The sequence below is a fragment of the Capricornis sumatraensis genome, chromosome 20 (assembly GCF_032405125.1).
Source record: "Capricornis sumatraensis isolate serow.1 chromosome 20, serow.2, whole genome shotgun sequence".
Classification (NCBI taxonomy): Eukaryota; Metazoa; Chordata; class Mammalia; order Artiodactyla; family Bovidae; genus Capricornis; species Capricornis sumatraensis.
In genome coordinates this window covers 16030570-16101938 of record NC_091088.1, presented here as the reverse complement: position 1 = coordinate 16101938, position 71369 = coordinate 16030570, and the positions used below count along the sequence as shown (strand labels likewise).

The 71369-nt window shown below is 51.9% G+C and overlaps 1 protein-coding gene across 1 annotated transcript; it reads right to left on the bottom strand.

Moving 5' to 3' along the window:
- Window positions 1-26157: 26157 nt before the first annotated feature.
- On the bottom strand, window positions 26158-39447 carry MLYCD (malonyl-CoA decarboxylase). Its single transcript, XM_068992381.1, has 5 exons — window positions 38905-39447; window positions 30936-31048; window positions 29747-29903; window positions 29268-29420; window positions 26158-27278 (listed from the first exon to the last, which is right to left on the bottom strand). The coding sequence occupies exons 1-5, from the start codon at window positions 39445-39447 to the stop codon at window positions 26745-26747; spliced, it is 1500 nt and encodes a 499-aa protein (XP_068848482.1). The 3' UTR covers window positions 26158-26744.
- Window positions 39448-71369: the final 31922 nt, after the last annotated feature.

Here is a 71369-nt window from a genome sequence, read left to right as displayed (position 1 = left end):
TTCGGATAAATAAATAAACTTTGAGTATGTCCCATGCAATATTTAGGATATACTTATGCTAAAAAGTCTTGTTTTCATTGCTTAAAATTCAAAGTTAGCTGGGCAGCCTGTATGTCACCTGGCAAAATCTAGCCATTAAGTGTAAAATATACACTAGATTTCAAACAGTAAGAATGGGAAAAAAAAAAAAAAGAAACTGAAAACTAAAAAAGAAAAGGTAAAATGGCTCAATGCCTTTTGTGTGGATTCCAGGTTGAGATGAAAGTCACAACAATACTTTGGACATCCTGGGTTAATGGAGATACATCATGGACATGAGCTTGTTTAATGAGGCTGTTGGGAAACTGGCAGTTACACGCACAGCTCTCACTTGGCATCGGTGGGACCCCGGTACCTACCACTCATGCAGACCTGGGTGTTCCAGAACGTTTCCGGATTTAGCACCAAAAGCCCCACCGCGTTCCAGGAACTCCTCAGTCCTGGGCAAACCAGGATGGCTGGTACCCTGGGGCATTGCAGGGGGCGGGGCACCTCGCTTCTGAGCCGCCCTCTCCTGCTCTGGGCCCTGTAGTGCCAGCGCCAGCGTGCGGCTGGCGAGGTGGTAACAGCCGGTTCGGTAGCTGAGGTTGGGAGGTAGGGGGTTCGGGGGGAGGCTCAGAGAGGCCAATCTTGAGCCTGAAGTCACACGGCATGGGTGGCAGAACTGGGGCACGAACCCAGGGCTGTGACTGCAGAGCCTGGGTGCTCGCAGGGAAAAGGCCCCCACGGAGGAACCGAGGAAGGAAAGAAGCCCGCTTCCTGTCTCAGACGCAAAGGCACGGACCTCTGGACGCTCCCGAAGGGCCCCCTGTCTCCACGGCCGCCCCCTCTGCGAGGTGTGCACAAGGAAAGGTGTTTCAGGGAATCGGTACTAGTCCGGGGAGGAAGGCATGGCGCTGTTACTCTCCCATTGCCCAGGTGAGGAGACTGAGGCCTGATAATGTGTGACGTGGCTCCATGTCGTGGCCTGGGCCCGGCATCCTGGCGTGACCAGTCCAGGCCTGGCCGGCGCGTGACCGGAGAGCTAATATTTGCCCTGGCCGCTTACAGAGTCCTGTCATGCCATCTACCACATTCCATCGATTCTCCTGATAACCCGCGGAGGTGGGCAAATATTTTCAATAACCAGTTTAGTTTACAGATGAGGAAACCTGGAGGGGCTTGCCCAAGGCCGCGGGGCAGAGAAAGGGGAGGGAGTTCAGACTTCAGTCTGGTGGCCCTGCAATGAGGCGCCCCGGGTGAGGCGCCAGGGCTCAGTGTGGGTTCACGGCCCCCGTCGTCACCGTGGACCCCGGGGTAGACGGGTTCAAAGCCGGGGGAGCCCATGCCCTGCACCCCACCCCCCGCCATGGAGAGACCCCAGAGGGTCCCGAGGAGGAGCTGGGGGTCTCCAGCCACCTTCTCTGCTTCCTGATCGCCCCCTCTTTTCTTAAAAAACTGGAGGGAAAGGGACTTCCCTGGTGGTCCAGTGGTTAAGAGTCTGCCGGGCGAGGCAGGGGACACGGGTTTGACCCCCGGTCTGGGAAGATCCCACACGTCACGGAGCAACTAAGCCCATGTGCCACAACCACTGAAGCCCTGGGCCCGGAGTCCATGCTCGGCAGCAAGGGAAGGACCGCGATGACAAGCCCACACACTGCAGCTGGAGAGTTCCTCTGCAGCCAGAGAAGACCCGTGTAGCCAAAAAACACCAACGTGGGAGTCTTGGCAGGGGAATGACTGTGTCTGCCGGACACTCAGGGTGGACAGGGGTCCAGGCTAGGGGGTAACAGACTTCCACTCTGGAGTCAGACCAACCAGGATTCTGGCTCCATTGCTTTTAGCTGTGTGATTTTAGGCGAGTGAATTAACCTCTCTGGGCTTCCGTTGTCTTGTCTATGAGCTGCAGATGGCAGAGCCATGCCTCTCATCCCTGTTGCACGTCAGAATCACTTGGGAGGGGGTGGATTTAAAAACACATTGACACCAGGTCCCGGTCCCACAGGCTCTGATGTCCCGGGGCTGGAATGCAGAGGGACACGGGCTGTACCACCGGTGATGGCCACGTGCAACGGGGCTGGGGCCTCTGTCCCTGCCGTTGCTGGGAGGTGAGCTGAGACACAGCCCAGGAACCTCCTGGGCGCTGGAGGTGCCCAGTACACTGGACTCCCTTCCAGACTGGCAGCCCTTCTCTTTGTAAACCACGTTCTTGACGCTGTTGCCAGAAGAGCTGTGAGGTCTGAAAGAGAGGTAAGTGTTTGGAATAGCCAGGCCACCAGGACAGCAGGGGCCAACTGGTGACCCAGGTGGGACCTCCACAAACCGGCCAGAACTGCACGTCACCTTGCTCATCTACTGAGACTCGGTTTCCCCGACTCTGACATTTGAATCCAATGGGAAAACTTGATGTTGACTCCACCCCCCGACCCCTACCAGTGGCTTTGCCTCTCATTCTCTTTGCACAGCTATCCCCGGAGCCTGAATCCCAACCCTAAGCGGAAATCCGAAGCAACAGACAAACCCTGGCCATGGCAGACAAGGAGGTGCCCGCCAAGCGCTGATGTTCAGAGCAAAAACTAGGCGGCTTCCAGCTGGTGTGGCCAGTGCTCAGAGAGGACCATGCTTCAGCCTTTGGAAACGACAGCTACAGAGCTGGGAGGCAACGTGCAGACCCTTTATGGTAGAAACAAGAGGTGTTTCCCTAGTGGGTCAGTGGTAAAGAATCTGCCTGCCAGTGCAGGAGACACGGGGCCAAATGCTGGCCTGGGAAGATCCCACGTTACACGGAGCAACTAAGCCCGTACACCACCGCTGAGCCTGAGCTCTAGAGCCCACGAGCTGCAGCTACTACGGCCTGTGCGCCTGGGCCCGCGCTCTGCACCAGAGAAGACACTGCGGTGAGAGGCCCGTGAACCACAACTAGAGAGTAGCCGCTGCTCGCCACAGCTAGAGAAAAGTCTGCACAGCAGACCCAGCGCAGCCAAGTTAAATAAATAAAATCTAAGAAAATATTTGTTTTTAAAAAAATCGTGGGCCTGTGGGCAGGTACTGGAGAGGAATCGCGGGGGCGGGGCGGGGGTTGGGGGGAAGCTAGAATGTTTGCCAGGGCCATGGAATTGCAGACAGATTTTTTTCTTTTTTGCCTTCCTCATGATGCATGTGGGATCTTAGTTCCCTGACCAGGGATCAAGCCTGTGCCCCACTGCATTGAGAGCGCAGAGTCCTAACCGCTGGACTGCCAGGGAACTCCTGTAGATGGATTTTTAGAGTCTGAATTTTCATTATCTTTGTATAATCGATAATAAATTATCATCAGTTCAGTTCAGTCACTCAGTCGTGTCCGACTCTTTGTGACCCCATGGGTCACACCAGGCCTCCCTATCCATCACCAACTCCTGGAGTTTACTCAAACCCATGTCCATCACATCAGTGATGCCATCCAACCATCTCATCCTCTGTCATCCCCTTCTCCTCCTGCCCTCAATCTTTCCCAGCATCAGGGTCTTTTCCAATGACTCAGTTCTTCGCATGAGGTAGCCAAAGTATTGGAGTTTCAGGTTCAGCATCAGTCCTTCCAGTGAACACCCAAGACTGATCTCCTTCAGAGTGGACTGGCTGGATCTCCTTGCAGTCCAAGGGACTCTCAAGAGTCTTCTCCAACACCGCAGTTCAAAAGCATCAGTTCTTTGGGGCTCAGCTTTCTTTATAGTCCAACTCTCACATCCATACATGACTACTGGAAAAACCATAGCTTTGACTAGACGGACCTTTGTTAAAGTAATGTCTCTGCTTTTTAATATGCTGTCTAGGTTGGTCATAGCTTTTCTTCCAAGGAGCAAGTGTCTTTTAATTTCATGGCTGCAGTCACCATCTGCAGTGATTTTGGAGCCCCCCAAAATAAAGTCTGACAGCGTTTCCACTGTTTCCCCATCTATTTGCCATGAAGTGATGGGACCAGATGCCATGATCTTAGTTTTCTGAATGGTGAGCTTTAAGCCAACTTTTTCACTCTCCTCTTTCACTTTCATCAAGAGGCTGATAATACTAATTGAATGAATGAATGAATCTTGTTTCCATGTTTTCCTGATGCATTTAAAAAGAAATTATTTGGCTGCACTGGGTCTTAGTTACACCATGTGGGATCTAGTTCCCTGACCAGGGATTGAACCTGGGCCCCCTGCGCTGGGTCGTGGAGTCTTAGGCACTGGGGACCAACAGGCGAGTCCCTCCGATAGATCCTTAAATATTTTGAGCATAAGTGGCCACCCTCCACTTTATATAATGTACATATAGGTTGGCGTGACTTGGCCAAAGTTGAGGATGGAGCCCTGTGCCATGCCATTAGAGATCCTTCCAGCCATGATTCTATCACTGGCACAGCAGAGGGGCGAGTGAGAAGGGCCCTGTCCGTGGAGTCAGAGACTGGGCTGCGTCTCTGGAACTTCACGAGCTGTACCTCCTGGGGCAAGTTGCTTCGCTTCTCTGAGCCGCCGTCTCCTTGTCTGTGAAACAGGGGTGCCTGTCTCTCAGGGTGGCTTGTTGCTTGGCACATCGCAGGTTCTCAGGGAACTGTGGACACCCGACCTCTGCCTCCACCATCCGGACATCTTCACTCAGCAGAGTCATTTTCTGATCATCCAGTCCCCATTTCCACCCTGACCCCCCTAAACATCCCGTAGGCCAGTGGTTCTCAAAGTGTGGTCCCTGGACCAGCAGAAGCAGCAGCAGCAGCACCTGGGACCTTATTAGAAATGCAGGTTCCCAGGCCACCTGAGATTCACTGTCAAAAATTCTAGGGGTGAGCCCAATGGTCTGCCTGGTCACAAGGCCTCTGGGTGACTCCGAGAACCCTGGCCGTCCACACCGTCCTCCAGACTCGTCCGCTGGCCCCGCAAGATGAAGGAATGACAATCCTCTCTGACTTGACCGCTCCTGGAGGGGTCAGGCTTCGTTCCGGGGCCCCCGCGCCCTTCTCCCCCCGGCTGGTGATCAGGAAGCAGTGCAGGATCTGGGGCGGGGCTGTGAGCAGGCGCCCCCTCGCCGCTCAGACACCTGGTGCCCCTCTGCTTGTCCCTGACCTTGAGCTCCGGCCAGTGTCCCGTGCGTCCTCCTGGGCCGCGTCCCAGGCCCCCAGCACCCTGAGCGGTGGTTTGGCCAAGGGCTGTGACCTGCCCCTCCTCCGAGCTTCCGGGCCTGCCTGGCAGGAACACGGCTCCTTCCAGCCCAAGTTCACTGTCCAGGCGGATAAGCAGCCCTGGGGAAGTCGGCAGCTGTCACCCATCGGCCCAGGGGAGCAGCAGCATCGCTTTCCTTGTTTCTTTTGCCCCACGTGCTGCTTAAAAAAAAAAAAAAAAAAGCCCTGTTTGCTGTCCTTATTGGATTTCACATAGCCTTCGGGCCTGGCCTTCGTGGACAGCAGTGGGGTCAGGGCCTTGGGCCTGAGTTCAAGGTCCTGCGAGCTGGGCATTTCCTCAGGGTCCGGCTGGGCTGGGGGCACAGCCCAGGGGCACCTCTGTTTCTCTGCGGAGTGCTGTGAGGGTCCAGGGGAGGCCTGTGAGCTTTCCGATCCTGTGGGCGCAGGAAGCAGGATTCCAGACTCCTGTCCCTCCCCGCTGAGGCCCCACTCCCTCCAGAGTCTCTGACAAGCTGTGCCTTAGGCCTCACCCTTCCCTGCTGGGTCCCTCCAGGGCTCCCGGTCAAGGGGTCCCCCCTCGCGCCCACGCTGTCCTCCGCAGGCCGCCCTGCCCCGCTTTCCTCTCATTCTGGACAAGCCTCTCCAGATCCTGCTGCTCAGAGGGGGCAGGGATGACCGCAGCTGGCATGTCCCAAGCCCCCTGTGCTCGGGCTTTATAACCCGGGAGGCCCCCGCCTCACCAACCAGACCAGGCAAGACCACCCGCGCTTCATGCCCAAGTGTCCTGAGTTAGGGAGAAGACCGCGTGGGGAGCTTCAGAGGGAATGGGGTTGACGGTGGGGGGGTCACGGGGGTGGCCCCACTTCCGCTGAGGTGGCCTGGTCATGGGGGCAGGCGGGGAGGCAGAGGGAAGATGGAAGCCCCCAGGACAGAACCAGGAGGCTTTGCTGGAGGAACTGGGGGAAGGAGGGAAGGGTTCAGGGGAGCCCAGGGGCTGGTCGAGGCCGATCCCCGCAGAGAACCAGCCGGGATACGAGTTGGGCTGCAGGGCGAGCCCCTGCCTGGCCATCGGAGCTCCGGAGCAGTGTGTAGGCTGCAGCGGCTGATTGGCAAGAGCTGGCAGGCCTCGGGCCAGGATGCTGGCAGTTCAGGCTGACAGTGGACATGGGCACTCGGTCCATTTTGGAGTCAGTGTGACTCAGGGATGAGTTATCATCCGAGTGAGGGACGCCGTTCCGCTCAAGGTGGAGCAGCTATTGGCTCTCCCCGAAAGAAAAGCTCGGATCTGTGCAACCTGCCAATTCCTATGGCTGAAACACTCCCACCATGGCTGGAGTTGAGTCCACACGAACCCCAGCTGGCTCCTGCTTCCTCGTGGTCTCCGTCTTCGTCCTTATCCCCGTTTCCGTTTGCCTTCATCGTCACCGCAGCCACCGTCTCCATCATCACCATCATCTCCACCGTCTCCATCGTCACCACCGTCACTTTCTTTATCACCATCCCTCCATCAGCAGCATCGCTGGGCTGAGGGAGAAGAGGACTGCTCCCTACCCGAAGTTTCAAATCTTCGGCCATGACTGTGTCCTACTTCCCCGTTTTAAACTGGGGGGCAATCCCGTGGCGGAGAAGGAACTGGCAACCCACTCCAGTATTCTTGCCTCGAGAATCCCATGGACAGAGGAGCCTGGCGGACTACAGCCCATGGGGTCGCAAAGAGTCGGACACGACCCAGCGACTAACACTAACACAATCCCGTGGTGGCGCCGAGCTGGGAATAAGGAGATGGTTGGGACAAGGGGGTGTTTGAACGGACGAGAGCCCTGCCTTGTTCACAGCGCTGCATCCAGCCAGACCCGACAGGCCCCGGGCTCCTTGGACTCACGGGGGAGCCTGGGCCACCTGCTGCCTGCCCACTGCGGTGCTGGGCCGCCACCCTCAGGCACAGACAAGTCTGGGCCGGGCCTCGGAGGCTCCATGTGTTGGTGCCCCGCGGGAGGTGGGGGGCAGCCTGGCTGTCTGGGATTGGAGGGGAGGGGTGTCTCCCGCACGAGCGGGGGTCCCTGGCTCCCCTCACCGCGGGATGGTGCCTGTACTTTTGGTGACGACGCTCCGGCAGGGGAACCCGAGGCATTGGGGCTAAACCATCAGGGGGCTGGGCCCGGCTCTGCGCTCTCTGCAAGTCCGGGCGGGGACGGGCTTGTCTGGCTCTGGCCGTCAGGGACTCCGGACCTGACCCCGGGGCACCGCGGCCTTCTTCCTCCCTCTTTGAAGGGGGTGGGCAGACGTGCCCCCCCAGCCTGGGGGAAGGAGCACTTGGCTCTCTGCTCGGGTGCCTCCTGCCCAGGCACCGGGACTCAGCACTCAGAGGGGGCTGCCCCAGGAGCCCAGCGCCTCACCTCCCAGGGGGAGAAGCTGGGGTCCACGAGCGGAAGGGGTGCCTCAAGGGGCCACCAGGCTGCTTCCTCTACAAAGGCCATGAAGGAAGACAGACCTCACTCACCCTCAGGAGACAAAGACCTGCAGGGAGGCGAGCCGACGAGCACGTGAAATAGATTCACAGGCGCAGAAAACAAACTTATGGTTACCCAGGGGGAAGAGGGAGGGGCAAATTACGAGTTTGGGGCTAACAGATACACACTGTCACACACTAACTGGATGGACGATAATGGCCTACTGAACAGCGCAGGGAACTGTACTCCGTATCTTGTGATGATGTGTAGCAGGAGTCTGAAAAAGAGACTCACTTTGCTGTCCACCTGAAACCAGCACAATGTTGGAAATCAATGATACTTCAATTAAAAAAAGGGACGTCCAGGCGGCGACGGCAGACCTGAAGCCCGGCAAGAGCCCTTCTCAGCTCCGGAGGCCTGAGCGGTGGCCCCGGTCAGAGGCGCAGCGGGGAGGGTCCGCCAGCCAGTCGTTTTCAGGGTAAGAGATGCCTCGCAGCAAAGGAATTTAGCAACGCCTGAGTGTGGTCCTGAGCACTTTCTCTCAGTCGTTCACGCAGTCATCAAGCTCTGAGCTCCCACCAGACCCCGCGTCCTACTACAGAGAGCCCGCGACTGGAGGCCAGTCCTGCCGCCGGCCTTGGAGGAGCAAGCGCCCCGCGCCCCAGGTCTCCACGGCCCCTCCTCCCCAGGCCTCCCAACACCCACCAGCCCGGAGCTCCTGGTGGGCTTCTCCTCTGCACAGTCAGGCGCCCAGGGCTGGAGAGCTGAACGCACCCCGATCCCTGGGAGGGGTCCCCAGAGCCAGCGGGGCATGGCATCCCGTCGCTTCTCCACCGTCACCTCCCCATCTGGGCGTGTCCTCCGGCCCCTCCGTCTCTCGCCTGCATTGCACTGATCTGCACTCACTGTTCACTCCACACAGTGGGTGTAACATAACTCCCAGCACAGCGCATGCTTACGAAGTGTGCAGACGTGTGCACCTGAGTGCCCCCGCCACTGGTCACGACACGGGACACACCCAGCCTCCAGGAACGCCCCCCCTTCTGACCATGGTCCCCACGCGTTGGTGTCGCCTGCTCGAGATCTTGCCATCAGTGGAATCTCACAGAATCACGTCTGGATGTCTGGCTCTGGGATCCACTCACGCGTGGCGGGAGGGCAGAGGCCCAACCGGGCAGCCACGCCAGGCCCTCCATCACCGGCCCTGCTCATCTCCCCAGCCATATCTCTGGCTCTGGCCCAGTATGGACCTCACATTCCAGCCGTGTCGAACACACACGTCACTTCTGTCCTGCACGGACTGTCCTTTCCGCTCCATCGCCCTCCCCGGCAGGGCAGCTGCCTTGTTTTCTGAGATCTGAGATCTGACCAGAGTGTCTTAGCGGCCTGCTGACATCTCTCGGGCCCTGACCTGCATCTTCCGGCCACGTCCACCTGTCTGCTCGAGGCCACGTTGGCTCGAGGGCTCTGCTGAGCACCCTGGCTTGCACTGTCGGGGGGCTGCCCCACAGTCAGGGCAGCTGAGGGCTCTGCTGAGCACCCTGGCTTGCACTGTCGGGGGGCTGCCCCACAGTCAGGGCAGCTCCTTCCTCCCAGCTGTGTCCTCAGAGCCCAGCAGGAGGTCTGGCACATGGGAGGCCTCGGTGAACGTGCAGTAAAGACATCTGCTCGTGGCAGCGCCCACACGTCCAGAGTGTGCAGCCCTGGGAACCAGTGCACATCCGTGACCCCCAAGTGACCGCCCAGGCCGAGACACGGAACACTCAGGGACCTCCGTCTGACTCTTATTCCCACAGGTCGGTGCTGCCTGTTCTTGAACCTGACATAAGGAACCACACAGAATGTCGGCTCTGCGTCTGCCTGCCCCTGCTCACTCCAGACTGCGGCCCTGAGAGGCACCTTCCCGGGCGTGAATCCTGCCGCCTCGGTGACCGGTGGCCTTGGCACCCTTGCCTGATGCAGCTCCTTCCTCTCCCAAGATTTCTCTTCTTGCTTCTCCTTCCATCCTCAGCCCGGGTGGGGACTTTGCCAGCAAGTTACCCTTGAAATCCAGGGACCTGAGCCGTGGCCGACCCTGGTCCCACTCGGGGGTGCCCGTCACGCTCCCTGTGCCTCACTGCACCCCCTGTTTGCAACCCCCTGACGTCTGGTCCAGGCCCGTGACCCTGGTCCACCTGGCCACACCTCCAAACCTGAATCCTCAAGGTGGGGCCCCCAGACCAGCAGCATCAGCATCCATTGGGAACTCAGAGAAGCAAGTTCACCCCAGACTCACTGTCTGGGAGAAAACCCTCTTTTTCTTTCCTTTGGTCTCATTCTCCCAGAACTTCTGACCCCAGATGTGTGGGTGTCTGCCCACAGCAACCGCGTGTCAGACCCCAGCCGGGGGTCCTACAGTTCAGTTCTGCCACTAGCCAGAGACTGCACAGACCCCACAAGTTAAAGGCTCAGTCTCACCAGGTGACCCCACTTCAGATGACCCGCAGTTCTGTCCTACGCGGCCACAAATCAGAGGTTCCCATGAACCACCCCCTCCCTTAGCTAATTTGCTGGAGGGAAACCGGAAAACACTTTTAAATACAATTGCCAATTTACTAACTACAAATGATGTTTTAACGGATGCAAATAAGCAGGCAGATGAAGAGAGAGACAGGGGAGGTCTGGAAGGGTCCAGAACACAGCATTTCTGTCCCCTGTGGAGCTGGTATGCGTCACCATCCTGGCATGGGGCCATGTACACCCACCTGGCAGCTCTCCAAACCCCATACTTTAGGGCCATTTATGAGGCTTCATCAGGTAGGCATGATCAATTATTAACTCACTCTCTAGCCTTTCACCCCTCCCTGGAGGGCGGGAGGGGGGCTGAAATCTCCGAGCTGCCCATCCCCGTGGTGGTGACCAGCCCCATCCTGAAGGTGTCCCCGAGCCCTCCCGAGTCACCTCATTACTGCAAAAGATGCTCCCCTCACCCAGGAAATCCCAAGGACTCAGGAGCCCTGTGTCCGGAGCCAGGGTCAATGAGCAACCATTAGTATAATCATATGGGAAATGACAAAGGTTTTATGTGCTCTGGCTAGGAGCGGGGATGTGGGCCAAATACATATAGTATCCCAATATCACACTCACCGAATCCGAGACTTGGGGGTAAGGCTTGGCAGTCTGGGTTCTCACAAGCCCTCTGGGGTCCTGGTGCAGCTCAAGGTGAGAAGTACGGATCCCTGGGGTGGGAACATGCTGGCCATGAATCCATCAAAATGGGAACACAACTTCTCTGGAGTAGGAATGTGTTATCGTTTCTCTAAACACTGCCAAGGGGGTCCCGGTGCTTGGGGCTGATGTGGTCTGCCGTGTCATCGGAGCACCAGACCCCACCTCCTTGGGCACAGACACCTGCCCCACGCCACAGGTGATGCGGATCAGAACCGGGTGTCTTTTGCTGTGTTTCAAAGGGAGAGGTGGACAGGAGGCAGGTCAGAGGGCAGGAGGAGAGAGAGGTCAGGCTGTGCTGTACTGGCGAACACAGACCAGCTGGCCCAGGGGGTGGACCAGCCCCGGTTCGCAGTGTCTGCCGATTTCTGCAGTGTAAATACTCCCGTCATGGGTGATTTCCCATTTCCCACCACGGCCTTGCACACGGAGCTGGGGAGAGACATGCAGGAGCATTTCCAGACACATCCATGTGGGCAACCTCACGACTGTAGCTTGCAGTGAAATGGAGCGAGGTCATTAGGGAGTGATGAGCTCTGAGTAGGTATTATCTTTGATGGAGTATGATGTGTTAATTGTAAGTTCACATAATTTAATTCTTCAGAATGGGTGTGCTTAGAAACTGGCTCACACATTCCTGAAGCTTTAAGAGTTGGCTCCTGTAGGCGGGCAGGCCGCTGGGCTGAGTGACACTCGCTGTCTGCTGGTTGGCAGCGTCCTCCTGGGGGTGCGTTCCAGATCAGTGTGCCTCCTCCTGGTCTGCCTCTCACCCAGCTCCAGGGACACTTTCTCCTCTTGCCCCTTTAGCCCGGGCAGAACTCAATGTCTCTCCTTGTGCCCTGGTGGGGGACCCCAAACGTGGTGTTCTAGGGGTGGGGGACAATGAAGCAGAAGCCCACCCCTGCCTGGACCCCAGCTCCCCTCCACTTCTTTTAGTTATCAGTCTTCTGCAGAGGATGAGATGGTTGGATGGCATCACCGACTCAGTGGACATGAGTTTGAGCAGACTCGGGGAGATGGGGAAGGACAGAGAAGCCCTGGCATGCAGCAGTCCGTGAGGTCGCAAAGAGTTGGACGCGCCTTAGTGACTGAACAACAGCAACGCAGTGGAAGAAATGATTCTGAGGCCAGAGACCAGAAACCCGGGGCGAGCTTCTGGAGGACAGAAAAGCTCCCCATGAAAGTGCCTGCATGCGCCGGACACAGGGATGGACCTTGAACAGCAGAGTCAGGAGAGCCTGCCTTTAAGTCCCTCCCCTGCAGCCCTCCAGTTCTTCTCTGATCCCTATCCCTGGACCTAATATGTAATACTTTGAAGCAACTTGCAAAGTAGTTTGAAAATTAAATGAGCTAACGTACACACATACACACACACACACACACACACACACACTAAAGAAAGTGGCTGCGTCCCTTGGGCATGTTGGTGGGTGGGGCGGCCGCGCCCTCTCTGTCACGATGACAGTGCACATGACCTTCGACCTGGCAATGCCTCCGAAGTGTTTGTCTCAGAGACGGACTGGCACCTGTGCGAGACGCCGTTGGCCTCGAGTTACTCGTTACAGCATTGTTCCCACGAAAACGGGACACACAGCCCAAGTGCCGCTCAGCAAGAGACACTCAGCGTTACATATAGAGAAGATTCTGGCGCATTCTCACTGTGGAATACTGCACAGCCATTCTTTCTGGGGTGACGTGAAAGGTTCTCCATGACTGCGAGTTAAAACATTACGTCCAGGTGGCGGCTAGACTTCACTTCCATTTGCAGGGGGGCGGGGAGGACAGGTGTGCGGTCTGGGGGGACACACAGGTGCCTGGCAGCAGGTGTCTCTGGGTGGGGACTCGGCTGGCTGGGGACCGAACTTCTCACAAGAAACTCACTGGCGCTTTCTGGAAGTGGGCCATTTTCACGCATCATACTGTCTGGTCAATAAAGAGATACAATTCAAACGCACATGAATACACACACTCCTGGTACTTAACAAAAGCCTCCTCCTGTTCATTGTCAACTCAGCCTCATCACCTTCGACCCCTGAACTCGAGTGAGGCCAGCCCCCCAGCCCCCTGCTGGCTAACCAGGGTGGGGGCACCCGCTTGGCAGGACCCAGATTTGTCAGGCAGGACCCTGCATCTCTCTTGTCTGAGGGTTTCACGTCCATCCTCTCATCCCGCCCTCGCTCCGTACAGCTCCGTGGGCCGAGGGTGGTTACACCCACTTGAGAAGAGGGACGTGAGAGCTGGGTGTGCAGTGAGGCGCCCACGGCCTTGGCTGGGGGTTGCAGGTGGGGACCACACCCCTGTACCCCCTGCAGCCTCCGTGTCCGAATCAGGGCACACCAGCCACGTCTATGATTGCCTGACCACTGCACCAGGACCCAGCTGCTCTCTACTGACACCTCCTTCCAATGGAGGAAGCCTGATTTCAGGTGTTTTTGCCTTCCTTTCTGGGGGGACAGGGTTTCCACACTGACATATCTGGTGGCTGAGTGTGTGGATGTGGGTGTTTACAGCAGCATTTCCCAAACTTACTGACCGTGCATCCATTCTTCAGGGTGTATTTTGCAGAACATGTTCCTTGGAACACACTTTGGGATCCTCAGGTTAGTCATTTACATAAATAACCCTTGTCACCCATGGAGGTCTGGAGTCCAGGGACTCAGTGAGTGGAGAAGGATGGTCGAGTCCCAACTGGGAGGCCAGAGGACACCAGCGCCTCCACCTCTCAGCCTGGCCCGCCTAGTGTACTCACCCGGGGCCAGCTCCAGACATGTGGGTTTAACTGGTGTAGGGTGTGGCCCAGGCACTGGGGTTTTATTCCTCAGGTGATTTCCGTGTGCAACATGGCTTAAGAACCACTGCTCCAGAGCCAGGCTCAGCGGGTGGGGCAAGAGGGAGGTCCTCTGTACGGCAATCTTGGTCACATTAATAATGGCATCACCTACAGAATGTGGGGGGTGATGTCCTGCTTAATCAACAACCAAGCAGTGGGCAGGCAGTGGAAAGGGAGTGGGCTTGCTGAGTCTCAGTGATGCCTCCACTGAGACTGGAAGGATGGGGAGGAGCCTCCAGGCAAAGAAGACCTGGGGCTGGGAGGGCCGTGGTAGGTGCAAGGGCGGCCTTAGGACCCAGGGTGCTGAGCGCTGGGTTAGGGTGGGGATGCCGTAGGGGAGGCACAGGGCTGGCCACACGGGGCTCAGAGAGGCAGTGCGGCACGGCACGGGCTAGCCTCAGGGCTTGCTTCCCTGCTGTGTGGCTTGGGCCAAGTGACTTAACCACTCTGGGCCTCAGTTTCCCTACAGGTGAAATGAGGATAAAAATAATAAGCACTACACAGGACTAGAGAAGACTCTTGAGAGTCCCTTGGACAGCAAGGAGGTCAAACCAGTCCATCCCAAAGGAAATCAACCCTGAATGTTCAATGGAAAGGCTGATGCTGAAACTGAAGCTCCAATACTTTGGCCATCTGACGCAAAGAGCCTACGCATTGGAAAAGACCTTGATGCTGGGAAAGATGGAGGGCAGGAGGAGAAGGGGGTGACAGAGGATGAGAGGGCTGGTTGGCATCACCGACTCGATGGACATGAGTTTGAGCAAGCTCCGGGAGACGGTGAAGGACAGGGAAGCCTGGCGTGCTGCTGTCCATGGGGGTCGCAAAGAGTCAGACACGACTTAGTGTTTGGACAACAGCAACAACACAGGGATGGGATGGCAGTTAGCACCGAGAACTCTTCCTGACCACAGTGAGCTCGACAGAAACGCCAGCTGCCACTGCCACCACCAGCATCACCGTCACCGCTGTTACCAGGGGAGCCCAGGAGGCAGAGCCGGGTCTGGGGCTCCGGGTCTTTTCCATTCAGACCGCTCCCTCCCACCTCTCCTTGCACACACCCCCCGATCTGGAAGCGTCTGCAGCTGGCAGGGGCCCAGGGGCTGGAGCCCGTCTAGATACCTAACTGGGAGCTTCTGTGTCTCTAAGCTGTGACCACATCGCTGGGGAGGCCTGGTGCCCTGCCCACCCCTGGCCAGCCTGGCCTCCTGCTCCGAAGTGGGGGAGCTGGGGTGCGGCCACGGGCTGTGCAGTGATGGGGCGATGCTACGGGGTCACGGTCACGGGGGCCTTGCTGGAGCTCTGAGGGCAGAGCCAGGGATCGTCCTGGCTCCGGTGGGGACTGGGTGGGGCCGCGGCCTGGATGAGGGCCTGACTCCCTGTGCCAGGCCCGTCCCCTCCCCCCGCCCCGGGGCAGGCAGCGACTGGCAGAGAGATACAACCAGACAAAGAAGCGGGGCCTGGAGGCAGGACCTGCCTGGCCACCTCAGCTCCCTGCCCGGGAGGCCAGACCTACGTGGGGGGCCAGAGTGGGTGCCCCCACTGCCCGCTGACCCTTCCCCAGAGCAGTGTTCATCCTCCCAGCTGCTCAGAGTCAAGCTTTACACGCCCACCTGGTCAGCAGACCCCACCAACTGTGCCTGCAAACATATTTGCACCACCTGGCACCCCCCCACCCCTGGTTGCTGCCACATCTCTGCCCTGTGTTGCTGCAAAGCCTTCTGTCCGCACGGCGTGCTGGGTCTGACCACGCATGACCGGTCCTCCACGCAGTAGCTGGGACAACCACACCAAACAAGGCCAGGTGGGGCCAGAGCCCTCTGGCGACTTCCCTCTCATCCGGGTGTAAACTGTCCTTTCTGACCTGGCGCCACCTGCCTGACCTCTACCTGCCTCCCTGGGCCTCTCCTGGGCTTGCTCCCACCACAGGGCCTTTGCACTTGCTTCGAGAATGCTCTTCCCCCAGACATCCCTGGGCCTTGTTCCCTAATTCATCCAGGGCTCTGCTCAGATGTCTTCTCAGAGGCCAGAGCCTGGGATAAAACAGCACCCCCTGCCCTCCTCAATCCTCTCACCACAGCTCTCACCACCACTTACGCACCACACGCTTTCTTGCTCATTTGTTTGTCTGAATCCACCTGGGGACGCAGCTTCCCAGAGGGCAGGGTGTTTTCTGCTCTGTTCCCAGGTGGGTGGCAAACGCCCAGGACAGGGCCTGGCACACAGGTGTGTTCCCTGAATACCACTGCATGAACTGAGCCCACAAACACTCCTTCAATGACAGACAATTAAAGACTCTCCTCCGGGGCTCTGTCCTCTGGGGCTGACCTTTTGGGCCCTGGAGACACGACATGGGAGGAGTCAACTCTCCCAGGACACCTGCAGATCCCTGGCTCCCAGGTTTCTCATCTGTAAGTGAGTGGGTCCCCTGGGGTCCTCCCCAGGACTCTCCACCTCATTCATTCTGGATGTCTGTTCCACCCCCACATTCTATATCAGGGCGCATGTTCTGGGCCGGGGAATGGCTAACAGGAATTGTCAGTGGAGATGCAAGCTTAGCCACAAGAACGGCTATAAGGCAAACCCCGTGTGTCTCCACGTCAGAGTCCAGACACCATCACATCCTGGGAAAAGGAGCCTGGACAAGCGGGTAAATGGCGGCCCCACGAAAGAAGCATCCGAGCCCTAACCCCAGAAACCTCTGAATGCAGCCTCGTCGAGAAAATCGGGTCTTTGCAGATCACAAGGAATCATGCTAAGCATGCCGAGATCTTCCAGATTGAGTGGGGCCTAAATCCAACGATGCGTGTCACAGAGAGGGAGTTCTCATGGGGACAGGGAAGGCCTTGTGACCCCGGGGGCAGGGCCTGGAGGGATAGGGTCACAGCTAAGGGAGCCCCCAGGGGCTGGAAGAGGCAGGAAGGACCCTCCCAGAGCCTTGGGGTAGGGCCTGACCACATCTGACTTGGGGCTCTGGCCGCCCCAGGAGTCCCCAGGAAGACTGCAGGGGATTAGAACCTGCTGGGAAGGCGACCTTATTGAGGATCACCTTTCCTTCCAAGTTTCAGGTCTGGGCTTTAAGCTCGGCCCCACCCGGCTCCGCTGCGTCCCAGAGGTGGGGTGTGGCACGTCGGGGCAGGGAAGGTTCCTCGGTGCAGGACCTACAGGGGCGTGGTGTTTGCTCCAGGAACATGGGGCAGCGTGTGGGCTGCGGCCTGACCTTGGCTGCCTGTGACTGCAGCCTTGAAGCCCCAGTCAACCCAGCTGTCAACCCTGGAGGCCTTTCAACACGCGAGAACAGACGGTGAGAGTGGCATTCTACCTACCATGGGCCCTCCGCACGGAGGCGGGTGCTCCTCAGGACGGGGGGTGCCGTGGACAGACCACTCCCCACCACGGGGACAGCACTGCACCTGCCTCACGTCATGGGCTCCTCGGGGAGCTGGGGTTACAGATGAGGAGTGAGAGGCTTGCACAGCTCCCCAGAGGGACCCCTGCGCCCAGGAAGTGCAGGGCTGGGGTCGCCACCCAGTGTGGCCACAGAGTCCCCGTCCGGGGGCAGCTGAGGTTCCTCTGCAGGACTCAGGGGGACCCGCACCCCCAGGAAGCCCTAGGCCTCCTGTGGGGCTCGTTGGCCAGGGACCCTGAATCAGGGCACTTGGGCCAGGCTCAGTCAGCCTGCCCAGCGCCAAGGTAGGTGCCAGGGATCCAGGGGAACAGCGGCGGGAGCGGGGGTCCGGCCACTCCCTCTCCCCAGGCCCTGGAGCGGCACAGGGTGGGACGCTGGCTGGAGCTGCTTCTTATAGAGGGCCCACGGGGGTCGGCTCCGGGTGGAGGCGGGAGAGATGGCGGTCCCTTACGTGGCTGATGACATGCTTTGGCACCTTCTGCATGTGGTGGGGGAGGGAGGCGTGCTCCAGGGCCTCCTCGTGAGGGCTTTCTTGGCCAGTTATCCCATTTTACTGCTGGGGAGACTGAGTCTCAGGGGGTCACGACACCACCCTCGACTGTGCGAGCAGATCCCAGGGCTCCCTCCTGGGCCCCGGACGCCACAGCCCCCAGGCTTTGCCCTCCACACTCTGGGGCCACAGGGCCTGGCCACTGCCTCTCTGGAGGCTCGCCTCCTCCCTGGTCCCTCCTCTCCGCAAGGCCGCCTTCCTTACCTGATGACGGGAGGGCTGGGTCTGTAGGGCGGACAGGGGACCAGTGCTGGCTGGGGAAGAGTGGGCACCACGGACCTGGGCCTCCCCTGGGGGACCCCCCCCCAACTTGGATGTGGCATCAGGGGAGCAGGGGGACCAGAGGCTGGGCTGGTCTCTTTGTCGCATCACAAAGTCCTGCCCTGGGCTGGCCAGGGCTCTGCAGGGGGGCCTGGGAGAGCCTCTGCCCTCAGGACCCTGCTCCCAGGCCAGCTCCCACCCTTAGCAGTGCCTCCACCATCCTCAGCCTTGGGGGGGCACCTCGAAAATGGACACACCTTGTCACACAGCCAAGAGGTGGAAGCCACCTAAACGTCCACTTTAGAGAAGACCCCTAAACACAACGGAACACTACTCGGCTGTAAAAAAGAATGAAACCAGGCCACGTGCAGCAGCGTGGATGGAGCTGGAGATGATCCTACTAAGTGAGGTGAGTCAGACAGAGAGAGGCGAACCTCATGTGGCATCACTTACACGTGGAATCTAACACAGGACACAGTCTATGAGGCTGAAACAGACTCAAAGACAGAGAAGAGGCTGGTGGCTGCCAAGGGGGAGGGAAGGAGTGGGAGGCTGGGGTTAGCAGATGCAAACTATTATAACTAGAATGCACAAGCAACAGGTTCCCGCTATAGCACACGGAACTGTATTCAATGTCCTGTGATAAACCATCATGGAAAAGCAGATAAATAAACACTGGGTGTATGTATAACCGGACCACTTTGCTGTACAGCAGAGATGAACTCAACGCTGCAAATCAACTATCCTTCAATAAAAAAAGATACATTTTTAAAAAGCCCTCTTCAGGTGCCAAGTGGAGGGGGGTGGGGAACCATTTTACCGCTTACCTCTGTTTTACAAACAAAAATGGTTACAATTACTTATTGTAAACTCAGTAATGGCCCCACAGCTTGGGGTTAGAGTACCCGTATTTGGGTTCAAATAAAACACATCCTAGCCTCTGTTGTTGCAAGTAGTCTTTTGTAATGACAAAAAGGGGGGGGGGCGGGAAACCACTGTAAAGCGAGGTTTTATGTGCCTGAAGGTCACCCGTAGAGCAAAGACGGCCACACAGAGTACGTGTGGGTGTTCTGTGGATGGGGTGGTGGGTTGGACGGTGAGAAGGTACAGGCGCATCTAACTCAGGGACTGTTCTGTCACTCTGGGTGGCTACCCCTGTTCCTGCCAGAACCCCCTGGGTTTCTGCCATCGGAAAGGCAGGACCTCACGCCGGGACGCTGTGTCTTCCTTCTCACCTGCTCTCTCCTGCCGTTCCCATGCCCCTCTGCTCTGGAGCGGCAGCACAACCCACCCGCCCACCACCCAGCGACAGGCACGGTGGCCTTTTGATTCAGGACATAAAGGAACATGGAGAGCGTTTCTCTGGGCTTGACTACTGTCACTGCAGGAGGTGTAGGTTGGAGGGGCAGAGGTGCTAAGTGTCCATCAGTAAATTTTCCCTGTGTGTGTGCGTGCATGCGTGTGTGTGAGACCCTCCGAAGTCCATGCCCCTGGTAGCGCCCTCCTGCCTGGCTGATGATCCCCACTGCTGCCTCAGTGCACGACCTTCCTTCTCAGAAGGTCAGCTATCGGCCGCTGTCTTGCAGGGTGGCAGCCTCGTGATCCTGAGGTCATGGGTAAAAATCTCTCGGTGACAAGGCTGTTTTGAGAATTGCAGAAACTGGAACTGAAAGGTTAGGGGTGTCTGGCACTTGTTCTACAAGCTCCGTCTCCGTGACTGCCCAGAGCCCTGGGGAGTGTTGAGTCGTGCAGATAGAAAGGTGCAAATGGTCAGTTTTAGACACTGTTGGTGTGGGCTTCACTTGGGTCAGTGGGTTTGGGGACCAGCCTGGGTATATGAGGGCCTGAAGAGGTTGAGAGAACCTGGGGCCCCAAGCTCCCGTGTGCTGGCCTCTGAGCATTGCACTGATGGAAGGGCTGTTTCTCTGCAGGTACAGAGCCTCCACAGCAAGTATCTCACAGCCCCGGAAGGGCCGCTAACACTAGCATCCATGCGGGGAGGTCATGTGCGGACCTGTGTACGGATTTTTATTAGAAAAATTTGACATGTTTATTCAGCTGTACCAAGTCTTAGATCATAGCACGCAGGATCTATTTCAGTTGCAGCACGTGCGATCTAGCTCCCTGACCACGGACTGAACCCAGGCCTCCTGCACTGGGAGGGCGGCATCTTAGCCACTGGACCGCCAGGGGAGGTCCTGTGTGCAGGTTTTCAAGTGAAGGTTTATAAAGCATTTGCAGAGCTCAGGAAGGCCCACAGAGCCCGGGCAGCCCCCAGCATCAGGGTGCCAAGTCCTCGCCAGGTGGAATGGGGAGCCGCTCACCTCCTGGCCTGAATGGGCTGAAATGCCGGGTTCTGAGTTCTGCCTGCAGGTGGCTTTCCTTCTGGTCCTTGTCCTGACCGTGGGGCCCTGGGGAGCAGAACTGCAGGAGCTCCCGTGGACACGCCCAAGGCAGAGGTCCACCATGTGAGTCCAGAGACAGGACCCTTCAGAAGGAAGGTCCCTGGAGTGAGAGGCATGTGCCAGCCTGGTGGCTCTCGGACAAGGCCAGGGCCTCACTGAACCCTCTTCCAATTCCCATTCTTCCAAAGGCTTCTGAGTTCTTACCAGATCCTCAAGGGGAACGTCTGTAGATCTGTCTGATGCTTCGTCCAGTTTTCCCACTAACATGAATCACAGATGGCAACCATGTTTATCCAGAATTTTATAATACTGCTTTGTTTTTAACATGCTATTTACTGACACGAGATACTGAGTGTTCATTAGGGCCATGATGTAAACATCGCTCTGGTTACCAAACGTCTGTAAGTTTGGGGCCACGGCTTCTGCATTTAGTAGGATTTGTGATCTGGGCTCCGTGCTTGAACCAGAAAGTCAGTCTTGAGTCAGCCTGCATGGAGACCCACCTGCAGGCCTGGGGAGGGGGTGCCCTGGGACTCTGGGGAACATCTCCACTCTTCTCCACTGGAGACAGACCACCAGCTCCAGCTGGGGGCCCTGAGAGCCCTGGGGCGGGGGGCAGGGGTAGGTGGAGCTTTGGGGAAAGCCAGTGGAGCAGCAGGCTGGCACAGCTCGCGTCACTTAGCTCCTGTGAGAGGATGGGGCGCCTGCAGCATCTGGGGGCAGGTTTCAGCGGCTGCGGGATCCCGGGGCTTTGTTTGTTGTTTAGTTGCTAAGGTGTGTCAGACTCCTTGCCAGCCCATGGACTATAGCCCACCAGGCTCCTCTGTCTGTGGGATTTTCCAGGCAAGAATACTGGAGTGGGTTGCCATTTCCCTCTCCAGGGGATCTTCCTGGCCCAGGGATCTCCTGCCTTGAAAGTGGATTCTTAGGGCTGAGCCACTAGGGAAGCCCGCAAGTTGTGGTTAAAGGGCCCAAGTTCAGGAAAGGAAGGGGCAACACCTCCATCTAGTGGCGAGTGGTGTGCACAGCACCCATGATGCCCGCGACTGGGATCCAGGCTCGGAATCATTTTCAACATCAGATTGGCCTCTGACCCTGCATGACAATGGCAAAGGGGGATTTGTGGGCTTCTTCCCCTTCTGGCCACTGCGAGTCACCACCATGGGACTACTGCATCTAAGGGCTTGCGTGTGGCGGACGCCATGCTGGGCTCCAGACCTGCCTGCCAAACCCCCGTGCACAGCCCTGGCATCCCATGCAGACTGCGTTCACCGCCAGGTGGGGGCCTCGGGGACACTGTGCAGCTCAGGGGAGGGGGAAGTGGGGCTGTGGGGAGGAGAAGCATGTCCTTGAACTTCCCCTTTCTGTGTTTGAAGGGAGCCAGGCCCGACGGGTCTCGGGTCATGGGGCAGGGCTGTTAGAGCGGCCCCTAGCCCGTCCCCCTGGGCCTCCCTCCATGTCTTCAGCCGTCAGTGGGGACAAGACTCCTGTCACAGCCCCCGCGGGGTCTCACACTGAACGCAAGTCATTGCCCAGGCTGCGCCTGCACCCACAGCCTTCCACGAAGGCAGCTGGCACCATGCTTCCTGGGTGGATTTAGAGGAAATGAGGTCCTGTGGGTTCCTGCAGGGAGAGGGACATTGCCCTGTCCCCATGCAGCAGCCCCAGGGGGCAGGACTCTGTGGGAAGAGCCAGGGCCGGGGGCCACGCCTGGCCAGGAGACCCTGCCCCTAAGGGGGCTGCGAGGCTCAGGGTGCGAGGCGCCCAGGGTGAAAGCCAGACGCCCTTCTGCAGGTGTTATTGTCAATACCCACATGTGCGTCCTCAGTGGGCAGACCGGCCATCCAAACTGGGACACTTCTGAGAGGGAATAGACCCTCTTGGAACGACGATGCCCAGCACAGGGGCACCTGGGATGGGGGCCGCCCTAGGCAGGCAGGGACGACGGTCATGCCTGTCATCGGGTGTGCAGGTGCCAAGGAGAGACATGGAGAGAGATGAGGTTCTCCAGGGAAGAGAAGAGGGCTCCTAGGATCAGGCCTTGAGGCCGAGACTTGGGGGCGGGTGGGAGGCAGCAGGATGGCCGGGGGCGCACCTGCTGGGGCTCTGAATGTTCGGCACAGTGGGCTGCCCAGCCCTGACCACTGCCGGAGGGTGCCTGCTGGGTCTGCTCTGCAAGGGCTGCTGGGGGTGCTGGCCAAGCTGCTGAGAGGTGGACCTGGAGGGGGTGAGGCCTGTGGGGTCCTCTCTGGGGCAGCGCGAAGCCTCTTCTCTCCCAGGAAAACAGCGTTTGGAATACTTAAGGCAGCTCTCTGGTCTCCTCCTTCCCTGCCACGGTTATCGAGGTGGGACTACATTATGCCTGGGGCTCACCGCCTGAAGCACGTGAATGAGGACTGCCGTTTCTCCGGTGGACAGAAAATTCCTCCCGAGCCCTGGCTACAAGCCAGCAGACTCACAGGAATTTACTTGAAATGGACAAGCCTGGAGGTTCCAGCCTCTGTCACCCACAGGCGGCAGGCTCCACGGCAGGTGGGTTACGGCCCACCCCTGCCCTCCCTTCTCCTGGGAACGGCCCCCGCCACTGGTCACCTCTCGTCACCACGAGAACCGTGGACGTGGCTCCACTCGACAGGTGGGGAGATGACGTCGTCTTCCTGCTGGACGACTCGCAGGGCCCATCTCCTCACTGCTCCACCCTGGCCAGGGCTGCCAGGGTGATTAGAGGTGGTGTGACCCCGAGAGGTGGTCCCTGCAGTGGTGGAGCTATGGGCAGACCCCAGGGCAGAAGAGCATCCCCAGTGAGTAGCCCGAGGCCTTGGAGAGGACGTGGGGTCCGAGTCAGGACCCCAGAGCGTGCTCTGCTCCTCCCCCCTCGGTGGTCCATGCTGCCTCTGCCCACGTGCTCAGCTGCCCTGCATCCGAGGGGACGGGGGTCTTCTGGGCTGACGCTGATTCTCTCTGTTTGCCCTGAACTGTCTGAGCCTGACCCAGAACACCCTGACTGCTCAGATTTTAGAGAAGCCGCTTGGCTGACACCTTCCCGGGAGCCTCCCTCTTGCTGGAATGTTACTGTCACAGGACGTGCCCATCCCCAGCCAGGCTGCCTCCCTGCACCCCCCTCGCGCTTGCTGAGTGCTGGCCTCCGGCTCCGGGGCTTTGCTTGGCCAGTGGGGTCGGGAGGCAGGGTGGTGTGGACAGCGTGGGGCAGGTCTGGCTCGGGCCCAGTTCCTGCCTGGGCAGCTGCTCGGCCCTCCCCGAGCCTTGGTGTCCTCGTCTGCGAATGAGAGTCATTCCCTCAGACTTCAGGGTGGGAGGCGCAGGGAGCATCTGGCCCAGAGCAGGGGTCAATGCAGTTTCTTCCTCCTTTTCTCAGTGATGAAGAGCTGTCTAGTCAAGGGACTTTCCTGGCGGTCTTCCTGGTTGGGACTTCACCTTTCAGTGCAGGGGGCTGAGGTGGGGGGTTGTGTGCGGGTTTGACCCCGGGTTGGGGAGCTAGGATAACACACGCCTCACAGCCAAGAAACCAGGGTATAACGCAGATGCAACACTGAATATAACACATTCAAGGAAGACTTTAAAAATGGTCCACATTAAAAAAATATTAAAAAAATTTAGCTAGTTGAGAAATGCAATTTGAAAAGAAAAAAATAAAAGAGACCTGGGGTCACCTCTCCCACTTTTTCTAAACTGCAAAGAACGCAGCAGCTCTGTGTGATGATGAGAAATAATGGGGATGCTTCTGTTTCTATCTGAGAAGAGATCAAGATGGACTTTATTATCCCAATGAATGCCCTACAACTCAGTTAAAAATCAGAAAGAGACAGTTAGCTCCATTTAAATCTTAAATGTACCTTATGCCTAATTTAGAACAAAGCTCAGAGTAAGCTGTTGATCGAAAAAGGGCTAAGATCCTCCACCCTTTTAAGCCACGTAGAGAAGAAGGTGGCCCCCTTCTGCAGAAGTGTAAAGCCCCTAGGTGATGGAAAGAGGGCAGAGTTGTGCAACTCTGAGCTCCCAAGATCTGGAGGCAGAGAAGGTCCAGCCCTCTGAGAAGAAAGATGCGAGGTGAGGGGGTGGGGCGGGGGCATGCAGGAGAGAAGTGGGGGGCTGGTATCGGAGTGACTCCAGCCAGCACGGAGGAGCAGGCTCAGGGCCTGTTAAACAAGGTTCTGGCTGGAGAGCTCTGAGCTCGGGCCTAGCTGCTGAGGCCCCGGCCCCTTACCTGACAGTGGGGTGCTGCTTAGTTACTGGGGCGGCAAGGACGCCTCAGTGCCCAGAAGCTCCTGGGAACAAACTAGTCTACTGAGTCAGTCACCTCGTAGGAAAGAAGCCAGGAAACCCTCATGATGCTAATTTCCAGATAGACCTACACCCAGGTGAGTGTGACGGAGGTCCCAGAGTCCAGATGTGAGACCCGGTGGGGCACGAACACTCAGAGCATAGCAGCCTTCCTACCCACCCATCCAGCATCATCAACCTGTCATCCAGCCATCATCCACCCATCCATTCCACCCACCCACCCACCCATCCATCCATCTACCCATCCATCCATCCCATCATCCATCCATCCATTCATCCATCCATCCATCCATCCATCCACTCATCCATCCATCCCATCATCCACCCACCCATTCATCCCATCATCCACCCATCCATCCATCCCATCATCCACCCATCCATCCATCCATCCACCCATCCATCCATCCATCCACCCATCCATCCATCCCATCATCCACCCATCCATCCATCCATCCACCCATCCATCCATCCATCCATCCACCCATCCATCCCATCATCCACCCAACCATCCATCCATCCACCCATCCATCCATCCCATCATCCACCCATCCATCCATCTACCCATCCATCCATCCCATCATCCACCCACCCATTCATCCCATCATCTACCCATCCATCCCATCATCCATCCCATCATCCACCCATCCATCCCATCATCCATCCATCCCATCCATCCATCCACCCACCCATTCATCCCATCATCTATCCACCCATCCCATCATCCATCCCATCACCCACCCATCCATCCATCCCATCATCCACCCATCCATCCCATCATCTACCCATCCATCCCATCCATCCATCCCATCATCTACCCATCCATCCCATCCATCCATCCCATCATCCACCCATCCATTCCATCCATCAATCCCATTTGCACAGCACCCATCCAGCATAGTCTTCATGAGCACCTACGTGTGAGGCATTATAAGAAATAAGGTGTGACAGAAATGGAAAATTATCGATGACTGTGGAAGCTGGGTGATCAGCATACACGGTTATACTACAGGGTTATACAAGCACACAATTATATTACTTGCCCACTTTTGTGTCTGTTTGAAGATTCTCACATATGAGGTTGAACAGAGATAAGGTGCAGAGTGCGGGAACTGGGGACTGCAGTCTCAGGCCCCGCCCGCCACATGCAAGCAGTCAGTGCCTGAACTCTTTCCAAGCTCTGGGGGGCGGTGACATTAGGCCCGCAGAGCCCCAGTGCCTCCAGCATCAGCTCCAAGCAGCACCCAGAAGGAGGACCCTGCTTCCACCAGGACACAGAAAAAGCACAGTTTCTAGCTGTGACCGAGGTCACGTTATGTGTTACCAGGCCCCAAGTGGCACACTGAAGCCACAGAGAAGGCCCAGGGATGGGTCTGGAAGGTGAAAGGCAAGCAAAGTGGGGGACCTGCTGCCTGATTCAACACCACACCCCCTGCGCCCCCCACAACTCCCTTCCCCTCTGTCCTCAGGCCACCCGCTCCGGGCCGGTTTCACAGAGACCAGACGTGCCTGCGGGCTGGCTGGGGACCAAGGGCACAGCTATTGAGGCCTCAGATCTCAAAGACAACCACCATGCGACAGTGAATAACCATGCGTTTAATGCCTCACAGAACAAACTTGTTCTCTGCTATGAAGTTCATTATGAACTTGAATCAAGTCTATAATCCAGGTTAAATCCCGGGTGATGACAACTCTTGTGTCCAGTAATTTAACCAAGTGAAGTTTGTGCAGATTTGCAAACCTTTTCGCCATCAGTGGAGACAGTTGGCTAAGGTGACCACGGCTGAACTGTGTTCTAAGCTCGGAGGAGCATCCGTTGTCATCTGGGCCATCTGCCCGGGGCCTGGCACCCACCCCACCCTAGGACGAGAGCTGGCTTCTGAAGGCTGTGCCAGGGCAGCGGGCCAGGCCAAGGCCATGACGGAATCCCTGGGGGAGGGCCCTGCATCCCCACCCAGCCTACAGCCACCGATACCCACCACCACCCAGCGGTAATGCGCTTTCCCTCTCGCCATGGAAGCTGGTGCCCGGCCTCCCAGTGTGAGCCCGCTACAGGCCAGAGACCACAGTTCAATTCCGCTTTACTCTATAAGTGCCTCTGGGTGCACAACCCCACATCCCCACCCCCAGGAAATCGTCGTTTCCTGGGCCAGGGGATGTCCAGCGGCTTCGGCGAGCATGACGCTAGAGTTTGCTGTTCTTCTGGAACTGCGCCACCAGGCTGAGGACCTGCTCGGAGGCCTTGATGCTCTTGGAGCCGAGGTAGGCGGTGCTGTTGGCGGCCGTGTCCTCTAGGAAGTAGCGGTAGTTGACCATCAGGCCGCAGGCACCCGTGATGCCCTTGAGGCTGACGTCGGCCAGCCAGTTGATTCGCCAGAGCACGGCCCCGTTCTGCAGGTGGAAGTGGGCCACGGGGTTGAGCGCATAGCCCCGGTGCTTCTCCCCGTACAGGTACCAGGCGCACAGCCGCATCAGCGGGGCCTGCAGCGCCCGCACCAGCTGCTCTGACTGTGCCCACTCGCTGCTGCTCAGCAGCGTCTGCAGTGTCTCGAGCACGGGGCCGCCCGTGAGCTCGGCGATCTCCTGACTCTCAGAGTCCGTCAACAGTCCGCTCCGCCCGTGCTCCTTGGCTTTGGACTTGAGCAGCCCCAGGAGCCACTTGGTGAAGCCGGGGATGGGAGACAGGCTGGAAAAGGCGTCCAGTGGGGGGAATTCCTTCTGCAGGCGTGGGGGGCGGGGGAAGAGGGGGGAGAGAACACACACACGCTTCAGGGCTGAGGCACGGGACACAGACACCCCCGTGTTTACGGCTTATGTGTCGTGAGCCTCCGGGTGCCGCCGCTTGGCGGATGGGGCACCACGTGCGGTGGGCTACTCTTTCTTTTCTCCAGGGACAGTTAGCAAGAATCTGCGGCCTGCAGGGGTCCTGGAGGCGTCCTGTGGCCCCAGGACAAGCCTCCCCATGTGATGTGTCCACCTGCACCGCCATCTGAGCAGGCAAGCTGGGGGACTTGCCTGAATCGGAGGGGTGGGTCGCTGCGGAGTGGGGGAGCCTGATAGAGCCCACCAGGCCCCTCTTAGGGACGCTGCTGAGGCCTTGTAATTGGGTTTGGTGCTTGGCACACGAGTACCCAGTGACCGTCTGTTGAATGAGTAACTGATCACCTGACAATACCAATGGGGGTGGAGGATGGGAGGGACGGGGCGGGGGCGGGGGGCAAGGGTAGGTCTCCACATCAGATAACACGGTTCAATCACTGCTATTCAAATCGCACAGCGACCTCAAGCTCGTTTCACAGAAGCCAGAATTTTCCAACTGAAAATGTCACATACGCTCACTACAGAAGAAACATCTTAAAGTTCAGGACAGAAGAAAAGGAAGCAGCACCCTCCAGTACTCTGAGCTGAGTACTCTCTGGGCGGACAGAGAGGATCTCCTCTGCCTCCTGGCGGTGTTTACAAGGGAGACAGCTCTCTCACATCCTGCCGTCTGGATTTACATACATGACGAGGATTTACAGTCCTTGTCGTCACTCAGGATCCAGAACCACAACTTTAACAACAGGATGCTGTTAAGACGACCCCCGGCCGCTCCTAACCCTGCTCCTCCCATCTTTCATAACCCCCCACGCAGGCCTCTGTGGGGACAGGGCTGTGCTTCCCTCCAGACTCCCCGGACGGCCATCCTGCTCCTAGCCCAGATGGGGAGCGGACGTCTGTGGGCAGCGCGGCTCCTGGGCCGCAGGACTCAGGAGCAGAGCTCGTGGGTGGGTCCCCGGACGCGCCTCCTCCTCCGACTGCCTTCGTGACCCTCGCGCTCGCTCCCCCGACCCCACCCCTGCCATCAACACCTTCATCAGAGAAGCAGCAGAGAAGAGCTCAAGAGTAACTAGAGCAGGTGGCTCTGATTACCTCTGGGGAGAGAGCGGCAGGGTCTGAATCTAGAAGCTGATGCCCAACTGCATCCCGAGAGCTCAGGCGTAACGTGACGAGTCTACCGCGAGACGCACGAGCGTCTGAATTCCACCCTGGCTCATCACTCTCTGAGGAGGGGCTGCGGAGGCCGCCGCGTGTGGAGACCGCCGCATGTGGAGACCGCCGCATGTGGAGACCACAGGCGCAGAGAGCACCGCTCTCAGAGCCCGTTCTTAACCGTCTAATTATTTTACCTAAAAAATGAGACTCTACGCCTCACAGTTTGCCCCAGCCCCTCATGAGATGGTTTTAAGCAGTGGACCAGACGCTTCTGTTTCCCAGGGCAACCAAGAGAACTGCGTGTCAGCGCACGCACCCTCCAGCTGCCTGGCCTGAGCTCGGGGCTCCCTGCAGACGAGTGGCTGAGAGTGGCTGGGCGGTGCTTGTCAGGGCCAGGACTGGACCATGGGAGCCTGCTGGTGACTGTGTGCCAGGCGGAAGCGGCCCCACCAGCCCGGGTGCAAGGCCCCCTGCAGATGCCGCCGCCCTTGGGATGCATCTGAGCCTCCTGGTCCATGAGAGGCTAGTTTCGGGGGACTTTTTCTCAGCATGCCTTCTACCTCCTGAGGCGTCTGGGGGCTCCTAGGAGCTGCCACGGGGCACCTGGTACTTTTCCACCCCTCCTGATCACCCTGGCCTGGAGAGTCACCTTGTCCCTGAGAAAAGGGCAGAACTCCTCGGCCACCCCGAGGTGGGGACGCACAGGGCGGGACCAGCGCCCGGCTCACTCACCTGCAGCTCCTTCACCACCCGCTTGATGAGGAAGGCGCCCAGCTCCACGCCCTGCAGCCCCTGCTGGGTCAGGCTCAGCGAGTAGAAGATGGCTGTGGTGATCTTGTTCCGCTCCTCCGTCTCTGACGGGGGGCACTCCTTCACTATGATTGTCTAGAAAACAGAAGGGACCCCAGGGTAGAGAGACAGTCTCCCCTGACCCCCTAGACCAGCTCCAGAGGCTATACGTCCTGAGATCTCTCTGGAGGCGGTGGTCTCACAACCTCTGCGGCCATGTGCCCAGCGCTGTATCATTTCCATCATGTCAAATTCTCATGCAAACTGTGGAATCATGACTCCTGGCCCTTAGGCAGGCCTCTCTGGGGCCTCCGCGCAAAACGCTCCCCTTGAGCCCTGCAGAAGCACGCTGGCCCCCCTCTGGGGCCACGGGGCCACACTCTGGGTCACCTCCCTGCCCTGAACCGAGGGCACACGGGTACCTGGATGCTGCTGGAGATCTCATTGGTCAGGGCCACGTGCAGGACGATCAGGGGCTCCCCCGGCGTTGAGCAGTGAGAGAAGAAGTAGCACCTCCGGTAGGGCCCCACGCGCCGCTTCATGTCCATCCAGGTTTTCACGGGGTGCACGGCCTCAGCCCTGCGGGCAGGAGACAGCGAAGCGAGACGAACGTCACGGTTCACGGGTCAGACAGCCAGGGCAGAGTCCTACTCGGCTATTCACTCAGGTCAAAGAAACCCTGTAAATACAGCTTCGAGGGACTCGGGAGGAAATTCAGAGATCGTTTTAGCATGAAGCGGCACCGACTGAGACGAGCCAGAGCTGGTGACCGTCTTACACATGAAACTGTGCTCTTGGCCCGGGTCTTAAAGCCTAGTTCACCAGGCCCTGGGGGAGCGGTTGTGCGGTGGATTGTAACACAGGGGCCTGACCAGATGCCTGTCGCTGGGGGTCTTGCGTCTGCTCTGAATCTCCGATGTCTGAAGTCATCGCTGCCCGTGGACACGCATTGCCTGGCGGGTTCTGCTAGTCCAGCCACCTCAGCCACCACTGCTGTTTCAACACGAGGCACAGCGGCAGCACTGTCTGCCAACCTGCCTTTCACTGTGTCCAGGGCAGGCTGGATTCGCTCACTGTGTTGTGAGCTTGGAGATTCTTATCCGAGGGAGACATTCTAACCGCTGGTTGGGACGATGCTGTCTGGGTGACTAATGCTCACTCTTGGTCTGTGAGTCTGGGCAGTTCTGATCATGGGGGTCTTTGGGCAGAAGTGGGCTTAAGAGCTTTCTTTTAGACGTTTATTATTATCATTTATTTTTTGGCTATGCTGTGTGCCATGCAGGATCTTAGCTCCTTGATCAGGGACCAAACCCGTGCCCCCTGCACTGGAAGCTCAGTCTCACCCACTGGACCGCCAGGCAAGTCTCCTGAGGGCTTTAACTATGAGCACGTAGCTGAGACCCCTCATGCAGGTTCACTGGCAGAAGGGCCAGTCTCTATCTGCGCCCTCTTCTCCTTGTGGTCTTGGCATCATCTGCTAGGACAGCCACCCCTGGGAATACTGTGTTTGGGTTTTATCAGGCTCAGGAGGAAACGTACACGGGTGGGGAGGCGGGGAATGGAGGCTGGCTTTCAGCTGAAATGTAAGCAGAGCGGCAGAGTCACACTCACTCGCTGATTCTCTGGAGCACTTCGCACGGTGAATGCCAGGTGACCCGCTCCAGGTTCAGGAACCCCGAGGAAAACCACTCCGAGAGCATGTTTTTCAGCACCCCATTCATTTCCTGAAACGGAGAGAAGAGAACGCTGACCTTCCGTGGGGAAGATGTCCAGCCCATCCCCGAGGTGCTGCTGGGAATGAGACACGAAGTCGGGCAGGGGTGTGTGCTCAGACAACCGGACAGACGGAACGCAGCGCTATTCCTTCCCTCCTCCCACCGGTAAGACAGCCGACTGGAGTGTTCAAGTTGAACCAAGTTCCCCAAGTCAGATAACATGTTCCGGTTCATTCACCACCATGGACACGGCTAAGCACGTGAGTTAAGCTGACGCTGAACGGTGTGTCGTGGGGCGAATGTGGACATCCCCTCAGGACCATTCTTTGATTCACCAAGACATCCATCCTTCTTTCTTAAGAGAAATAAATACTGGCTCCTGGCCTCACATTTCGACAACTCTAAGGCGTGTGTGTGTTTTCCTATTTTTAATGTCTCGGAACTCAGGACCCATCTCTAGAGTGACAGCAGGTCACGGCTGAATCGGCAGCATTCTTTCCTTTCCCGAGTGGCCATAGAATAATACTGCATCTGGCAATCTGTGCCTTTAAATTTGACATTATTCTAATTTCACTTTTTTTACAGCGAATCTGCTTCCCAAAATGATCTTGAGTCAACTTTACCATCAGAGATACATTCACACTGAAACTTCGAGGAAGGACAGACTGAGAGGTGCAGGAGGAGAGGACGCGGCTTAGTCTGGTAACCTCAGGCCAAGTAAGTGGTGAGCTCTGTAACAGCCAGGGAGGAAGGGACACCCACAGCAAGAGACACAGCTGCTGTTCCTCAATAGCTGTGTCCCTTTCTTCCAGATCCACAGAAGCCTCACTTTTTAGCTGGGCACAAGGATGTTCAGAACAAAGCCTGCACGGCAACTGAGGGTAGCCACATCACTGAGTTCTGGTTACTCAGATGTAAGCAGAGGGGTCCTGTAGCAGCTTTTGGGAACCTTGAAAGGTGGCAGGAGCAGCCCTTCACTTCTCTTTTTCTTTGTCCTTCCCACTGCAGGTTGGAAGGTGATGTGATGGCTAGAGCTAGAGCAGCCATCTGGGGCTGTGAGGTAACTCTGAAGATGCAAGTTGTTCAGGGAAGAGCAACAAACAGAAGTCTGGGTCAACTGGGCACCACAGAGCAGGATCAGCCCTGGGATGCCCATCTCCAGACTTCTAAATGAGAGACAAGCTTCTCTTCTTCAAACCACTATTGTTCTTGAGTCTGTTACTTAAGACGAGCTACATACTAACAGATACACTAAATATTATTACTGAATAGCAGCAAGCATCTCCGTTTGTCTGGTACAGAACTGACCTTATGAATCCCTGTATAGGAATCACAAAGACCATGACGGATAACACCTATAAAACTGTACATAAGCTATGAAACTGTTATAGGGCCATTTCACATTCTAATCCATGGTAGAAGCTCAAAGGACTCAGAACCTTGTCACTTGAGGATACGTTGCAGGCATGGGGTTGGTGGCTCAGAAAGGGTTTCAGAACGAAGTGAGGTCCATCTTTAAACACTGAAGGCCTGGGGCACAGAAGAGGCCCCATGGGTGCGAGAAGTCGGGGGTAAGTCATCTAGGACCAACCAGGGGAGGCAAAAGTCAGACTCCATGTAAAGAAGAACATTCGTGTAGCTGGGGCTGCCCACGGAGTTCCTCCTGGCAGAGAGTGGCCCTCCCCACGGGATGAGACGGGCATAGGGTGGGCAAGAACACGGCGGAGACGTTTTGAGTAGAGGGCCATATGACCTCTCATTCCTCTTCACTCTTTACCCCACAGTCTAGTCTCCTTCTCTGGGCTCTCAGCTCCATAGGCGTGCAGGTCATTTCCGACTCATTCCTCTGGTTCTCAAGGCATCAGTGGGGTCTCCCATGTGGAAGATGATCAATGGATTGATGGCAAATGAAAAAGAGAAGACACCCTGGAGAAGAGCGACTACAAGTGGCAGGGAGAGGGAGGGATGGCTTCCTGGTCAACACGGATGGCCTCTTATCAAACTCTTTCCTGCACGGACTACAATGGATCAGTCTTCCTGGGGTCCTTGCACACTCTAGAGTGTGCACCAAACACCGGCACCCTCTCCCCAGAGAAATGCAAACATATTAGTAAAACTCTGCTTAGAATTTCCTGGGTTTCATGGACCCCTTTGAAACTCATCTATGGATCATCCCCAGGGGTCCCTGGATCCCAGGCTGGGGACCTCTGCTCTGAAAGGTCAGGAATGGGCCAGTCGAGTTCCATGTAGGATGTATTGCCATCTCTGTGACACATGTAATAGGAAAAAGCTGGGGAAAAAATCTAGCTTCAGTGTTAGCTCAGTTTAATTGCAAAAGGAATGGTCTGGCTGATGGGAGTGGCCTCCTCTCTAAGTCCCTTCGTTCTATTCTGGGCTCCTGACAGCTATAAAATGTGACACTGGACACGACATCTGGGAATCTAGGTGAAAGGTGACCACCTCCCCTGCTCAGGCCACCAGGACCACAGCTCTTCAGGCTGCAATCAGGCGCTGAGGGCAGTAAGGTTGCTGGCTCTCTGACCGTGGGAGGAGAGAGAACGGGTATGTGTGTGTCAGCCTCAGGAATTCAGAAACTTCATCAGCAATCCAGGACTTGAATGTGCCAACTGCTGGCACAACATTCTTATGTACAAATGAGCTCATCTCTTAGTCTGGCTGACAGAACTTACTAGAACCATGAGGACCACCAGGTTAATTACAAACAGGACAAGCCACCAGGGGAAGTTTATGACAAAGTGTCTCGGGCTGGGCGCTGCGATGGTGCTGTGGGGACCTGGCTGGAGAAGAGCATGGTCCCTTCTCCTGTGTTCTGCCTGGACTTCTATTAAGGTTTCCACAGCCTTCACCGTAATTTCTGTGTTCACATTTCCCATCATTTCCCAAATGCCAGGCCCACTCTGCACATTGCTGATGGTGCCTACACTCTCTGCTAGAATGGGAGTTCCCGTGGCTTCATCGGGGGTTTTATCTGTAAGAAACTTAACTCTTCAACCTAAAAGGGCTTTTGGAAAGAACTCTGCAGAAAATCAAACAGCCTGTAACCAGGACACACAGGGAGCACACTCCACCCTGCAAAACGCACACACTGTGTACCCTGCTCAGTGCGCGGCTGACGCACAACTGCAAGTTCACAGGGCGTCTCCTTCAGGAGGAGGGCGACTGACAGGTGGCCTGGATTCACGCCTCGGAGCCCAAAGCCGTCCTCAGGAAAGAGCATGCAGGTTCGGGCTTCTGGTCACACGTCCAGGTGTCAGAATTAGCCTCTCAACTCACTTGGAACTTCAATAGAGAAGAGCTTTTTTTTTTAAAAACAAAAAGAACATTTGATCTTGTAAGCCAAGGCACCACTTCTTTTTCTGGTATAATTAAGCTGCTTTGTGGGTTTGATATCACCCCCCCCAATCCCACCCCCACCACCAACAATGGATGACTGATTATTATTCTATTTCCTATGGTTAAAACTCGGTGGGGGTGGGCAGGGGGAGGTCCTGTGTTCAGAGAATTCAAGGACATTGACAAGTCCCTTTCCTACAGAATCCTTAACTATGAAAACAACTAAAATGCCTCTCTTGGAATAACTCTATTAAGATCAGTTCACTTACTACCATCCAAGAAGTTCTACAAAGCAGCATCAGATGGACAGACCACAGGAGCGGGCACTTGGGATGGATCAAGAAGTCCCAGGCTGACCCTCGGAGATGCTCGGGCTCCTCATGACCTTCTAAGTAACAGGTGGCAAAGTCCAGCTTCTCAGCAGTGGATCAGCTATCTTGAGAACCACAGCACAAACGTTTCACCTTTGCTAGTTTGTACAAACTTTCCCCATAGCACTTGCATCTTCCCAGCAGAGACTTGACCCTGACTCTGAACTTCCTATCGAGAAGAATTAAGAAACCTTATCTGATCAAACCAGTCAATCCTAAAGGAAGTCAACCCTGAATCCTCACTGGAAGGACTGATTGCTGAAGCTGACGCGGCAATACTTTGGCCACGTGGTGTGAAGAGCCGACTCACTGGAAAAAACCTGGATGCTGGGAAAGATGGAAGGTGGGAAGAAAAGGGGACGACAGAGGATGAGATGGTTGGATGGCATCACCGACTCAATGGACATGAGTTTGAGCAAGCCTTGGCAGCTGGTGAAGGACAGGAAAGCCTGGCATGCTGCAGTTGACGGAGGTGCAAAGAGCTGGACATGACTGAGCGAGTGAACAAGAACAAGGTAGGGGATCCACGCCCGCCTAGACTCCCGCCTGGGGCTCCACAGGGATGGAAATGTCAGGGTTCCAGAACCTTCCTCTATTTCCAATTATCACAGCCCTCCGTCAGAGACCAACACTGGTAACCATGTTTTTAGCCGAGCTCCACGGCACCTCTCGGGGCATTCCTTAGAAGAGAAGCAGGCTGACCTTGGGCAGACTGGCCGCTGGCAGTCTCTCACCTCAGCGCAGAGCCTGTTGGCCTAGGATGGTGAAGGGACTGGGCAGCGGCCACCTAAAATCACGCTTCTAACCAGAGGATGGCAGATAGCACCAGGAGCTAGCTCATCCTCCCCAATCTGGTGTGCCCTCCACGGTACCCACTATTCCGTGTGAGACACCCAGTCAGCCTCCTTTTGGGCCTACCACTTGCTGGCGGTTATTCTAAAAATGCCTCTGTGCTCACAAGATCCAGTAACCAAGAAGCTCTGAGATCCAGCAGGCCAAGTCCACAGCAGGGCAATGCCCAGGCCTGAGTCCCAAGCAGCTCTTGTTCACCTGACATTACCTGGCAGCTCTAGAGGCCGGCAGGGCCCAGGGGAGAAGCGCACCTGTGTGATGGGGTGCTGGCCCCTGGAGTTGCAGGGCTCCCACTCTAAAGCTTCGAGGGCCAAACCTCTGCTGGTTGCCTACACTGAATTCCTAAAAGCCAAAAGCTCTAGCTGCGCTGCCTCTTAAATGTGGCCGCAAGATCCCAAATCAAACAGAAGAGATGGGATCGAGATGGACCACATACACTAGGTGATTCTGGGGGCAAATTACTGCATCAGGTCCCCGTGACGACTTCTACGGATTAAAAAACCTGTGTCGGGGAGGAAGGGAACCAGTTTAGTAACTAACGTCTCACAGCATCAGAGAATGGAGAACCGGAGGCGACATCAGAAACTGCCCAGGGCGAGGGCAGTCCCAATGTCGTGTAGGATGACTCTTGGTCGCAAAGAAACCTTCCACGGCCCCCGGGGCTTGGTTCCAGGCTCAGACCCTTGAATGGAGCAGTCTGACCTCGGGACAAATGGGGGCATTTAGCTGCCAGCTTTGCTGGAGAGGGGGCACCCGGGAGTCCAACTTACACTTCATCATTTGTCTACACAGGACAAGGTTCTCCGTTTCCTAGGAGCTCATCATCTAGTTGCAGGGTAACAATACATTTAAAGGCTAGATTCTGTGGTTAATGCATCTGAGTGGTACAGACAGTTACATACCTATGAAGCTCAGAACGGGGTGAGGCCACCCTGAGCTGGACTAGCTGGAAAAGTCCAAAAAATGAGCTGAGGGTGGAGGCAGCTCCTACTCTTAACAGGAATCATGAGGGATGCGGGTTCAGGAACTTTCCATCCAGGAGCCAGCCTGGCTGGAGAGGAGGGTCCGTGGAGGGGAGAAATGCTGGGGTAGCTGGGATGTGCAGGGTGGCTGGTGGGCAGCAAAAATGCCAAAGGACAGACACCAAGAGCCAGCCTTCCGGCCACACGAAGTTTGATGATTTTTTTTTCAACAGAAGAGTAGAGACTGACCTGCGGCTTCAGAAAAAAGTGGGTGCTGAGGTGGCTGGTATGAAGGAAGCTTGCACAGAGTCTTGGAAAGATAAACACACTCACAACTAGAGAACATTAAACTCCTGCCTCAGGGAAACCAAATAAAACAAAGCCATTAATCGACTGGGTTGTCTCACCTTCCCTTCGGTTTTATAGAAGGCACATTCTAAGAGAATAAGCCGGCTTTGATCTGGTTAGGCCATCAACTAAGAGAGTCGGTGTGCTATGATAGAGTACACACCTGCAGTCACGGCAGCAGGGCTTGAGGGAGACGCTCTTACCAGTTCTGTGCTCTGGGGGCTGCACTGGGACGAGCTTCAGTCACCTCATCTGTCAGGCAGTCCCCACATCTCGCTGAGGATGAAATGAGCTAGTGAATGGAAGGCACTTAACACCTACTGTGTCTGCGGGTAACTCTTCCTATAAGGGAAGCTCCTGGACCATGCTACCGTGGAGCCTGGAGCATGCCTGGTATGATACAGCCAGCCAACGGATGGCTGAATGGATGGACGGATGGGCAGGGAGTTTCACTGTGGGTCAGATGACAGACATCCCACCTAATTCTTGTCTCCTATGCAATAAGAATTTAGTTTCAGAAGGCTTTCAGAAGCACTGGTCTCTGCCTCAAAGGAAAAAAAATGTCTGCTTGGATTGCAGACTAAACCCGACTCTCTTGGGAGGAATGGGGATGCCCGCAGGGTGTGGAACACAAGGTCTCAGCCTTTCAGATGGGGATTTAGTTGGGAACACTCAATTTAACATACTCAGAATCCAAGACTGACTTGGTGCTAATGCAATAAACCACCAAGGTTCTCAGCTTGGCCCTAGGTAACACTTAGCAGTGTAGATCAGCCAACTACTAACAGCAGTCAAATCGTAGCCTCTATTATCACCCTGAGATTAATCCTAAGTACACTCCGTTTTTATGCATCTAAGGCAAAGAAAGTTTCTGATAAACACCAGAACTTATATAGCATGATGGGGATATAAAGTGTAGCATATAGAACCCAGGAAATTTGGATTTGGGTAGTGGTCAGACATTCTTATTTGCTCTGAGTTCTTGGTTAAGTCATGTGAACTCATCTGACCTGTTTCCTTTACTGTAAAAGGTGACATATCACTTCCCCAAGAGTAAGGATATGAACATGAAAATCATGCCAGGTGTTAGTTCTTAAAGGAATCAGGGCTTAATCCTGTTAAGTGTTCACTTCTAAGCCAACTGGACTTGATAAGTTCTGAATGTCAGAACTTTCTATAACGTTTACAGCATTTTTGGTTTGCTATAGAGCAAATTAATGGCCCATACTTGATATCAATGGAATACGAGGACTATATTCAACTATCACCCACCTTTCAAGTCATCATTATTTAAATCTTAAATTATTTGTTCACATCTAAGGTGGGCTCACTTCGCTAAGTGCCTGATTACCCAAGGAGACAACTTAGAATCCTGTTTTAGGGCTGAACTCGGGCTGGTGAAACGCCCTGCCCCGGGAGATGTGGCAGAGACGATAGAGGGCACCCGGACTCCTGGACGGTGGTGACCTCGAGTTCTAGTCATCTCTGTATGTTTCACAGGGTTTTGCAGGATAATGGCTCACACAGCTGGCGCTGCAAGTAAGTTACCTTTTGTTGACACCATCCAGGTTTTCAGAAAGTTACCCGATGCTCCGTTTGGTACTCATTCAAGTGTACCGCACAGAGGAAATCTATCAGGTAAGGTAATAAAACAGAGAACTTTATAGAGCATGCGCATCAGGAACGAGGCGTGACAGTCACCTTGAAAGTAAGCGGGTGCGAAGTTTCTACCAAGACTGGAGCGAGCTGAGGCTTGAGTGAGGCAAGGATTCGGAAAGCGTGGGAAGGAAGGGGGCCAGGGTTCAGGGGCTGTGACTCTCAGAGAAGTGGGCACGGCTCCAGGCAAGCGAAGGTGGAGTGCTTGGGGCTTGAGGGGCGAGGGCCGCCAAGGGTCAGTGGACCTGGGCACTAGGCGGGGGCGCGGCCCGGGCGGTCCCCGCCCCCACGAGGTCCGGGGACGGCCCGGGCGGAGCCTTACCCGGACGTGCGGCCCCTCCACTAGCTTGAGGGCTTGTGCCTCAAGCAGGTCGGCCCGCAGCCGCACCAGGAAGCGCACGCCGCCCTCCATCTTGCTGATGTGGTGGAAGAGGCTGCGGTAGCGCGGCACCAGCGCGTAGCGCAGCCGGTCCTCGGCCTGCAGCAGCACGGCTGCCTCCCGCGGCTGCTGGCGTAGCTGGAGCACGCCGGCGCTCTGCTCGGCCACCTGGCTGTGGTCCACGCCGAAGCCGCGCGCCAGGCGGCTCAGCAGCTCAGCGCGCTCGGCCGTCTCGGCCAGGCCGCCGTAGAAGCTCACGAAGTCCGCGCACTGGTTCTCCGCCCGCGCCGGCGTCTTCTCGCGCAGCTCATAGGCCGGCATCGCAGGCACGGCGCGGTGCAGCAGCTCGTCCATGGCCCGCTCCAGGGCGCCGGCTGCCGCCGGCCGCCCGCTCGACAGCCGGGGTCCTGGCGGCTGCGGCTGCCACGGGGGTAGCCGCAGCCGGAGGAGGCGCCCGGCAGACAGGGTTGGCCCGAGAACTCGCATGGTGCGGGGCGACAGCTGCCTGGGGAACGCCGGCGCCGCCGCGCTTCCGGCTTCCGGCGCGCGCGCCCTCCCCATTCGCCTAGGCCGAGGGACGGGCAGGGCGGCGACCAATCGGGGGTGGAAGGGGGCGGGGCGACAGGGGAGAGGCGGAGCGCGGCCCCAGGCCAAGTGCGGCCAAAGGTAACCCCGGCCGCGACCAATCCGAGGGCCGAGCGGCGGCGGGGCGGCTCGGGTTGGTGAGTTCGGGGGCGGCCCCTGCCCTGTCACCTGTTCGCCCAAAGTCACCTCCTTTGCCCCTCTCTCCTCCAGGGCCGAGCTCTCCAGTCCTAAGGAACATGACAGTCACCCAGCGGACGTGTTACACGCGCAGATTCCTGGCCCGACTCCAGAGATTCTCAGAGTGTCTGGGGCAGGGGCACAGAAATCTATCTGCGTGCCTACGAAGTACGCTAGTGGTCGTTTCTGGCAAGGTAGGTCGCCTCTGTCTCGACCCCTGCCTGGCGCTCTCGCTTGCACAGGTGACCTCCAGAGCTGCAGGCCTTCGCTCTCCTAAGCTCTGGACCCAGGCTTCCAGCTGCCTGCTGGAGCGCTTTCTCACCGATGCGGCAAATGGGGCTCTCCCAAGCGGCTCGTGCCCCACCCTGTCCCCCTTCCCTTGGTCCTTATTCATTCATTCCCTCCTTCAACAGTGTTTATTAACGGCCTGGCGGGTGCCAGGTCCTGCACTAGGCACAGAGATAAAATAGTGAACGACAGACCTGATCGTGCCCCCATGGAGTTTACATTCTAACAAAGGAAAACAGACCACTGCATAACTACTGGTTGTGGTAAGTGCTATAAGGGAAATAAACTGTGTGGAGTAATATAACTGGGCCGGCGTGGACTTCCCTTCACCCAGTGGACAGGGTCATCACGGAAGGCCTCTTCCTCACAAGCTCAGGAGCAGGAGCGCAGGGTGCCGTATCAGTTACTAACCCTGTTCTCACTTGCTCCATAACCAAATGCAAGCACCCTCTTCCATCGCTGGAGGGAGCACCACTTGGTTACACCCCTGTGTGTGGGGGAGGGGGTGCCTTTGCAATACCTCTCAGCATTGCAAACTGGACCAGCAGTTTGCACAGATAAATCCTCCGTCTGCTGAATGGGCTAATGTTCCTAGGAGAGATGATTTCCTCCCCTAGGAAGTGAGGCTCTGACTCCCTTCTGTTGTCTCCTCCTCCTCCTCCTAGTCCCAACCCCATATTGCATTCATGGGAGAATACCACACACCAGCCATGTCCCCCACGGAGCAAAAACTGCAGGAGGCGTGAGGAATACATGGGGTTTTGCTCCACTCAGATGGAAATCCAAAGCACCCTTTGTTCAAGTGGGGAGAAAAGCCTGTGTCTGGCTGCCTAGATACCAGAACTACCCTAGAACTGTCTGGTCCAAGTGTTGCGGTGTAAAAAAGCCCAGGGGTAGTAGTTCTTTATGGGGCCAGCCTTTGCCCTGATCTTACAGGGCTCCTTCTGCCGAGGTACAGACATACAAAGTCTTCTGAGGGCTCCTCAGTGGCTTCTGAGCCCGCGCTAGTTCACTTTCACTAAGGAAGTGGCTAAGACGCATCTCCAGCTGCTGAAAGGAGTCTGCCCAGGCCAGATAGGCTGCTGTGGTGCTTGGCCTCGCATTCCCTGTTCCATGTGCGCTCATCTATCCGGGATACCCCGGCCTTGCTGCAGGAGCCTTGTCCCCTGCTTAATTACTAATATTCGCTTAAAGTACAGTTCTCAATCCCTCTTCCATCTCCCTACCTTTTCACATACTTTCTTTTTTTTAAATTGAAGTATGGGTGAACTATAATGTGTTAATTTCTGCTGTATACATTCTTCATATTCTTTTCCATTGTGGTTTAGCACAGGATATTGAATATAGTTCTTGGTGCTCTACAGTAGGACCTTGTTGTTATCCATTCTATAAATACCAGTTTGCATCTGCTAATCCCAGACTCCCAATCCGATCCTCTCCCAGCTCCCTCCTCCTTTGCAACCACCAGTCTGTTCTCTGTGTTCCTGATGCTGTTTCACAGATAGGTCCATTTGTGTTATCTTTTAGATCCCACATATAAGTGATATCAGATGGTATTTGTCTCTTTCTGATTTACTTCACTTAGTATGATAATCTCTAGCTGCATCCATTCATATAATTTCCTTCTTTTCTGATAAATAGGAGGTTTTAATGTATAAAAAGTGAGTTAAGCAGCTCCTGGAACACATATAATTTCTTGATTCTGCTTTCCTCTGTATTCATAATTATTTTTCTCTAGGTGTCAACTGCCATTCTCTGCTTCTCCCTGCATATTCCCTTGGTTCAAAACACTGCCCTAATCCAAGACTGAAATTTAGAAAACAATTCCATTTACAAGAGTATCAAAAATAAAAAAAACACTTCAGAATAAACTTAACCAAGGGCATCTAGGACATGTACACTGAAAAAACCAGAACACTGAAATTAAAGAAGATCCAATTAAATGGAAAGATATTCTGTGTTCATGAGTTGGAATATTTAATATTGTTAACATGGTAAAACTTCCCAGATGAATATGTAGATTCAGTGCAATCCCTACCAAATCCTCTTTGCAGAAATGGAAAAGTTCAGCCTAAAATTCAAAATGAAAATGCCAGAGGCCCTGAATAGCCAAAACTACTTCTTTGTTTGTTCTTTAAAAAGAAGAACAAAGTTGGAAGATTCGCACTTCCTGATTTCAAAACTCACTACAACTTTACAGTATCCAAAACAATGTGGTGCTGACAAAAAGGCAGACATATAGATTGATGGGAGAGAATTGAGAGTCCAGAAATAAACCTATGCATCTGTGGTCTGCTGATTTCTCACAAGGTTTCTATGATCATTGAATGGAAGAAAGAATAGACTTTTCAACAAATGGGACCAGGACAACTGGATATCCACAGGCAAAAGAATGAATCCAGGTGTCTACCTCACACCATACACAGAAATGAACTTAAAATGTATCAATGACCTAAATATCAATCTCTCAGAAGGGAAAATAGGTGTAAATCTTCATGATATTAGATTAGGTGATGGTTTCTTAAGTATGACACCAAAATAAAGTGCACTTCATCAAAATTAAAAACTTTCATGCATCAAAGGACATTATCAAAGAAGTGAAAAGACAATCCACAGAAAGGGAGAGATACTTGAAAATCACATATCTGATAAGGGTCTAGTATCTCGAATGTATAAAGAATTCCTATAATTGGACACCAAAAAGATAAACAACCCAATTTTAAAAAAGGGCACAGGAATTTGAATAAACATTTCTCCCAAGAGGATATGTATATGACCAATAAACATGTGAAAAGATTCTCAACATCAGTAGTCATTAGGGAAATGCAAATCAAAACCACAGGGAGCTATCACTTCAAATCCACTGGCATGGCAACAATAATAATTACGAAAACAGTAGCAACAGTCAAGTTGGTGAGGATGTTGAAAATTGAAACTGTCACACACAGTGGGGATGTAGAATGGTGCTGGGCGTGTGTGCTGAGTCACTCAGTCATGTCCGACTCTGCGACCCTATGGACCTGTAGCCCACCGGACTCCTCTGTCCATGGGATTCTCCAGGCAAGAATACTGGAGTGGGTTGCCATGCCCTTCTCCAAGGGATCTTCCCAACCCAGGGATCAAACCCAGGTCTCCTGCATTGCAGGTGGATTCCTTACTGTCTGAGCCACCAGGGAACCCCAAAATGGTGCTGCCATTGTGGAAATTATTTTGGTAGCACCTTAAGAAGTTAAGCACAGAGCTACCATACGGCCTAGCAACTCCACTGCTAAGTATATGTTCACAGTAAAACGTGAATACAAATATTCACAGCAGCATTATTCATAAAGTCAAAAACAGCCCAAACATCCATGACTGGATGAATGGAATAAACCCAATGTCATATATGTACAAAATGGAATATTAACAGCCATCAATAGGTATGGAACATGTTGCAACATGGATGAGTCTGCCAAGTGAAAAAGGCCAGATACAAAAGGCCACGTTTTGTATGATCCTATTTATGTGAAATCTCTAGAACAAGTCTCTACAAAAGTCCATACAGACAGAAAGTAAATTAATGATTGCCTAGCACTGTGGGAGGGGAGAATTGGGAGTGACAGCTCATGGGTGTGGAGTTCTTTTTGGCTGATGGAAATGATCTGGAATTAGCCAGTGGTGGTGACTGCGCAACAAGAATGTACTAAAACCTCCCAAATCACACATTTTAAGATGGCTTAAAGAGGCACAAACTTCCAGTTAGGAAATGACTGAGTCACACGTATGAAATGCACAGCGTGAGGGATATAGTCAATAGTTATGGAATAGCTTTGTGTGGAGACAGATGGTAACTAGACTTGCCGTGGTCATTTTGTAAAGTAGAGAAACACTGAATCGCTACGTTGTGTAATAGGAGCAAACACAGTGTTGTAGGTCAATTATACTTCAAAAACAAACTCAAAGGAAAAAAAAGACCAGATTGGTGGTTACCAGAGGCAGGGATGGAGGTAGTCAAAAGGTACAAAATTCCACTTGTAAGATAAATAAGTACTAGAGCTGTAAGGTACAACATGATTAATATAATCAACACCATTGTATGTCCCATATGAAAGCTGCTATTAAAGAGTAAATCCTGAGTTCTCGTCATAAGGGGAAATTCTTTTCCTACTCCTTTTTAAATTTATATGCAGTGATAGATGTTCACTAAATTTATTGTGGGAATCATTCCATGATGTATGTAAGTCAGATCATTATGCTGTACACCTTAAACTTTTGTCAATAATATCTCAGTGAAAGTGGAAAGAAAAAAATAACATGATTAAAATAAAAATTAATTTTATGTTATGTGGATTTTATTTAAAAAAAAAAAAAGGACCATCTCAGAAGGATTTGTATCTCTCTAGCCAATTTCAGTTCAGAGAATCTGATTGATCCAGCTTGGATTAGGTGACCAGGCTAGGATAAAAGGTAAATGGGACTGGGGGATGTACCCTTTTGGGAAGGGACACAGTATTCAGAGGAGAGGGTTATGGGCTGGGCAGCTGTCCCAAAAGGTATCTGTTGTTAGTTACTAAGTCGTGTCCAACTCTTTGTGATCCCATGGACTGCAGCCCGCCAGGCTCCTCTGTCCATGGGATTTCCCAGCAAGAATACTGGAGTGGGCTGCCATTTCCTTCTCCAGGGGACCTTCACCACCCAGGGATTGAATCTCCATCTCCTGCATTGGCAGGCCGATTCTTTACCACTGAGCCACTGGAGAAGCCCGAAAGATATCTACTTTTAAGCATAAAAAAGAGTTAAAAAAATCTTGGAAAAAAAAATCTCCCATAATTCTAGCATCTTAATTACGGCAGTTTTTATTTCTGCAAATCCTTCCAGTATTTGTCCACAGGCCAACACATTTTTCTGAGTTGTAATCACTGTGTTTGTGCTGTTTATTTCCTGTTCGTTTCTTACTTCCCATCACATCACAAACATCTCCCATGTTTCTAAATCACCTTCATAATCATCCTTTTTAATGGCTGCATAACATTCAATTGAGTTGATGTACCATAATCTCTTAATCGCTCTGCCGTTTCTGGATATTTACACAGCTTCTAATTTTTTTTTTTTTCTGCTAATATATAGATCCTGCTGCAGGAAATATTTTCATGCATACTGATTTTTTTCTTTACTAGAGTTGCCCAAATTACTTAAAAACGACCAAATAGGATAAAATTTCCCATGAATTGTCAAACTAACCAAGAAACCTAGAATAGGGAGAGACTTGTAAACTCTCCAGGGCTCCCAGGGCAGACAGACACAACTCCTGGAGACCCCGCCTCCCCCAGGGAAGGCTCTGCCCGCTCACTGCTGGCGTGTTCATGCTCTCTCCCTACTAGCTGTTCTCTGAGTTGTCTGTGCCGTGAATATGCGAATGTGGATTTCTCCTGTGACTTGATTTGCATCCTGGTGTGTTTGGCTCAGCAGTAAAGAATCAGCCTGCACTGCAGGAGATGCAGGAGATATGGGTTCGATCCCTGGGTCGGGAAGACCCCCTGGAGGAGGATGTGGCACCCCACTCCAGTATTCTTGCCTGGAGAATCCCATGGAGAGAGGAGCCTGGTGGGCTACAGTCCATGGGGCCACAAAGAGTCGGACATGACTGAGCACGCACGCACACACGTGGGTTTGTTTTTGCTGTTGCAGCGCTACCATGAACACCCTTCGACACGTCTCCAGGTCCTGGGGCACATGTGTCCCTGGAGAGCCTCTCACCCTTGACACGACAGACATATTGTGTTTGTGTGACGCGGAGCCATCCCGTGCATCCTGGCCTCTACTCACTGGATACCAATAGCAGCTCCAGTGGCAACAAGCAAAAGTGTCTCTGGCCATTACCAGATGCCCCCTGGGGGAACCAGCTGCCTTCCCACTGTGCAGGACCACTGCTCTAGACTAATGGTTCTCAAACGGCTGCACTTCAGGATCATATGGGGGAAGCTTTAGCAACATTCCATTCCTTACATCTGAACAAAACTATAATTCAAAAAAGTACACGCACCCTTGTGTTCATAGCAGCAGTATGCACAACAGACAAGGCATGGAAGCAACCTAAGTGTCTGTTGACAGAGGAATGGACAAAGAAGATGTACATATACATACACCGAGTGGATTAGCAACCATAATTCCATCTGCCTCCTTAGCTCCCTTTTGCCATATGTAATGTATCATATTCACAGGTTCTGGGGGTTAGGACATGGGCATATATGGAGGATGACATTCTGTGGGCACCCAGGGCAGCCTCCCTCCTGAGGATCACATGTTGCCCATGTGAAAAAGATCTCGTTTCAAAACACTATTATACCGTGAATATATTTTAAAAAACAAAACAAAGCATTCTGAAAAAAAGTTCATCAAAATGTTAACGCTAAGTTATTTCTGGGTGATGGCTGTAAAAAAAAAACAACTTTAAAATATTTTTTAAAACTCTATTTTTGAGTTGCTGGACTTAAAAAAAAATTACAGTGAGGATGCATGAGTTTTAATAGTAATAAAAAGCCCAGTTTCTTCATTTCCATTCTGGATGGGAAAAAAGAACCTATATTTATCTCGCTTCATAACTTGGGCATCTTCCAGGAAGCTACGTGTTACCCTTTATTCAGTGTGATCTGACAGGGTGAACACTTGGAGGTGTTGGCTCTGTGCCAGCCCTCGGTCCCCGGCGTTTGTTACAAGGATGAATAAAGCTCAGCCACTGCATACAGACAGCTCAGGCTGCCTGAGCCATCACTTCCCGTGTTCCTGAACGTCTCACGTTTCCTGCTTTAATATTAGTAACTGTATTAAACTCAGTTCAATCTCTTCTTGGGAACTCAGTGTTCTCATCAAGACCCACTCTGGTGTGAAATACTTGGTGTGGTCTCAGTTCCTGTCTCCGGACATCACGCTCCTGAGGCTTCTGCAACATGTGGGGTCACTCACTCCTTAGACTGAGTGGTCAGAGACGGTCACCACTTCTTGCTGGTCGGAACTGACGGTGATGACATTCATGTTTCAGAGCACTGACCACAGGCTAGGAAAAGTGCAAAGTCTCACATGTTTCATCTCATCTAACTCTCAGGTAACCCTGAAGTAGGGGCTTTATTACTTGCCCATTTCACAGATGAGAAAACTGAGGCTCAGGCAGGTTAGGTAATGTGTCCAAAGTCACACAGCTAGTTAGTGAAGTGCCAATCACCCCATTTCCAGCCAATTCCAAGGCATAAGGTATTCCCATCTCTTCCCAATATCATTTCCTACGTGCAGTATATAACCCCATGGATTGCAGCAAGTTGTATGCTCCAAAGACAGTGGAGATAATTCCTATCCTCCTAACTCTAACTCTCGTGGGGTCACAAAGAGTCGGACGTGACTGAGCGACTGAACTGAACTGAACTGAACTCTAACTCTCCTCTCCTTGAATCTGAGTGTGCGTGTGTAGTAGCCATGCAGTTCACTGCTCAGATAAGAACTCAGTGTTCAGCTGCAAGGACGACCGTGGCTGATGCCTGAAACTGTTAGTGCCTGCACCGCACACTTCAGCTTTCAAACCAAGGCCACACTCTTCCTGGGCGGCCCTGCCCACGACTCAGCAGGGCAGAGGTCCAGGGCTTGGTGTTGCCCAACACGGGCGTCTCCCAGCCGACAACCTTCGGTCCTGAGTCGGGGCGGGGGGGGGTTGGCCACACTGTCTCAAGTGCACCACCCTCAGTGGCTCCTCCTGCCCCATCCTGCACACTCCCACCCTCTTCCCCTCAAAGGTATCAGATCTGCACTGTGGTCTGAAGGCTTTTGCTGCCCCATTCTGCCTCTTCCCCTGTTCTCGCTCAGAAGCCACCCACAGCAGACCTCTTGGACTCTAAGCTCCATCCCAGTGGCCGCTTGCCAGAGGACTCATCTGACAGGGTAGTGCTGTCAGAAGAATGCGGTGGAAGTGTTGCTGCATGACTTCCAAGATGGGGGCACAAAAGGCCAGGCAGCCTCCTCATTGTTCACTGGAACACTTGCTTGTGGAGCCTTCAGCTGCTGCCACGAGGCTGCCATATTGTAAGGAAGCCCAAGCCAGCCCATGTGGAGAGACCACATGGAGAAGCGCTGAGATAGCATGAAAGGGGTGGGAGAGAGGGAGGGAGAGGAGTAGAGAGGGAGGGGAAGGGGAAGGGAGGAGCGGGAGACAGAGAGATTGATGTGCTTGGCCAGCCACCATTTACTCCAATCTCCTGTTCTTGGAGGAGGAAATGGCAACCCACTCCAGTATTCTTGCCTGGGAAATCCCACGGACAGAGGAGCCTGGCGGGCTATCATCCATAGGGTCGCAAAGAGTCAGACACGACTGAAGCGACCTGGCACACCTGCTGTTCTAGCGCTAGCCATCACTAGATTAAAACCACACAAGAGCCACCTGCTCAGACAAGCCCTTCCCCAGTTCCTGACCCACTCAGACAGCGAGAGGCAAATTGTCATTGGTGGTTTCAAGCCACAAAGTTTTGACTCATTTGTTATGCAGCCGTAGATAACTGGTACGAGCACTCCGTGGACAGAGGTGTGTGAGGCTGAGGCCTGTCACTTTCCAGAATACTTAAGCACCTTTGCTGCTGACAGCTTGGCACACCGTAGGTGTCCAGCACACATCTGCTACTGCTTTGCATGTTCAATAGGACTATAAATATGGACTAGATCCAAGCTGCCTAGAAATACATGTGTAGCTTTGAAAACACTTCCTAATTAAATTGTGATGAGGATCCATTCTAAGACGCCCTCCAAACATTTGTTAATTAGAGAAACAGAAGATGCTTCAGAGAATTGGGATTAAATGATGAGACTGAGACTCAGAATTATGAAATTTCTAATGTCAAACAAGCAGAACCTGACCAATGTCTCTATGCAGATGAATGCAATTGAAATAAGGAAACAAAAGTTGTTCTTGGGTACGAGTGAAGTCGCTCAGTCATGTCTGACTCTTTGCAACCCTGTGGACTGTAGCCCACCAGGCTCCTCCATCCATGGGATTCTCCAGGCAAGAGTACTGGAGTGGGTTGCCGTTTCCTTCTCCAGGGGATCTTCCCAACCCAGGGATTGAACCCAGGTCTCCCACATTGCAGGCAGACACTTTGACCTCTGAACCACCAGGGAAGCTCTTGGGTATGGCCCATCCCAAATCCTGACATAGGCTGTGATATCTTTAAAAAGGAAGGGACAAAAAGAAGGGAAGAGAGAAGAAAGAAATAGGTATGATGTAGTGGAAAGTTCTGGGCGCAGAACACATGGCTTTAGACACTCGTGGTTTGTCTGGTTTCAGGGAAATTCTTAACCTTTACTGGGTTCAGTTTCCCCATCTGTAAGTGGGGAATAAAAACATCAATACCTCCTTTAATGGAAAGTTGTGGGAATTTAATGAGATTTGCATGTGAAGAGATATGTTGCCTGTAAAGTACTTTACAGACGGAAGTTTTGCTCACTTAAAACTACTAAGAGGAGACGTTTGTCTTCCTGTTGTAAGGATCACTTGTCAGGGAGCTTAGCAAACAGAGACTGTAGGAAAACATGAAGGTTTCTGAGCTGGGCACGCCTGGGTTTGAATGCCATCTTCACTGATGTAAATGTAACGTTGTTGGTAAACCTGTTGGCAGAATCTACTAGAGCTGAATGTATGCATATGACCTGCAAATTCCCTGCCTGGTATGTACCAAACAGACGTGCTCAGCGTGTTCACCAAAAGGCTCATCCTAGAATGTGCACCGCAGCCTGGCAGTTTAAAAGCCCAGACCTGGATGCGACCCAAACATACACTGTAGTTGCTTTCTCCTGCTGCATAATGAATAGCCACAAAATTAGTGGCTCAAAACAACACATTATTGATCTACAGCTTCTGTGAGTCAGGAATTTGGGCTTTGCTTCAGAACCTCAGCAAGCTCAGTCAGGTATCTGCTGGGCAGTGGTCTCATTCCAAGGTTCATCTGGGGAAGGGTTTACCTCTGAGCTCAAGCGCTTCCAACGTGGTCATTGCCAGAGTTTAGATCTTTGTGGCCGTAACCCTGAGGCTTCCGTTTCTCACGGGCTGTCAGCTGGAGGGTGTCCTCAGTTCCTTGTCACACAGGCCTCTGCAGAGCCAGCAAGAGACAGAGTCTCCTTGCAAGATGGCAGGCGCCATCCTACATAACCTACAGATGTGAGGGAAGTCTTGTTGTATTCTATTGGCTACAACTGAGTCAGAGAATTGATGCCTTCCAACTGTGGTGCTGGAGAAGACTCCTGAAAGTCCCTTGGACAGCAAGGAGATCAAACCAGTCAATCTCAAGGGAAATCAACCCCAAATACCTGTTGGAAGGATTGATGCTGAAGCTGAAGCTCCAGTATTTTGGTCATCTGATGTGAACAGTCAACTCATTGGAAAAGTCTCTGATGCTGGGAAAGATTGAGGGCAGGAGGAGAAGGGCGTGTCAGAGGAGGAGATGGTTGTGTGGCATCACTGATGCAATGGACATGAACTTGGGTAAACTCAGGAGATGGTGAGGGACAGGGAGGCCTGGCATGCTGCAATCCATGGGGTCACAAAGAGTTGGACATGACTGGGCGGCTAAACAACAACAATTGAGTCAGACACCCTGCCCACTATTAAGGGGAGGGGGTTAGAGTCTGTCCATCACTCCTATCAACAGCAGAATGGATACATGAAGCATGAAATGTCACACAGTGGGATACTCCACAGCGATGAGAATGAACAGATTCGGCCTCATGCAACAGTATGGAGAAATATCCAAATACAGTATGGAGTGAAAGAAGCCAGACACCAATGAGTGACGATGAAACAGGAAGGAAGGGGCATAGCGTCATTGAGCATATGACATAAAACTGATTAGAACTGACTAGGCACAGGATGGTGGAAGATTCGCTTTCCAGGGGACTTGGAGCCTCACTGTATGCTCACTGTAACACATAAGCTAAATGACATACTCACAGGCATCGGGACAGTTCCAAGGCCTGACCATAAAGGGCCAAAAAATAGGTGGTAGCCCAAATTCCTGGAAATCGCCACCCCTTCCCCTCAAATAGTTGGAATAATCCTCCCACTCATTAGCTTATGAAATTATTCAACCCATAAACACTAACTACCCCATATTTCAGGGCCTCTCACTCTCCAAGATGGCCCATACTCTGTCTGTGGAGTGTCTGTCTCTAAACAAGTCTATTTCTTATCTCTCACTTTGTCTCTCGCTGAATTCTCTCTACGACGAGACACCAGGAACATGAGCTTCAGTAGGCCTTGAGATCAGGTGTGATCTCAGCTAAAAGACTGTGGGTTCAGGTCCCATCTGAGTTGTGTGGTTTAGATTGTGTTGTATAAAGTTCAATAACTGTCAAAACCAACCACTACTGTCAGAAGCCAGGAAGGCAGTCACCCGGGGATGAAGGAAGATGGACGACTGGGATGAGATGTGCCTGGGGCTTTGGTGGGGGCGGGGCGGCGGGTCGTGTTGTTTCTCGGCCTGGATACTGGCTACAGGGGTGAGGTCACGGGCATGAAGCACACTCAAGGCGATGTGTCTCCTCCCCTGCCTGGACCCTGCCTCCCCACTTGTCAGATGGCTGGCTCCATCACAGCCTTTCATTTCCCAGAGGCCCATCCTTATCGAAACCATCTCCTTGAAGCCGTTCATTTCCACTATAGCACACCTATCACAAATGCACAGTTATGCGATTGATTTATTTTCAGTTTGACTTTTGTCTCTCTCCCCTACTTGGACGTCAGCTCCACAAAGCAGGGACCACACGTGTCTTGGCTTTCTGCCTGGCCTGTGGCATTTGTTGGCAACATGCAGTCCTCTTCCAGTTCATGTGTCCCATGAGAGAGACACCAGCAGAGGCTGAGCGGCATCTCTGAGCCATTTCCAGAGGCTGAAGCCTGGGAGCAGCCCTCATCCCATTAGCCACGGCTAGACAAGCCGGGCCGCAAAGCACTGCTTTCCGAAAGCAGTGGAAGGAGATATAGAAATGGCTCCAAGGACATCTCCCCTAAACCTCCCATTACATGTTCTTCATCCTCTGAGCCTGAGCCAACCCCTTGCCTCCCTTTTCAGATTGGGTGTCTTGGGCCAAACCGGCATTGCTCCGTGTGTCTTCTCCTGCCAGGAGGCAGTGACGGGTGGCCGGTACCCAGTTCAGGCTGCCGGCAGCAAGGACTCTGCTCCACGCTCTCCCCAGCACCTGGCTGAGTGCATGAAAGGGGAGCGCTGTCACCATGGGACGGGACATAAGTTTTCTGAGTCAATATCCTTCCTGATGGATGCAGGGCAAAGAGAAACAAATCTGCTCCTTGCGCTGAAAGTTTCATTCCAGCTGTAGGCTTTGCCAAAACGGGATGAGAAATGACAGGAGTGAAAAGCAGAGCAAGCGAATGGACGATAGTGGGCATTCTCTTTTCTCAGTATCACTCTCTGTGTTTTCAGCTGCCAAGCACAGGGCTGCCCTAACCCAGGGCATCGATTCAGTCACAGAAATGCTGGTGTGCAGCCACCAGAAGGATCGTTCTGAAGTTCTAACTGACTCCATTGCTCTCCTGCTCGGAGCCTGTCAACACTCTCAGTCACACAAAACAGATTTTTCAGCACCGGTTCAGAGTTACGGTATTTGCAGTTTGGAGCAGATGCAAGTCGTATTCCAAATCACCATAACGTTACCATGAAACGTTAAAACATGGCTGTTTTCGTATGACTTAAAAACATTTTTTTTTAATTAGAAATTTCTGAAAGGTCTATATAAGAATGTTTACAGGGCTTCCTGGGTAGCTCAGTGGTAAAGAATCTGCCTGTCAATGCAGGAGACAAGGGTTGGATCCCTGATCCAGGAAGATTCCACGTACTACAGAGCCACTAAGCCCGTGTGCCACAACTGCTGAGCCAGTGCTCTAAAGCCCGGGAGCCGGAACTACCGAGCCCACAAGCCACAGCTGCTGAAGCCCGCACGCCCTAGAGCCCATGCCCCACAGCGAGAGGAGCCCCCGCAGTGAGAAGCCCGCACACCACAACTAAAGGGCAGGCCCTGCTTGCGGGACTAGAGAAAGTCTGTGCAGCAACGAAGACCCAGCACAGCTAAAAATATATAAATAAAATTATATATATATAAAAGTGTTTATAATAGCATAAACTGTAAATAGCCCAAATATTCATCAGCATGGGAGTGATAAGCTGCAATCTAGCCATACAATGGAATACTACTCAGCACTAAAAAAAAAAGAAATGTTACAGGGGCCTCCCTGGTAGCCCGGTGGGAAAGAATCCACCTGCCAATGTAGGAGACACGGGTTCGATTCCTGCTCCAGGAAGATCCCACATGCCTTGGGGCAACTAAGCCCACGGGCCATAACTATTGAGCCTCTCTGGAGCCTGGGAGCCGCAACTACTGCAGCCTGAGATCCCTCGAGCCTGCGCTCCACAACAAGAGAGGCCGCCACAATGAGAAGCTCACGCGCAGCAACTAGAGAAAGCCCGTGTGGCAATGGAGACCCAGAACAGCCAAGAATAATTTCAAAAATAAATAAAATTTTAAAAGTTACAAATCAATGGATAAAAAAACCCAGACACAATGACTGTGTGATGAATATTCCATTTATATCAATGAAATAAATGAAAGATCAGGAAGATCTAATCGATGGCAACAGAAGTCAAAACAGGGGTCACAGCAGTGACGGTGGGGTGTGTGTGTCTGTATTCCCTGGGACGGGAGTCTTCTCAGATGTCAGGAAAGCTCTGTATTTTTATTGGAATGGATTACTCAGGCGTGCGTGGGAAACTATAGATTGTAGGTTTAAGCTTGGAGCTTTGTAGCCCTGTAGAAACAGTAGGATTGCACTGACCCGCATATTAACCATCACATCACTCTCAGTTGCATTCTGAGACACTTTTGGGGGGGATGAGGAGAAGGGGTGATGTGGTCAGAGTGAGTCTGGGATGCGGGGTGCCTGCCCAGGCTGCGCTGCCTGTGGGGATGCTGCCCACCCTACTGCTGAACATCTGGAACCCCTGACCTAGAGAAAGCCCTCTGTGGCCCAGCCACTTCCCAGCCCTGCAACGCCATCACCTCTAGCTCCCCAAACAGTCCCTGAGGTTTGTGATTTCCAGAACCATAGGGGAATACATTTCTGTTGTTTAAAACCACAGCTTCCCTGCTGGCTTAGATGGTAAAGAATCCACCTGCAATGCAGGAGACCTGGGTTTGATCCCTGGGTTGGGAAGATCCCTTGGAGAAGGGACTGTCAACCTACTCCATTATTCTTGCCTGGAGAATTCCATGGACAGGGGAGCCTGGCGGGCTAAAGTCCAAGGGGGTCACCAAGAGTCGGACACGACTGAGTGACTAACATACATGTCTGTGGTAATTTGTTACAGAAGCCTTAGGAAACTGCTACAATTATTATTATTATTTTTCATATGTCCTCTTTTCCATATTTTTGGGTCTTCCTTCAAGGAGACCAATGTCAAGAAGCTTTCCCCTCATGTTTTCATATAGGATTATTACAGTTTCAGGTGTTACATTCAAGTCTTTGATCCGTTTCGTGTTTTTATGTATGGGAACCTTCTTGATTCCTTAGGCAAGACACTGAAAGGACAGGCGACCAAAGCAAATATAGACAAGGGGAACTACATCAAGCTGCAAGGCTTCTGCCCAGCAAAAGCAGCAAGAGTGAAAAGCCAGCTTACGGGGCGGGAGAGGGTATCTATCTGCAAAACCAAACACCCAAAAACGGGGTTAATATAGAAAAATGATAAGAGATGCCTACAAGTCAGTACAAAAAAATAACACGATTAAGACAAGGTCAAAGGGGACTTCCCTGGTGGCCCAGGGGTTAAGACTTAGTCTTCTAATGCAGGCAGTGTAAGTTCCAGAGCTGGACAGAGAGCTCTGATCAGAGAGAGCCAGGATCCCACTTGCCTTGTGGCCAAAGGGGCAAAACATAAGACAGAAGCAATATTGTAACAAAATCAACAAAGACTTAAAAAAAATGGTCAAAGGACCTGAAGAGACATTTACTCCAAAGAAGACATACACATGGCCAACGGACATGTGGAAAGGCACTCAGCATCACTAATCATCAGGGAAACGCAAATCAGAGCCACAGTGAGACACCACCTCACACCCCCCCGTGAGGGCTGTCCTCAAGAAGACAAGGGCCGCCAAGCACTGGTGAGGAGGGGAAACTAGAGCCCGTTTGACTGTCAGTGGGAATGCTGCTGCTGTGGAAAATAGCACAGAAGTCCCTCAAAAAGGTAAAAATAGGATCACCATGCAATCCAGCAAGCTTACTTCTGGGTATTTTTCCAAAATAACTGACATAATCAACAGAGGAATGGACAAAGAAGATATGGTACATATATACAATGGACTATCACTCAGCCATAAAGAGGAATAAGATAACGCCATTCACAACGACACGGATAGACCTAGAGATTGTCCCAGTGAAGTAAGTCAGACACAGAAGGACAAATGTCACATGACATTGTTTCTATGTGGAATCTGAAAATAAAGGGTACATATACACTTATTTACAAAACAGAAGTAGAGTCACAGATATAGAAAACCAACTTATGGTTATCAGGGATAAACTGGGAGATTGGCAGTGATGTGTATATAGAACAGCGCTATATATAAGACAGCTACCTAATAAGGAGCTGCTGCGAGGCACAGGGAACTCTGCTCAATACTCGAATGAGCTATCTGGGAGGAGAATCTTCAAAAAAAAAAAAGGAGTGGATACATGTATACGTGTAACTGACTCACTTTGCTGTATGCGTGAAACTAATGCAACATTGTAAATCAACTATGCTCCGACAAAATTAAAAAAGAAATAACTGAAATCAGGGTCCGGAAGAGACATCTGCGCTCCCATGTTCACTGCAGCATTATTCGTAAAAGCCACGCTGTGGAGACAACCCCAGTGTCTGCTGACAGACGAATGGATAAAGAAGCTGGGGTGTACACGTGCAATGGAATAGATTCCACCTTAAAAAAGGAAGGAAATCCTGCCACATGGAACAATGTGGATGGACCTGGAGGAGGTTATATACGTTAGTCGCTCAGTCCTGTCTGACTCTTTGCGACCCCATGGATTGGAGCCCGCCAGGCTCCTCTGTCCATGGAATTCTGCAGGCAAGAATACTGGAGTGGGTAGCCATTCCCTTCTCCAGGGGATCCTCCTGACCCAAGGATTGAACCCGGGTCTCCTGCATCGCAGGCACACTCTTTACCAACAGAGCCACCAGGGAGGACATCATGCCACGTTAAATAAGCCAGACACAGAAGGATAGATTCTTCATGATTCCGTTTATATGAGGCATCTAAAACAATCAAACTCACAGAAGCAGGAACTAGACTGATGGTTTCCAGGGACTGAGGGATGAAGAAAATGGGTAGTTCCTCGAAAATGGAAGTTTCACTTGATTTAAAGTGTCAGTTACACAAGACGAGAAAGTTCTAGAGACCTCTTGCAGGACACAGTGCCTACAGTTAGCAAGGCTGTACTGTACATTTAAGCAGGGTAGGTCTCATGCTAAGTGTTCTTACTGTAACCTACGAGGCCTTCCCAGAACAGACGCCCACTATGTCCTCCACCTGCCTTTAGTCTGTAGAAAAACTTTAGTCAGAGAATACATGTAACTGAAGAAGTGAGAAAATGCAGAAAGAAAGGAAAACAGTCAGGCAAGACAAAAGAACAATACTTTAGCATTAAACAAAGTCAAGGACCTTTAGCTCTTCCTCAAGGACTAGAGATAAATATTCTGAGCCATGTCCTTTGAACTGCTTTGCAGATACTGAAACCCTCACCAGGTGGGAGAAGTTGCCTGCATACTGCCCACAAGCATGTAGACCCCAGCAAAAGGCTGATGATGCTGACTCCTGATTACCTCACCACCAACCAATCAGAAGAGTGTCCACAAGTTGACCGTGCCCTGTTCTTTGAATTTCATAGACTCCTCACTGCCCCCTCCAGGGCAGACACACAGTCTTGAGGGCATTAGCCTGCCCCTCTGCCTGGCAAAGCCACAAAGCCATTCTTTTCCACTTCACCCAAAACTCTCTGCATTTCTGTTCAGCACCAGTGAACAGAGGCTGAATTTCACCAACATCACCATGAAAAAGAAAAAGGAAAAGAAACAGGTTACAAGGAAACATTTGGAAGTGATAGATAGGCTATTACTCTGATTGCACTGATTGTTTCACAGGTGCATGTGTGTGCTGAAATTCATCAAAATGTGTGCATTAAATATGTGCAGATTTCAATATATCAATATAGGCCAATAAAGCGGAAATGAGAAGATACGGGTTTTTTGAGCTTGAGAAACTCCCCATTTTCTGAAAACCCTGATATCCATCCATCTACCCTCTTTCATCAGAAACTCATCAGAACTTCTCCTGAGAAGTCCACGTGTGTTGAACTCACTGGGACTGGAGGTGGGTGGGTTTACATGTGGGTCTGGGCCCCACTCCATCCTTATTCATTCTCAGTTTTAGGCGGGGGACCTTTCTGGTGGTCCAGTGATTGACAATCCGTCTCCAACGCAGGGGACACGGGTTTGATTCTTGGTCAGGGAATGAAGATCCCATATGCAGATCCCACTTGCCGTGGAACCTGAGGGCCACAGCCAGAGAGAAGCCCCAGCAACACAATGAAAGATCCTGCATGCCACAGCTAAGCCAACAACAACAACAACAAAAATCTTAGGAGATGGGCATGAGGGTACAAATAAATCTCCATAAAAAATTCCCAGCACCTGGGAAGCTTCTGACACAGAAAGTTTAGGAACCACTCCTTTGGCTGCAAAAGGCATCCCATGTTCCATTTTTATCTGTTCTTAATAAATACCGTAGGGGCTTCCCAGATGGTGCGAGCGGTAAAGAACCTGCCTGCCAATGCGGGAGATGTAAAGAGATGTGGGTTCGATCCCTGGGTCAAGAAGATCCTCTGGAGAAGGGAATGGCAACCTACTCCACTATTCTTGCCTGGGAAATCCCATGGACAGGGGATCCTGGGGGGCGACAGCTCACGGTGATGCAGAGTCAGATGCGACTGAGCAACTTAGCATACATGCAATAAATACTGTAGCAAAACCTCCAAGTTCCAGCAGAGGGAGATGTTACTGCATGAAAGAAAAAGCCTTTGGCAGGAACACGGGTTTGGACAAGCCCCACTTCACAGAGCAGGAAAACGAAGATGTTTCCTTGGAAAGGATGCCCAGCTGTGGAAAGGTGCCTTCCTTTCCCCATTAGAGGTCTCAGAAGGGAGCCACGGCACTCTGTTGAATGAATACTGCCTGACTTTGTTCATGTTCTGAGGATTTGGGAGATTGTTAAAGCGTAATGCTGTCCAATTAGGAAGACCTTTGTTTTTAAGGGGTTTTTAGGGAAAGGATTCTGATACCCATCACCCTGTCAAGTGTGAGTTTCATTCTCAGTCTTCCGACTCTCACTGAAGTGCTTGGTGCTTCCTTTGAAGAAGCTGTGAATGAAGCTGTATATTTCTTAATCCCTGGATGAAACAAGCAATCGCTGCAAAGTGGCGTTCACTCTTGGACTCCATTTGCTCTCATGTTTCTGCATCTTTATGGATGAGGCTTTGCAGAGATGGAAATTCTTACTGGAAGAGTGGGAGAAGCAGACATTTCTTCAGCAGATCCTTGTGCCAGAGCAGTTTATACGTTGTAGTCCCTAGTCTCTGGGCCGTTGCGCAAAGTCTGGGTTAGTTTCTCTCTCTTTTAAATTTGTTTGGCCGTGTCGGGTCTTAGATGTGTGACACAAGATCTTTCGTTGGCACACAGACTCTCTAGCTGTGGTGCCTGGGCTTAGCTGCCGCGAGGCACACAGGATCTCAGTTCCTGGACCAGGGATCGAACTTGTGTCTCCTGCACTGCAAAATGGATTCTCAACCCTGGGACCACCAGGGAAATCTCAGTTTCTCTGTTTCAAAGAGAGGGTAACTCAGGATCAGAGGCCTTGGGGCACTGATCCAGATCATACAGGGGTGGGGTGAGAGCCTGAATCAAGATTTGAAACGTGATCTAGCTGACTCAGCAGAAAACAAAAGAATCATCCCAACCTCCTGTTACCTAAACAAGAGGAGGTTTATTACTTGTAGTCAAAAGGACAGAAATGTAACAAAAGAGACACTACGTGCCTGAGCTCCAGATGAGGTCCGGCTGCCCCTCAAAGTGCAGGCTGGAGAGTGACCTTGTGGGAATTGCCCCAGAGTGGGACTTTCATACCCAATTGGCCATCACAGTTTCTTTCTTCCAAGGTGTTTGTGGCAGGCTGTCTGATGGTCCCCCTAAACATGCGCAGAGCCCAATTTCCAGAACCTCTGAATGTGTTTCCTTAAGTGGAAAAGGGGCCTTCGCAGAGGTGGTTGCAGCAGTAACTTTGAGCCAGGGGAGATGAGCCAGGATTATCTGGGTGGACGCAGTGTCATCAGGAAGTCCTCATGAAAGAGGGGCAGGAGGGACAGTCTAAGAAGGAGACAAAAGCAAGGTCAGGAGCCAAAGGATTCCAGGCACCTCTAGAAACTGGGAAAGGCAAGGAAGCGGTTCTCCCCGAAGCCTCCAGAAGAAACGTGAGGTCAGCCCTCTCCTCCAGAATGACAAGTCAGGAACTTTGTGTCATCTGAACCTAGTTATGGTAACTTGTTACAGAAGTCACAGGAAACAGAAACAGTGTCCAAACATTTTTGATGGTCCATACCTATCAGTAAAAACAAAAAAACAGCTGACACTGCACAGGTATATCATGTACACTATAAAGCAAACAAAAACAGAAATGAAAAAGGACAAGATAAAGAGGACAGAAGAGATATTTCAAAATGCATTTTTAAGTTTAGATGTATTAACAGTACAAAAGCCCTTTTGGTTATCATCGCAATTATCTGTATTAAAATAGATAATACAGTGAAGGATTGAATATGCTTCATTACATTTTAAACCTTATTAACACTTCTTTTTTGGATACCAAAATTTGAGGACCTGATTTAGAGGTTCAGTAGATTTTAATACATGGTTTGGAAGACTTCTCATAACTGAAAAATATGTCCCACAAAGATGTGTGGCTCTCTGTATAAGATGCTAGTGATGATCATTTTCCAATCCCAACCTCCAATGATGCACTTTCTGTTGACACTTGGCTAGTAAATTTCCCTGTTTCCTGACCGTGATGTCGCTCTTGAAAACTAATTGGAAGGTACCTCTTTTTGTATTTTTAACAAGTGGGTTCAAAACCCACTAAAACTTCCCCTACTACACTCCTACTAAAACATTTTGAGAAAATTCTGTAGGTAGTTAGAATGGTTTGCTTCCAAGATTTTAGGCACACCCTTATGGGCACTCTTCTAGCTGATACTTTTAAAAGTGAGTTTCTGGGGTGGGAAAGGGACACGATAATGAACAGCTTCCATCCAACACTCTCTCCATAGCAGGAGTTCCTCTAGAAAGGCAGTTTCTTTCTCATTTGTATTAAGAGTGGAATCTTTATGTGACAGATTGATTATACTTTTGAAATTATTTGCTGGGTTATTAATTCCTTGGAGCTACTTATCATGGCAGAACACGTCAGCAAATTTGAAACACTTGTCATCTTGTTTTAAAAAAGTGTTTCTTCTTTAAGTCCCGACACTCTTCTAGGCTTCTGCCACAAGGTACTCAGGTGTCTGGAGGCTTCTGCCTCTCTCGCTGTGAGCTGTGGGAGGCCCAGAGCTAACTGCCCCGGTGACACCCAGTGCCACTGACAGCGGTGTTCTTCTGACCTCAGCAGCGGCTTCTTCCTTTCCCCGCCCCCTCTTCTTCATCCTCCTCCCTTCCTCCTCTTTGGAGCTCGGGTAGAGACGGAGGGGTTACATAACACTGTCATCACCGGTCAGGCCAATGTCCCTCGTGAGAGTGAAACCTTTCTTTCCAATATCCTCACAGGTCACCCTGGATTCTCAAGTCCACCAAGCAAGGCTTCTCATGTACTCATGAGGTTTTTCTTTTTGAGGGGAGGGGGTCCCGGGTACACATTCTTGCAAAATATGTATTGGTGTTCTGCGTGATGCATTTTTCACTGTATGTGAATGGCTATTTTATCCCCTTACTTTCCCCACCAAGTACCTGCTTTAGAATCCATCATTCTGCTGTGTGTGCCTCTAAACTGTTCCCTCTAAGTGTCTGCCACCATATGAAGCCCTGTATTTTCCCTCTTTCTCTCTCTGGAATGGATAGTCAGCATGCCTCTGACTCCCGACACGAAAAAATTGAACACCCTAGACATCCTGGTACCCCGACCCTTTGTAAAACCGTGTGAGCCCTTCTTTGAATTACAGGCCTGAGAGCAGCCCTGCTGGGCTACGGGGCACTTGTGCTGTTTCTACTGGACCGAGAGCTGATTTTTTCCTCCCCAGAACACTATGTCACCCTGTTTTCCTGACCATCACACACAAGGGTCCAAGGCACTCACATCCTTTGCCAACAGCTGGCATGATTCAGCTTTTTAATCATCGGTCTAACAGGGATAAAATGCCATCTCACTGTTTCCACTTCCATGATGACTAGTGAACTGTAGCATCTTTTCAGATGCTGTGAGCTTTGGGGATTTCCTCTTTTACAAGTTGCCTGGTGATGTCTCTTGTTCTTTTCCCTACTGGGATTACTCTCTGTTCTTTCTGATTTTCAGGAGTTCTGTGAATAGTCTGTAACTGTGTCTCCAATATGGGGGCTACTAAATGCATGTGGTTTTTGAACACTTGAAATGTGGCTGTTTCAAAGTAAGACATGCTGGGATAGTATGAAATACACTTAGAGACTGAAAGACTCAGGATGAAGAAGAGGAAGCAAGAGCCTCATTAATATTTTTTACATTGATTTTATGTTGAAATGGTCATATTCTGGACATATCAGGTTAAATATATTATCAAAATTAATTTCATTTATTTTTATGCTTTTAAATGTGGCTATAAGAATAGTTTAAATTACCTAAGTGGCTCAAATTATATTTCTAGTGAAAGGTGCTGGGTTAGATATTAAGTCCTTGCCCACTTTTGACTTTGTAAATGCTTTGAATTTTTATTTTATTTATTAACAAAATTCTATTATTTATTTTTGGCTGTGCTGGGTCTCTGTTGCTGCACAGGCTTTCTCTAGTTGGAGTGTACAGGTTTCTCATTGCAGAGGCTTTTCTTGTCGCAGAGCACAGGCTCTAGGGCCTGTGGGCTCAGTAGGTATGGCTCCCGGGTTCTAGATCACAGGCTCAGGGGTTGTGGTGCACGGGGATTAGCTGCTCGGTAGCGTGCGGAATCTTCCCGGACCAGGTATGGAACCAGTGTCTCCTCCATGGGCAGGCAGATTCTTTACCACCGAGCCACCAGGGAAGCCCTGGCTTTTTATAAAAAGGGGGAAATTTTATTCATGGTGTCTTTTTTTTTAGTGAAAGGCCTTCATATTGATGTAGTCAAATTCACTGATTTTGTTGCTTTCTGGCTTATACTTTTAACCATGTTTCGAAAATTTGTTCCGCTATCTTGGCCCACAAATATTTTCCTAAATTTTTTTCTATCAGCTTTATAGTTTCAGCTTTCACCTTTACCTCTTTAATTCATCAGAGTCTACTTTTATATAAGGTATTACATAGGGATCTTGTCTTAGCCAGTTAGTTCTCCTTATACCATCTATGAAGCAATCTATCTTATTTTTTTTTTTTTTTTTCGTTGTGCTATGTGGCATGTGGGATCCTAAGTTCCCCAAGCAGGGATCAAACCCATGCCCCCTGCATTGAGAGCACAGAGTCTAAACTCCTGGACCACCAGGGAAGTCCCTAGCAATCTACCTTTTATTCACTAATTTGTGGTGCTACTTTTATTGCATATTAAATTCTTACACACACACACATCACACACACACACACACGTCTGAGCTATCCTATTTCACATCGGTTTTACTTACACAGCTTTTCCATAAAATGTTACTGTTATTAAAGAGTAATATACTACTGAGAATATACATACACACACACACACATATATATATATATATATATATTCCCAGGTACATCTTTCATTTAATGACTCACAAAAGGTGGTCTTTATGTATTTTTATACTGAAACAAAATCTAACAAATACCATTAACTACCACATGTTTTTTTTTTAAAATCTATACTCTCAACCAGTTGTACAGAAAACCTCCCACACAGCTTACTTTCTTCTAATTCTAGGTTGTTCACATCCTCAGTGTTTTCTATGCCATTTTCAAAGGCAGTGCTGACAAAGAGATGGATTTGACTTTTTGCCTTTTTTTTTTTTTTTTTACTATTTTACCCATTTTTACCACAGCAGGAAGAACAGGCATTTCTCCAATGGTATGTGTCTCTCTCGCCCATTGCTATGAAATTCTCAAGAGAGACTTTTGTATATTCATAATTATATGCTCAGCACAGCTTCACAAAGCACTGAGCATTGTCTGGTTTTGCATACTGCTGGAAAAAATTGTGTGGGTTTGTCTTCATGTTTCCAAAGCTCAGTTTTTCAAGGTCATGATGCCTCGACTCTCGTGAGCTAATATCTACCGACATAGCGTCAGGTAGGCTGAGAAAGGCTGCTTTGTTGACCCAAAGTCCATTCCTCCTTCTCAGCATGCCCACCTTGATTCCATTCAAGTCAGCACCCCCTTTTACTCTCAAGGGAGTTTTTGTGCAACTGATGCCAGCCCTCTCAGAGGTGGGCATGTGAGTCAGGCCCAGCCAATAAGCTTGTTCCATCCATTTGGTCCTGATTGGCTCATGGGTGGGCACGTGACCCAGGCCAGGCCAGGGAGGCTCAATTTTAGGGTTTGGTTGGAGTGTCCGGAGAGGGAAGCTGCCTGTCCTCTGCGGCTGTGGTACCTGAGGATAGAAGCCTGGACCTAACTACCTGGGAAGAGTCTGCCTAAACACTGGGAGCCTGATGGTGTGGTCTGAGTTCCTTCTTCGGCCTTGGCTGCCCCCTGGGATGTGGACCAAAAATGGCCTCATTTTTTGTGTATGGCTACGTGGGTCGTTTATGGTCATTTTCAAATTATAGAGCATCAGAGGAATGACTGCACCCTGTTCTTTGTCTTCAGGGCTGTTTTCTGTTTACAGGGGCCTCTGGTCAAGGCGCAGGGCATAGTGACTGTGCCAGCTGAGGCTGGCTCGTGGGTTACCTATGACCAGAAGGCTTCCCAGGGAGCTGTCAGAGAGGCCCTGCTCACAGGTCACTCTCCAAGCCCGAGCCGATGACATGCACCAGGCAGTCACCAGCTTCACGTCCACCTCCCACATTCTGTTCAATATGTTCACAGTCAGCAACAACACAGGTATTGTACACCTGAGATTTCCTAAGAGGGTTGATCTTACATGTTCCCATCACACACACACACACAGAAAATGCTAACTATGTGAGGTCATACACACATTATTTACCTTGATTGTGATGATCATTTCACAATGTACACTTCTATCAAAACATCAAGGTATACGCTTTTAATACATACAATTTCTACTTGTCAGTTACATCTCAGTAAAGCTGAAAAAAAATGTACTGCTGCAATCTGAGTAACTCGCCTGTTATTTCTGATCTTTGCAGATGTTCTGAGAAAAGGGAGGGCTTGCTAACTCAGCAACCTTCTGTGTACCTAATTACCCAGAGAATTTTGCGCTGGGAAGACAATGACACAAGCGTTACAAGAGAAGCACAGAACCCAAGTCTTGAAACGATCTCGGAGATTCTGATTTGTAGCCTCATGATCAGAAACCGTATCATCCTAATAGAAATTCAATGCGTGTATACCGTTTCATGACAAAACTCTGTAGAAAGAGGTCTGGAAGTTTCTTTTAAAATTAAACGTTCACTTACTCTCCAACCAAACATTCTATCCCTAGATTTTTAGGTAAGAGAAATTAAAAAAAAAAAAAGTGCTACACAAAGACACACATACTAACACTCTCCCTAGCTCTATTCATAATAGTCCCAAACTGGAAACAATCCAAATGCTTGCAAATGTCAGCAGGACAAAGAGTTTTTTTTTTTTTTTTAAGTGATATATTCAGGCAATTGATTACCACTCAGCAATGAAAAGAAATAGACAACTCAACAAACAGTCCAATAAAGAAATGGGCAGAGGAATGGAAAAGACATTTTTCTAAAGAAGACATATGAATGGCCAGCAGGTACAGAAAAGGTGCTCAGCATCACTAATGATCAGGGAAAAGAAATGCAGATCAAACCTGCAAGAAGCGACCACATCGCACATAGAATGGCGCTCCTCAGAAAGACGAGAGGGAAGCGCTGGTGAGGATGTGCAGAAAAGGGAATCCTTGTACGTCGCTGGTGGAAATGTAAGTTGGTGCAGCCATTATGGAAAATGGTATGGAGTTTCCTTAAAAAAACAAAACAAAACTGAAAAGAGAACTGCCAGACAATCCTGCAATCCAACTTTTCTGGGTATATATCCAAAGGGAATGAGAACCAGATCTTGAAGATCTGCATTCTCACGTCCAGTGTAGCATTATTCACAACAGCCAAGACATGAAAAGCGAGTCAAGTGTTCATCTCCAGGTAAAGAAGGATCTATGGTGGCTACGTACACACAACAGAATATTATTCAGCCATGAGAAAGAAAGAAGTCTTGCCATCTGCAGCAACCTGGATGGACCTTGACGGCATTATGCTACATGAAATAAGGAATAGGGGAAAACAAGTACTGTACAACCTCACTTACATGTAGAATCTAAAAAAAGCTGAACTCACAGAAAGAGACTGGAATGTTGGTTGCCTGAGGCTGGGAGATGGGGAATAAGGGTGATGTTGGTCTAAGGGTACAAATTTCCAGATATTAGATGAGTAAGTTCTAGGGATCAAATGTACAGAGTGGTGAGCACAGTTGATAATTCTGTATCGTACTAGAAAGAGTAGACCAGTGTTCTCAGCCACAAAAAAGAAAGGGCAATTATGTGACGTGACAGGTGTTACGCATGGTGGTAATCACTCGCAAATGCATCAAATCAATCTGTTGTACACCTTAAACAATGCCAATTATATCTCAATAAGGCAGGAAAAAAGATAACAGGAGTGAATTCCTCATACAAACAACAACACGGATGAATCTCAAAAACATTACGCTGAATGGAAGAGGGCAGGCCCCCAGAGCTCACAGTGTTTTGGTTATACAGAGTCTTAGACAGACAGACAATCTAGGGTGAAAAAACAGGACACACGCCTGTACAACTCCAGATCCACAGCAGGCTGTCTAGCAGAGGCTGGGACCCTGGGGGAAAGGCGGCCACTGGCAAAGATGGTCCAGAAACACTTTGCCTTCTCCCTTCCTCCTGCGCTCTGATCACTGCCCAGACCAGACCAGCCTACATGGAGTCTGGAACACAGCCCTCAGAAGTACTGAGATCACAACCAGGAACAGAGCTGAGAGGCAAACCCTGGACTGCCTTGCTCCTGAGCGCAGGTTGTCAGATTCAGCAAGTAAAAAGACAGATGCATCTGAATTTCAGATAAACAAAGAATGATTTTACAGGGGACGTATATCTCATGCAATATTTGTGGCATTTGTTGTTGTTGTTTAGTCACTAAGTCATGTCTGACTCTTTGTGATCCCATGGACTGTAGCCCGCCAGTCTCCTCTGCCCAAGGGATTTCCCAGGCAAGAATACTGGAGCGGGTTGCTGTTTCTCCAGGGGATCTTCCTGCATGTCCTGCATTGGCAGGAGGATTCTTTACCACTGAGCCACCAAGGAAACCCTATTTGTGGCATACGTGTCTTAAAAAGTCATCGGGCATCTGAGATTCAAATTTAGCTGTCCATCCTGAATTTTATCTGGCAACCCTATCCCAAACTCCTGCTCTTCCGACACTCGTCTGGTCCCCTCTTACAGGAAGAGGCCACGCTGCACAGACTGTCACATCAGTGAGATGCTTGTACATTTTAGTTTGCACTCCTGTAGTGGTCAGAACTTTCTGGGTGACAGTGAGGGAAATCCAACAGAAACTGGTGAAGGGAAGGCAGCTCACTGGCTGACGTCAAACCTTGGAAAGCGACGGGCCTCGGAGACTGGAACCAGGAAGCCATCACCTCCCCATCCAGCCCTCCGCCCTGCCTGGCTCTTTCTCTGCTCTGCCCATCAGCTGGGCCCAGTTCCCAGACTCACATATTTCCACGAGGTGGGGGTGGGAGTGTCTTCTTCTACTGAGACCAGAGAACAGTCCACCGGAAAGCCCATCTTGGGTCACAGGGAAGGAATCCCCTCACATCCCTGGGCCTTCACGTGTGACCTGGGGCAGCGGTATCGACCAGGACCTACCAGGAACTCCCGGCCGCCAAGGTTCTCTGCATTAGAACCTGATTTAACGAGTCTGCACGTGCTGGTGAACGCTCAGGTGTGAGAACCACGCCCAAGAGGAACGAGAGCTGCTATTTCTGGAGGTCTTCCTCTAGGGTTCTGGGCAGGAAACAGTGAACTGTCATCCGTCACCCACCAGCCTCTCTGAACCGGGTCTGCGTGAGTTCTCACCACGTTTTGGTAAACGCGCCCGGGAGCCTGCAGGGGCAGGGACCTTGGGGCATGATGACGTCACCGGGACCGGTGCAGCGTGGGGCCTGATGACCCGCCTTCCTTCCCGACTTGCGTTCCCAGCCAGGTGTCTTTCCAGCCTCGCCCCCTCCCTCCCGATCTGGCCGGCCTTCCCACCTCCGTCTCTTGTCTCTCGCTGTTTAAACCTTAAACCGTAATCAGTCCGTCATTAGTATCCAGGACAGGGCAATTAGTGGTAAAAATAAAGATGCGGCTTTAGCTATCCCTCTTAAAGACAGGACAAGGGCCTTTTACATTCTGTAAAAATATGCTGCTATATTAATACGCCTAACCCTATTATGGTTTCTCCAAATGCCTTTCTCTTTTCACTTAAGACATTACGGCAGACATTTTGAACCGTATCTTCACGCATCTTCAGCATTAACGAATTATTAGACACTAATTGCCCTGGGTTCCAGTCACCTCTCTGCACAGGCAAAGTTTTCCATTTGCGGAATTGAATACATAGCAGAGCAATTTGTGTTCCTTAATAGCTACAAATTTGTTAGCTTGACTCAGAACCAGCAAAACCTGGGAAGCTATTATGTAAATATAGATAATGTCTCTCCAATGATGGTAATTAATGCAGTGATTTCCAGAAAGGCACTGTTTTATGATTGGGTCTATAATGCTGGCATTTGAAAGCTTGGTGGGTGGAATGGCAGGAAGAAGCCCTCTGGGAACATTTTCCTGGTCCCCTGGTGATTCTTTGAGTCTGAAAAATTCTCTCAGATTCCTCAAAGGGAGTAAGAAATAGAGGCTGAAGCCGCAAAGCTAACCATGAGCAGAGTGGCCTTGGCAGATGGTTATGACCTGTCTCCCTGACTCTACTTCTCAAATGGTGGGTTCTGTTTCAAAACGGAGTGCTGTGTCTCATGTCATCTAATTTCTGTTGAAACCAGTGTCATTAAAACTGTGTTCACTCTTAATCAGGGCCCAGGTTGGCATGTACCAGGTAATTCTGGGCTCTGAGGTCCTATTTGCCATGCAGGAAGGGCCTTTCCAATCAGTTGACCTAACATCTGTGTTTTATGGAAGGGGAAACAGGCCCAAAGAAAGGAAATGATCCATGAAACTAAAGAAGCAATAGGTTATGGACGGGGACCCAGGAACCTTGACTGCCACCCCTCCCCCAAGGGACAGACTGGTCTTCATAGTTTCTTCTGACTTAAAAATCAATGGGGGCTTCCCTGGTGGTCCAGTGGCTAACCAAACCCGGTCAGGGAACTAGGTCCCACATGCTGCAACTAAAGATCGAGCATACCACAATTAAGACCTAGTGCAGCTAAATAAATAAAAATAAATAAATATTTTAAAAAAAGGTTTGAAAAAAATCTTAAAAGGTTGGATGCTAGAACAGTTAGATAAATCAAATGAGGGTGAATGCCAAGAATTCATCTTAAATACCTCCAACCCCACAAGTATAGGACAGAGCAGACCTAACTTAAGAGAGGTTCATATGAAGAATTCCCAGGAGGCTTAAGTACCTTCAGACCAGGAATGGTAAGTGGTGGCCACAACGTAAATGCAACCCAATGGCTATATTAAAAAAGGTATTAGGTCCAAATGCAGGGAGTGGATAGTCCCACTGGAAAGGAATTTGTTCTTGACTTGCTAATCACACTGGTACTATTACAATTACCGTCCCCTGTTCCCTATTGTCATTGTCTTCCTTATGCTATGAGCATCTTTGGGACATCACTAAAATATTGGGGCTTTGAGAGAACCCCAGATAGAGCCCAGTGGAAGGGGAGTGGGCTTCCTGACCAGCTGTCCTTTAGAATCTCAGGTCCCCACTGCTGAGCTGAGCGACACTGGTCCAGTTAGTTCCCCTTCCTTGGTCCCAATTCAGTATGTGAAGACTAAGGGAAACAGTGTCTACAGAGTCTCTAAGGGAGGCCTTCAATTACCCCGAGGTCCCTTCCCTGTAATTTCTAAGATTGGCTGTGATTCTTTTGCTTCTTCCCTTTTCATAGAGATTTGATGGATGCTTAAAACATTCCACAAAGTGAAAGTGAGGGTCGTATCACCAATCCCAATTAGACATTACAAAAGCCCCATAAATCTGGGTGAGTATGTTACAGGGAATTGAAAGCTGAAATTGTATGGCCATCGCTCTAAAGAACAGAGCAATCACTCTTGTAAAGCCCTCGTGTAATTTTTTTTCCGTCTGCTAGCAGTGCGTGTCTATCAATAATCGGTGTGTTATTGATTTCCTAACCCTGAATAATGCAGCTAATGGGCCTGCTTTCCCAGCCAGGATGGAATGAACGGGCCGCGACGTGCTGAGTGATGGCCACTTGCCTCGTTATCTGGGAGCATGTTAATGCACAGCTCCGATGACCTGCACAGAAGCTGGGTGTCTCTGGCATTAAGAATGGAATTGAGTATTGATTTCTATACCATCTTCTTATTGTTTAATTAAACAAACCACAGTCCCCGAGTATGTGCTGCTGACCCACACTCTTACTTGTTAACAAGCTGAATGGCTTGTCACACGAACCATCACACACCTGTCATAGGCTGTGTGCATTGGGGCCTGTGGGCTCTTGATATTTTAAAGTGGAATTGATAGCCCATGTCCCACTTTACATGTAAGATCAAGTCCACGCAAATCTTTAGCAAACACCCCCGTTCCACAGACTCAGGCAGAGGAATGTGTGATGGTTAATTCTCCGGGTCAAGTTGACTGGCCGTGGGTGCCCAGAGGCACTGTTACTGTGGGCGTGTCTGTGATAGTGACAGTGCTCCTGGCTGATCCGCACTTGAACTTGTAGACTCAGTAAAGCAGATGCCCTCCCCAGGGTGGGTGGGCGGGCGCTGTGTGTCTCATCTAACCCGATGGCTTGAGTAGAACAAAAGGCAGGCGAAGGAGGAAGCTGCCCCCCTCTTCCTTGCCTTCTGCTTGAGCTGGGACTCTCATCTCATCGCCTGCCTTCATGCCCAGATCTTCACCATCAGCTCCCTGGGTTCTTAGACCTTTGGACTTGGACTGAATTATACCATCTGCTTTCCATGGGCTCCAGCTTCTAGCCGGGAGCTCAAGGGATCACTGAGTCTCCATCACTGCTCATTGCACGGGCCAGTCCTTCATTGTGCACATTTCATAAAAACATGTTTGCATTTTATATGTACGCTTAGATACATGACTGTCTCATGGGACCCAAACTCTGATCCAGGGGCTTTGTCTGCTCTGGTCTTGTTTCTCTGGAAAAATCCTAAAAATCACTTTCTTTTTTTAGACTGAACTGCAGTTGACCTACGATGTTTTAGGTGGCAAGGGAAGGTCATACCCGTGGTGGACGGCTTGACCTGCACACGGTTCTTTCAGCCCTCCTGCTCTCGCGGGCACGTCGCTGTGGGTGGAGTCAGCTCCTGGCACTGACTCAGGGCTTAGCCTTGTGACCTGCTTTGGCCAGTGGGTCACATCCCGCGTGTGACCAGAGTCTTTTCGTCCACTTTAGTGGTTTGACCTGGCCTCTTGTGCTCCAGTTCTGGCTTTGAGGAAGGCATGTCCCAGAAAGCCATTAGCCCTTCAGGAGTAAAAGGCCCACAGAGTGAATGGAAACCCAGCCATGGCCGGAACAGCGCTGAGCCTGGCTCCCCTGCTGATGCGTGAGTAAGAAAGAAATGCCTGTTATGCCTGGAGCTTGGGGCTGCTTATTACACAGCATTACTGCAGCGAAACCTGACTGTATCAGGAGCAGGCAGCAGGGATGGAGTGCAGGGTGGGGGTGGGTGGGGGTTCTGTCTCATG

Bases quoted from the DNA above. Each gene is read 5' to 3' on its own strand.
- MLYCD (XM_068992381.1), bottom strand. From the start codon at position 39,447: ATGCGAGTTCTCGGGCCAACCCTGTCTGCCGGGCGCCTCCTCCGGCTG. The intron at 29,421-29,746 runs GTACCCGTGTGC...TCTGTTTTCTAG, and splicing joins AGATCTCCAGCAGCATCCAG to ACAATCATAGTGAAGGAGTG. The intron at 27,279-29,267 runs GTGAGTGAGCCG...CCACGCCTGCAG, and splicing joins GGGTGGTGAAGGAGCTGCAG to AAGGAATTCCCCCCACTGGA.